Raw genomic sequence first — 72,089 nt, forward strand, 5'->3', positions numbered from 1 at the left:
TTAATTTAGATCGATGCATGCTTTGCAACATGCATGATACATATAGCGTGCTTTAGTTTTGTTTGACCCACGTAGACTGATCGGACATACCATGTTCGGAGCATAAAAATATAATAGCGGAGCAGTTGCATGGAACAGCAAATATCGGCGGAGCAATTGTCGGTGGAGCTAATACCGGCGGAGCATGTGTCGAAGGAGCAAATATCGGCGGAGCCTTATTATTTGCCGGAGCCTCTGCAGAGCATTAGTTTTTGTCGCATTTTGCCTAATAGATGTCGGCGGAGCAATTGTCATGGAACCTAAAAATTTACCCTCCGAGGACATGATTTCGTTTTCACTCCCAATCTTTAAACGAAAGATAAAAGAAAATGATTTGTTAATCTCATTTTGTTTTTCAAAATTCAATTTGTAATGAGTGTATTTTGTTTTTAGTTTCATGGGCGAAATGTGCAAGAAATTGAGTTTCCACCCTCAGTACTCAGGGGCCGCGGAACCGGGGGGCGGGGGGGGGGGGGCTTCAGCCCCCCCCCCACTTTTTTCCAAAACCGTGTACAAAAATGTAAAAATGACCATATGATTGTGATTTTTAGCATGGTCAGCCCCCCCCCCCCACTTTGAAAACCGTTCCGCGGCCCCTGTAAAATAAGCTATGCCCCTTGCTTATACCGTAATGGATATAAACTAGTGAGTTCTGGAAGGGTGGAGGTGACAAATAAATACTCCACTCTTCTCTACAACATCGTGTTTTTTTTTATTTTTTATTTTATTTATACATCAATTCAGGTATGAGTTCGAAAGATTATTGTATTAAAACATCATATCACAATTTCTTTGAAAAATCCAGTCGCATTCAATAAACATAATGTGAGGCGTGTTTATTACATGTTAAAGATACGTTAAAAAAAAATCGTCTTTCTGCATTTGGTGCCATTTAAATTGTCGATCAATATAATACAGTAAATATTTGGCATGATAAAAGATGGATTTAACCAGGCTATATTGGACTCCAAGCTTGAACAAATGGAATAAATGGTTCACGGGCATTCTGTGAGACATACTAAATAATTTGCAGGGTTAGAAGACTTAGAACACATGTGTCGGAAGACCCTTTTGAAATTCTAAAAATCGAAATTTGAGACAAAAGTCCTGTAGGCCTGTAGACGGGCCTGTAGCCCGAGCAAGGGCGGAAATCCCGGGGGGGGGGGGGCAGGGGGACGCGTCCCCTACCCAAAATAGTAGGGGGGACACAATATCAAATGTCCCCCTACTATTTTTGGTCTTTTATGATGGAATGAAATACATCATTCAAAATTGAAATAAAACATTATTTTGGACGAGATGACCTTAATTTTGGGGTGATAACCCTTTTTTTTTTGCTTGTCAAATCTATTTTGGCGAAATGACCTGACATTTGGGGTGATAAACTTTTTTTTTCCTGTCAAATTTTCCAGCCCCTGGTCCCCCTACCTTTGGGGAGAGATTTCCGCCCTTGAGCCCGAGCAAGGGCGTAGGCTGGGACCGGCCGGGGGTGCACTGGGTTAGGGTTAGCTGGGTGCACGTGCACCCTCCCGCTGAGGCAGAGGAATTCCGACACTGACAAGCAAAACGAAATTTGTACCCCTTCTTCTGCTTTCAAAAGCTGATTTTTCAAACTTTTGTGCCACCTCCCCAAGATGTGACCTGCCCACCCCCATACTACTTTAGTTCCACCCAAAGGTTCCACCGCGCCGGCCGCGCGTTTCCGTTTTACACCCTGGCGAAGGCATTTTCCAGAAAAATAGCCACAAAGCGACTAGTGAAGAGTCTACGTCTACGTTTCTTTACATAATCAGCTGGGCGCGCGATCCAAAAGTCCGCACCGAAGATATCCACAGAACATACGTGCAAATGCAGCTGAGCTTATAGACCAAAAGCTTCAGTCTCTGTATTTTGGTTGTTCCGCTGAACTATATATATACGTTGGCTTCATGATTTTTTTTTTTACTTTATCGCACATGATCGTTTATATGAATGAAAACGAATAATAGCTAAAATATTGAAAAATAAAACACATAATTACTTTTTTTCATATTATATCTATCCTTATATCTATCATATCTGTCTATCCATACTATCTATGTTATAAATAAATCTATGGAACTACCTGATATATGTATCTGTTCATTTGTCTATCTACTCTGTCTCTCTCATTCTCTATCTACCTATCTATCTGTCTATCTATCTGTCCATCTAACATCTATCTCTCAAATTCTCTATCTATCCATCTGTCTCTCTTTTATTTCTCTCTATCCATCTATTAATCTACTCATGTGCAATATCAACACTGCTTCGACTTCCTTCGGGAGTCTATTTCCTCAGCTCTACTTTTCCCTTTCTTTGTGCTCGATTCGATTCAATTACTACTTTATTTACTTGTTACTGAAAGGGTTCGTGCCGACGACCACACGACTCGCAAGGGCTGAGGTTTCATTGGGTTCTTTTATTGACCAAAGGAAAACAGCCTCTGTATGTGATAACAAAATATAAACAAGCACATGATTAATATAATTACCACACATTACATAATAGCGGTTTGAAAAGTAGTACAGTTATAAACATAACAAATACAGATTTACATTATCAATCAAGACAATTAACTACATTTTCTTCAGTGACTATTAAAGACAAAGTAAATCAAGAAGTATATCTCTTTCCTTCATTAGATATAGAATCGTATCAACAATATGTTCGTATTCAGAAAATCACAATAAAATACATATGATATAAGTTGAACAACTCTCCCTAGACCATGAACTCACCGGTCAGACACTAATTCCGCATTTTGCTTCAACATCTTAGGTACATGAAGGGAAGTCCTTGCAGAATTCCTATAACATAGAAATTGATGAATGTCACTTACAAATATACACAGCCATGTTAAGCGATACATAACTATGGTAACATTAGATTTACTATTTGGTCTATTGACACTGACTTTTTATTCATTTCTTCTATAATTACACAAATAAATCAAAATCATCACATCAATATGAATATTATACATGTAGCAATTGGTAATGCAATATATATATATATATATATATATATATATATATATATATATATATATATATATATATATATATTGTGTGAAAGAAATGGATGAAGAGAACAATGGTAGGCGTAGCTTAAATCAAGGTTCCCCAGAGCTATCTACCCTTTTGGAAAAATTTGTGATGCCGAAAAAATGTCTCTGCCGGGAATCGAACCCGGGCCCCCAGCTTTGAACGCCGGTGCCTTAACCACTAGACCACAGAGACGGGTTAGTGGCTAGGGCGACCCCGATCCGATTGACCGTCAGATAGACAGATTTTCGACACCATACCAATTGTAATTTCCTTTGTCGGGTGAAGGTGGGTTTTGAACAATGACAAGCCGCCATGCCTCAGCTGGATCAAAGCTATTGCTTTATATATATATATATATATATATATAGAATATAATAATCAAAACTCAGGCACATAACGGATCACTATCAGGTGAGCTTTCTGTCCAATCAAATATTTAAAAAATTGAGTAAATATTATAACATGCATTTATATATATCACATTAATAGTATAACATATCAATGAAATAAACATTCAATTTACTACAATAAGAATATATATATAAATCAACTTACTTCTATACTTCAAAATTAAACTTTCTTCTGTAGGGACAAGTCTCCTCCTCAACAACAAACAGTGGGAATGCCCTTGCTACTGCCAGTGTCATGAGTCACTGGACTCTCTCCCTAGCTAACAATAAAAGTGCAATGGTGCACATCAAAGTACAAAAGCATCCATAAAGGGGGTACATGAATTGATATTACTGCTACTCCTAAAAAGGCGGGAAAGAATTAGCCAATGAGCAGAGAGGGAAAGAGTAAGTCAAAGTTGGTAGAAGTACAGAGAGGGAGAAAGACTACTAAAGGTAAAGTTGGCAGATATAATGTGAAATATAGATTCATTTTATACATTATATTCAAATGCTACATGTACTGAAATGAAATAATAAAACAAAGTATCCTTTTAACTAGATTTTTAAAGAAATATTATACAAGGAAAATCCAATTTACAACATCACCATTGTTAAATGTCTTGTATTGCATAATGAGGTTTTTTTTTCTGAAGGTTGCCTCCTATTCTCTTTCAAATTCCACCTCTTCCTTTCCCTTCTCTTTGTCTTATCCTCTCACCTCTTTCTTCTTAATCTGTCATTCCGCTTTTTTCTTCTTTGGTGACACTTTGTAGTACTTTTGGCCTTTTGTATTTATTTATGATACATTTCTTTTTCATCTGTATGAATTTGTATTGTATTTGATATTTATTTATAATGTTTACTTTATATTTTGTTATGATTCTATTTGTATGTAAACATTCACTTATTTCAGTCTTTGACTGCTTGTGATTGTATTTTGATAGTTTTTATTGCAATAAAATCCAATATATACATATATATATATATATATATCTCAAATTCTCTCTATCTATCCATCTGTCTGTCTTTTTCTCTCTCTCTGTTTCTCTCTATCTATTTATCTATCTATGTAACTACAGTATCTATCTATCTGTTAATTTGTCTATCTCTCGAATTCTCTCTATCCATCTGTCTGTCTTTTTCTCTCTATCCGTCAAATTATATCTATATCTATCTATCTATCTATCTATCTATCTATCTATCTATCTATCTATCTATCTATCTATCTATCTATGTAACTATACAGTATCTATCTATCTGTTAATCTTCTCTGTCTCTCTCATTCTTTATCTATCTAACATATATCTATCTCTCTCTATCTCTCTCTCCCTCTATCTATCTATATATCTATCTATCTATCCATCTGTCTTGTTTTCTCTCTTTCTCTTTTTCCGTCCATATATTATATCTATCTATATCTATAACATCTCTCCCTCTCTCAAGTTCTCTCCCCTATCTATCTATCTATCTATCTATCTATCTATCTATCTATCTATCTATCTATCTATCTATCTATCTATCTATCTATCTATCTTCTATCTATTTATCTATCTATGTAACTACAGTATCTATCTATCTGTTAATTTGTCTATCTTCTCTGTCTCTCTCATTCTTTATCTATCTATCAATCTAACATCTACCTATCTCTCAAATTCTCTATCTCTCTCTCTCTCTCTCTCTCCCCCTCTCTCTATCTATCTATCCACCTGTCTGTCTTTCTCTATTTCTCTCTATCTATCTATCTTCTATCTATCTATTTATCTATATATCTTATGTAACTACAGTATCTATCTATCTGTTAATTTGTCTATCTTCTCTGTCTCTCTCATTCCGTTTATCTATCTGTCTATCTATATATCTATCTAACATGTATCTATCTTTCAAATACTCTATCTCTCTCTCCCTCTATCTATCTATCCATCTGTCTGTCTTGTTTTTCTCTCTTTCTCTATTTCTCTTTTTCCGTCCATATATATATCTATCTATCTATAACATCTCTCCATCTCTCAAGTTCTCTCCCCCCATCTATCTATCTATCAATCTATCTATCTTTTATCTATTTATCTATCTATGTAACTACAGTATTTATCTATCTGTTAATTTGTCTATCTTCTCTGTCTCTCTCATTCTTTATCTATCTATCTATATATCTATCTATCTATCTATCTATCTATCTAACATCTACCTATCTCTCAAATTCTCTATCTCTCTCTCCCCCTCTCTCTCTATCTATCTATCCATCTGTCAGTGTCTTTCTATATTTCTCTCTATCTATCTATCTTCTATCTATCTATTTATCTATCTATCTATGTAACTACAGTATCTATCTATCTGTTAATTTGTCTATCTTCTCTGTCTCTCTCATTCTTTATCTATCTATCTAACATCTATCTCCCCCTCAGATTCTCTCTCTCCCCCTCTATCTTTCCATCTGTCTGTCTTTTTTTCTCTCTCTCTATTTCTCTTTATCCTTCCATAATATCTATCTATCTATCTATAACATCTCTCCATCTCTCAAGTTCTCTCCCCCCATCTATCTATCTATCTATCTATCTATCTATATATCTATCTATCTATCTATCTATCTATCTATGTCTCTATCTATTTATCAGTCTTCTATATCTATCTTTCGGCATCTAAGCTAGTGTATCAATCCATCAAACTTCAATTTTCTTTCTATTATATGTATTTGTTTATTGTCATTTTGTCTGTCATTCTATTCATTTAGTTAATTCATATTTAGAAAAAAAATAACTTCATAACTTTTCATTAAAAAAACGTAACTGCAAAAGCATGTTCGGATTTCACTCATATGACTGTACATGAAGTGCCGAGGAACTCTATGCTCTGATCAGTAACTGTGCAGATTGCATGCGGTGGTGTGGGACTCGCCTGTGTCGCACGCTGCAACCAGCGACGTGTGTAGACTCTTCACTAGTCGCTTTGTGGCTATTTTTCCGGAAAATGCCTTCGCCAGGGTGTAAAACGGAAACGCGCTCCCCGGCCCCATGCTCAAACCAGTCTACGCCCCCGGGCCTACGCCCTTGCCGAGAGCTTCGTCAACATAATTAATCTCGGTGTGATTTTTTTATTCTTCCCCTTACTTTTTTTCTATAAAAATGTGTGATTTTAGAGAGGGAGGGAGGGGTAGGGTGCTTCATGCACTTTTCACCAACGCCGCCAAGTGGGTGAAAAACAATTTTCAGGTGTGGTATTCTGAGATCCATTTTAACTCAGATAAAATAAAATATTTTATCTCCGTTTAAATCAGTAAGATAAAATACCCTTAAAATCTCTCCGAATTGGTATTCTGAGAACAATTTTATCTTCATTTTATCTTTGCAAGACACACCTATTTTTTAATCAATATCCAATTAGAAACGCGCTTTTATAGCTCTCTCATATCACTCAACCAATGGAAATCCATTCCGCGAGGAGTTGTGGCGAAGGAGTGAGATTGCGTCAATTTATTGACTTCAATACGCTTGCACTATACGCTTGCGCGTCTTTACAGAGATTTCTTTTTAACAAAAATGGCAATACTCATCTTTTTTTCGAAGTCTATATCGCATCTTTTCAAGCTTCATTTCAAAGACAATATTAGTCAAGAAAAGTCTTATGAAATGATTCCTGATTGTACAGGAATAACTTTAAGGTGTTGTTCTCAATGAATATATAATTTTTCTTAATTTTCATGCCAACATTTGGAGTTGATTCACCTAGAAATATTGACGAAATCAACGTCGCGGAGATAAAATAGCCCCTACCCTCTTTTAAGTTTATTTTATTTTTTCTTCAAAGTAACTTGGGCGCAAGCACATTACCCGCGTTGCAATGGCCAGATACGCGATGGGTATATGTCTACGCAGCCACTGCTCTGTTGCGTATCATGATATATACGCAAGATAAAATTTATACGCAAGATAAAATTTTAAATTTTATCTGAGAGATAAAATGTCATCTCAGAATACCAATTTCATTTTAAGAGATAAAATAAAATATTTTAAAGATAAAATGACCTCAGAATACCGCCCCAGGCCTTCTGATAGGTTAAAAGTTTTATCGAGAGGTGTTTCGTTTTAATCACGTGCACTTTTGCTAGCTTCATAATTGAGACACAATGCAGACAGAGACGTGAATTTAAATACTATTGCCTGATAGAAAACCGGATATATTATCTTCACTGAATCATACCACAACGATAATAAAAACAACAACAAATCGATGTGTGTATGTAAATGGAGGAGGTGGCTAGCTGGTACGTCAGATCAGATTAGATAAATAAAAATTAATTGAAAAAGACTAACCGTGTATTAGCGTACCGTACCGTATTAGCGTGATCGTTAGAAGTCATTAAGCTGAAAATCGTAAAAAAAAATCACTTTAAAATGGCAGTAAATTCACAAGTTCGAAGTATCTTCAGATCAGGGTTATTTTCCAATAAAGTTGCCATCGTTACTGGAGGTGGAACGGGTTTAGGGCGTGCAATAACCCAAGAACTTCTCTACTTAGGTGAGCTAGTTTATTTCTATCACTCGCCTCGGTCCCATATGTTGAAGATAATGAAAGCTAGGTACCGGTACGGTACCGCGATATCTAAACTGCAATCACTCACTCATTCAATGAACAAGGTTATGACCACTCCTAGTAGTAGTACCAATGAGGTCCAAACATTACATGTATGGACCTCATAGGCGACATCTGTAGTATTTTGTGTCAGAAATCTTTGTGAAGATGATTATTTGTGTATTATAACACAAGTACGAGCTATCGTACTGTCTATTCATTAAATTTTTGTTTAAGAAAGTAACTTAAAGCATTGTTAGCAATTAAAAATAAATTGAAAGAAATGAAGGGGAACTTACATTTTGACGACTTTTTCCAGATTTTATTGCCAGTTGCTCTTCACTTCTGACTCGCGATCGAAGCTGATATGCAGATCACGTGACACGCGTTCTCGTCAGCTGATCGGTTGGTTATTCTTTTCGCCAGACGTTGATAATTATATATTTCATAATGCTAGCATTCATCGCAAATTTAGGTAAAAGAGATTGAATTTAAACAGCGCAAGCTTTAATTTTCTCAAAAGTAACATTTAATTGATTGCACAAGTTTCGCCTTGGAACAAGTAGGATCATTTGGTCCCATGTTTGCGTAACTACGGGGGGGGGGGGGGGTGGGGGCGGGGTGTCCCTACCACTATACACCCACTAGCCAGCAATTATCGTTTTTTCTCTTTTTTTAAAACCAAAATAGGCCTACCTCCCCCCCCCCCAAAAAAAAAAAAAAAAAAAAAAAAAATAGGGTTAAAGAGAAAGAGAATTGAGGAACACCATATGCTTTATTTTTTCCTCTTTTACTGTTTAACGAGACTTGTAATCAAATATTAAATGGGGCTTAATTAGAACAGCCTTTTTTAAGTCAATTAATAAAAAATATTCCTCCTCGGGATTTGAGCTTTCATGAAATATGAATCTTTTTCATGACTACCGAAAGCGCTAAAAATGTCCAAATTTTTAATTGGTATATAAAGCTTTAGCTCATGCGTTGCGCCCGTCTTATTTTAATGTTATACAATTTTATGCTTTTAATGAATTTCTAATTCTCAGATCTTGTCGCAATCCGATTGGTAACTATAATGAATGATTATTATGTTTCATGAATTGTTCAAAATGTGTCTCTCTATCAGTTTTGAATATTAAAAAAAATGTCAGCTCATGCTTTTTGCTCGCAATATTTTGATTAGTAAGAATTTCTTCTCTTGTATATGCGAGTTTGAGTAAATAACTAGAGAGAGAGGGGGGGGGGTCCCTCACCTACTTGTCCTCGCTTATTCCCAATTTTTTTTATATATTATACTCGTGTTCAGAGTGTTTCAAAGTCTTTTCTGATTTTTTTTTACACTTTTTATTGTCTCGGAGCTTCCCTCTATTTCTTTTAACTATGATGTAGCCCTTTTTACTTGTTTCAATTCTTTTATGTCTCATTTCATTGAAAACATAATTATTAAACTGACTGACTTTATTACAAAATTTTGATATTATTTTGTCTTGTTTGTTTGGCTTTCTTTTTTTCTTCTTATCCTTCTTCTTACTTTTTCCATTTCCTTATTTTCTCTTTTATTTCATTTCATGAGGCATCTGCCAACTTATATACAACAACAACAAACATATTTATTTGGTGGTGTGCCCCTCTAAAAAGGGAGGAAAATAGGAAGGAAAAAAAGAAGAAGGGAAGGGGAAAAAAAAGAAAAAAAAAGAAAGATGATGATGATGAAAATTATCTTGGTGATGATGATGGTGGTGGTGATGGTGGCGGTGATGATGATGATGATGATGATGATGATGATAATGATGGTGGTAGTGGTGATGATGATTAGAATGAAGTTGGTGATGATGGTGATGATGAACACTAGATGTAATTTTGTCTTTGAAAAAATTAAGTAGTGCATAGGTGAATTTATTTAAAGTTAATTATGAAAATAGCAGAAAAAATAATTTGAAAAATTGGTATGCGTTCAGGAAAAATCCATCCCCCACCAAAAAAAAATTAAAGGTGAGATTTTTTAAATAATTATTTGTGACGGCGTAGGCCTTTGCGAGCAGCTATATCGGATATAATTATGGTAAAAAGTAAATGAAATGTCAAGAAATACGTGATAATGACTTTTATTGTACATTCAGTATATCAATAGATAACTTCATACTCTCTCCAAAAAAAAAAAGTGGGTCATTACGGACCATTAAAAATTGAAAATTTTTGCATTTTGTATAACATAGAATATTGAGCAACTGCTCGTTTATGACGTCACAAATCAAGCATTCGAAATTCTACTAACTCCATTTTTTTTTTAATAACACCTTCACCGATGTTTTGAAATTATTTTTCTTTGGCCTATATTTTCACAATCTTTTTATCAAGGTGAAATTCCCCTTTACAAAACAGTATCCGCATGATCAGTGTGTAGCGGTAAATTATTCACCTGATAACTATAGACCTATCTATAATTCATGCGGCTATGTTTAATAATATATTGCTGTGAATAGAATGAATGTCATTAAAAACATAATCTCACTGATCACTAATGCCAGCTCGACGCGCGAACTGAAAAAATATATTTTCTGCCCCGATAATTTGATAACCCTAACCTAACCCAATTTCTAAGTATTTTTATCATAAACAGGATAACTATAGACAATTAATTGAAAACTTGATATTCTTTTGCGAAAATGAATATGAAGGACAACTTTTTAATAAAGAACACAGTTTTAGAGCGTGATTTATATATACAACCGCTTAATCCTGTCACTGTCGGTATGACATGAAGCAGTTGGAACTTTCTGATTCCATCAGCTTAATAATTTTTGCAACAGGCGCCAGTCCAACAAACAGACAGACATTTGCCCAAACAGACAACATCTCAACCTCTGCTCATTTCTTTTTGCACGGACACATAAAATCTCGACCTACCCATCACTTTTCTCACTATTTTCTCCTCCCTTTTATTTTCCATTAATTTTTCTTTCGTTCACTTTTTTTCTGTCCTCTTTTTCCTTCTATTTTTTTTTCTCGTCTCACCGCTTTTCCTCATCCCCCAGCCCCCGACGCCCACGCAGATTCGCAAACAATATCAAGTGTACTGTTAGGCAAGGGCGGAAATCTCTCCCCAAAGGTAGCCGGGACCAGGGGCTGGAAAATTTGACAAGAAAAAAAACGAATTTGCGCCCCTGTGGGTAGGGGGTGTTGCGCCTCCCTTTCGGAATCATTATGGAAGAGTGTAAATACTCGCTGTGATTTCGATCTCATACCTATAAAAAAAAATAGAACAGCTACGCCTTGAACACAGGCCAAAATGCCTAACGATTTCTCCGCGGCATTAACAACTATCGTAAAGGGCGCTCCATTTATCAATAAAGATGGATGTTAAGCTGTCTATGGCGACAAAATTTGCCGCAAATATTTACGAAGAATTGTGAGAAATGGTCTGAAAATGCAACAAAAGAACCGGTGAGTACCGATTAAACATTATCAATTTATTTAATAGAACATATTTCATGACTACAATTCAACAATTTCTAGATAATATTGCTTAGTTCTAAGCTAGGGCGGCCCAAATGCGCTTGAGTGGAGTCCCAGTTTATTAGCACGGGTAAGTATTGGGTTGTCGCCTAGAGTGGTTATGACTGTAATCACAGTAGGAGTACATGGGCTATAGGCCTACATGGGTCAAAAATACTTTTTTTGTCATTTTAATATGGCAACAGTTTTTATTTATTCCTTGTAGGCCTAATGTATCTCAACATGAAATTGAAATGACAATATTTTTTTCTCGGCTCGGGTTTGAGAAAAAAGTGTGCCGGGCCAAAATCCAAAATAAAAATGTAGGTATGTGACCAAAAAAAATGAAAATCATCACATATCAATAGATTTTGTATCATTTGAAAGCTCTTAAGAAGACCTTTCAAATGATACCAAGAACTCAAATTTTCATCAAGAAATTATAAAGTTATTCCAGTTTAAGTCGCACATATTCATCCAAATTTGTGGTCATTGTCTTATTAATCAAAGTCAATGGTATACAAAACCGATTTTTGTGACCATTTTGAACCCAAGTCTTCAACCACCTATGGGTACATTACCGCCGCCGTGCACAGGATAACCGCTGGCACGGCACTTGCAATAAGATTTTTATTCTTATTTAAAAATTTGAAATTTATCTACATTTTACATGAAGTAAGCTTTGGATATGAAACTTACCGAACGATATGAAGCCAATTTCAATTCCTCTCTGTCTTTCTGGTACTTTATATCGATGATTTTTCTTGATGTCGAAGCAGGCATGGCCCCGATTAGCTGGATCTCTCTATACGCACAGAGAGGGCGCGCGATATTATTTAATAAACTTGCTTGTTTACGTCGTTTACGTCAGATCAGCTGTACTGCTGGCTGCGTTCTAGGCGCTCCGCATTTTTTTCGCTGTTCAGCGTTATTTTATGATGTAGCGCCATCAGCGATTATACGTGACATGCAACCTGTTGATCTTTGGTACAATTTCCTATTATGCGCCGGCGACTTGAATCTAGACTGTTCGATAGGAAAAATTCGCATTTCGATTGTTGTTTGCGTAATTTCCACCGCAGTATTAAGGATCGGACAGAGTAACTGGCTGAGATTTGAAGGTAAGCGTTTAAAATCCATTTTTATAGATAAGTTCGTGCTGATTTTTAAAATTAGATTACATTATAAGATTAAGATTACTAAATTTAGTACATTGTGAAGATTTAGGCGTGTTTCATATTCTCACATTCGTGTGATGAATGAAAACGTCAAAATTCATTATGAAATGACATGCGTTGTGCGAGGTTAGTATACTAACCTCGCATGTTGTGTGAGTGGTCTTCAACAGGCTCTAACTTCTTTGTTTTTTATCCCTTTGAAGTAATTTAGAAACCTGTGCAGCCAAAACCAGCGTTCGCGATGCGGCAGCATTCGCACATACCTACAAAATGGCCGCCCAAACCCCCCAAAATCTAGCCTTGAAGACTCCATGTCTGATATTTTTTAATATTTTGACATATACTTCTTCAGACATGGAGCCTTGACACTCTTTCCATAGACGCCGCAGCAAGACCTACAGTACACATCCGGATGGATTTCCCTAGGAAATCCATAGTTAGAGGGTGAAATAGGTTTGTAGGGGTGAATTTTATTTATCTATGAACCTTCATGCGCCTAATGCGTATAAAGGGATAAAAATTATTTCACTATAAGTGGTAAAAATTAGACGTTTCTTAGCAGACCGATCTCGTGTAGATCCCTCGATCCGTTTTTTAACAAAGCAAATACAATAGACCTGACCCTTGAACCGCTTTGTTATGACGTACATCCGATTAGCGATGCTGTTTTGAAGACAAAAATTATTATTTCACAAATACTGAATTTTAATACGTGATTGTAAATAATTAGTAGTATTATACTAATTATTTATAATCACATATTAAAAGGAAGGGAGGGCGGGAGAGAGAGGGGGGGGGGGCTAAATGTTCTGTTGACCATTATTCCATCAACCTACTTCTCCCACTTAAGTCCTATCTCACCCCCTATTCTCCCGACTCTCATGAACACATTGCTGAGAATGAGATCCACATGATATAAAAAGTTGAAATGCTGCCCAAAAAGTGTAATTTGTGTTCACTCATGCATTAAAGTTCAATTTGATAATTTATGAAATTTGCTTAAACAACCCAAACTTGTCCTGGTTGATCATTAATTTATCACAACGCCCTTACCTTTGCAAGTTCCGAAGGATTTGCCTCTCAAAAACTGACATGAATTGGAAGGCTAATTCCGGCCCAGCTTAATTTTCATACCCTTTGTTTCAGTGGGCAGTGCTCACTCAAGCATGAATAGTTTTCCAACTTTTTGGTGTCATTTGATAGTTGACTTTATTAGTTTCCATATATATGTTAGTGTTTTCTCCCAAAGTGATATATTTTTTATTTGGCAGCCATTTCAAAAGTGTATAGTATTTTGGGGGACGCACTGTATATATCAAATCGCATATTGCAGGTGAGACTGCCGGAGGTGTTTCACTTGTTTCTGTATTTCAATTCAATAAAAGAAGGTGTAGCACTGCATTATTTGTGCAATTTTGGGAGAATCACAACAGACTGTCATCAAAGATCACTTAACCACTTTAGATGTATTTTCTGGCCAAGCCCTCATCGGTATGTTGATCAGGTTTCTCAGCTACTGTATGATGTGCATGCGTAGCCTTGAGCCTCCCCCCCCCCCCCATGCCAGTCAAGGCAGTTTGATGACTGTTGACAAGATCTCCTTCATCCGAGTTTCGAAATATATAAAAATAATTACGAAATGGTTAGGTTCAAGACAATGCAAACGTTCTGAGTCTTGTGCAGTTATTTGTGCATTTAGCTAATTTTCACAATTCATAATTGTTCAATAAAGTTTAATTACAAATATAAACTTAGATAATAATTTGTTGACAAATGAACAAAGGCTCGTACTGCTGGTTTCGTTCAAGGCACTTTAAATTTTTAAATTTAATTTTTTTTTGTCATCACTTTAAATGATTTCCAAAAAGTGTTATCAACAGCAATGATAATCTAAAATTATGTTTTTGAAGGTATTGCATCATATTGGTGCCTATATTTTATCAAACGATCATAGGAATTGCACGTACAAGGAATTTAGACACTGTTATAAAACTACACTGCAGATGAACTGAATAAAGGTTGTGAATCTTATTAGCGCCACCATTGAGCTTCCTTTCATTTCCTTGAAAGAGACAGCCAAGGTAAGCGATTTTGCTCTTCTGTAATGAAGCGATGTTTGCCAACTTCTTAGATATCAACACCCAAATACGGTTGGGTGTGTGACGTTAGTATAGCTAACCTTGCATGAGTGTGAGTGAAACAATAACTAATTTCACTCAATAAAACTTAAGTTCATACAGGGTAACTTAAGTTTAATTTAATAATAAATAAATAAAATCACTAGGCATAGACAATTCAGTAATCTTTTGGTCAGTTTGTTTTTCTTACATATACATGTAGGTTGCAAAGTGATTATTGCATCAAGGAAAGTGGAAAGACTACAGACTGCTGCAGATGCCCTGAATAAATCATTACCCAGAGAATCAACAGCAGCTATCCATGCAATTAAATGCAACATCAGACAAGAAGATGAGGTGAGAAAATGAGAACGAAAAGCGAAAGATAAGTCCTCATTGCTAATCAATTAAGCCCTGGTTTAATGTATTAAGTTTGATGATGATTAATTTGACACATTAATTCGGATTCTTCCTTCATGTGGTGTCTTATGAAGCATATAAAGTAGAAGGGATTAGTGGCTAGAAGAGTTTTAGTTGAAAAGTTTTAGCTTGGAGTTTTTAGTTCGGGGTTACTAAGCTCAGAAGTTAAGTTACTGTCATGTAACCTTGGTTGATTTGAGGCCTAAATAGGCCAGTGCTTTTTCAGCTGTGTAAACGTTTTTACTGTCATGATTTAGATGTTTAACATTTGAAATTAACTTTCTGTGCAACACAATATACTTTTCGTCAGAAATCGTGATTTCATGTTTGGTTCTTGCAACATGGGCAGGCGAGATGAATAGCGGCAGTAATGGTAACTTCATGATACACAAACATAATGATTGTGTTGTAGATAACAATTTTTTTAATATTTGATATGATTTTAAATGGGTTCTGTAGCAAAAACTGTGGATTAAAAAATTAAGATCAGTTTGATGAGAAGTTTGCTGACAGAGAGAAGTTGTTCTTTGTATTTCAATGAATCTAAGATGTGCATAATGCCAAAATATATGTTAAAATGTTTTTTCTATGAAGTTCATATGCTTTATGAATCCAGATCATTACTTTTATTAATGCAAATTTAAATCATAAAACACTTTACATGTTTTATATGCAACAACTATTCTATGTGTTGCTCTTGGATTTGAACAGTCTCTCTCACTCAATCTTGATTTTCTTTACTATTATTTTGATAGTTTTGAATGAGAGCTACATTTATTCACTTTATATTGTTAAGAAATGTCTATTTTGATTGTGGTAACTGTCCATTTTATGCTGGGTGCCTGATTTTAAGACTAATGTGGTCTTCTTTTGGTTCTCCCACAATAATGTACATTTCTTTATTTTATGTTTGAATCACTTGGTTCATTTTCCTTTTCATTTGTATGTTTTATCCTATTTGTACAGATTTGTTTTTTATTATTATTATTATGGAAATAGATGATTTGATTTGATTTCGATATGTTCTTTGTTGTCATTCTGTTATTTTAGGTGAAATCTCTCATGAAGACTACAATTGAGAAGTATGGGAAGATTGACTTTCTAGTCAACAATGGAGGTGGTCAGTATCCTTGTCCCCTCTCTGAGATATCAAGCAAAGGATGGAATGCAGTGATTGACACAAACCTAACTGGAACATTCCTATGCTGTAGAGAAGGTGAACACATCTTTTTTGAATAATTTTCTTGTTACAAAATCGTGTAGGAATTAGTCTCTGAGGAAAGATTGATTTAAAGGTCTGACTGCTTGGTTGTAGAAGAGTTAACATTGTGTGAGTGGGATTATCATGGGAGAGTGATTCTGACTAGTGCTTTTCATCAGAGCTTTGTTGGTTCAAGTCCCAATCTCATCATATCTCTCAGCAAGAAATTCATCCAAAATCTAATTTACTCAATTAAAGTGAAATACTTTCCTCAAATCGTGATCTCTCACATTACCATCAGCACATTTCTGAATAGGTTTTTCACTTATGGTGTTTCCAGTAGTGTATAAGTATCATTTATATACCAGTGCAAAGAACTGAATATACATTTTCTGTAATATAGGTAAACCTGCATAATCATTCTTCTATAAGTCAAATATTCATCCAAGTTGAAGCAATATTTCAGACCAGATTATGCAAACCTGTCACCAGACATCTCCTTAGTTAAATTTCCACAAAGTCAAACAGTATACAAATAGCGAATACATGACGAAAACCTTTCATTTGAAAACACTATACCCCAGTTTCCCTCAATCAATTCTCTTCTCCAAGTACGACAAACCATAACTGCCCCAAGCAAGCAATTTAAGTATCAAAACACCTGTTTCTTGACCTCGGTCCGAAGATAACACAACAGCCCGAGCAAAGCATGCCGTCATTTTAATTCACTTACTTTCCTTATTTCGAGGTCGATTTTCTTCGTTCGAACTTGAAAATGGACTAACATTGGATTTCTGAATACAATATGCATTTGAAAACGTGATTAAATATCGAATACAATAATTTCATTCCGAAGGTCCTACTACAGGCAGAGAAGTCTTACGTAATAGCACAGCTGTTGTTTATCATTTCGTCCTTGGCTCAACGCTCATAATCTGGCCTGTGGAGGTAAAATTGAGACAGCGGGGATTACCTGGCCTAGCGGGATTGATCAGGCGGGTGTTTCATAAAGCTGTTCGTAAATAAAGAGCGACTGGTGATCCTGTCTTGCGGTAAATGGTACACACCATTGGCGAAGATCTAGCGCGCGAGAAAGGATCACCAGTCGTTCTTAAAGTCGCTCTTAACTTACGAGCAGCTTTATGAAACGGCCCCCTGGGCTTGGAAATGATTTTGGGATTTACAAACGCAAAATGGGGTATAGAACCGCAGTTTGTAATCTGAACTGCGGTCTTTCTCCAAACGGGGGTTTGACGTAATGTAGGCACGAGTGCGATGGTGCGAGATTTTGCATGAGGTGAAGTTGAATAGAGCGTCTCTTTCCTTCACCGAATGCGAAATCTGGCACCATTGCACGAATAAGAATATTCGCTATTTGTGTTGTACTACGCCCTGGAATCTAGCGAAAATACGAAAAAACAAGAGTTTTCCCTGCAGTAATCTATGAAAAGGGAGCAAAAAAATTGAAAGCAAAAAGAATAATCCCACAAGCACGCATGATCTTGGGCAGCATTGCGCATTTAGCCAGCATACGCGTATTGCACCTTCATTTTTACTGAGCGCAATTAATTATATCGTATTGTGACGTCACCTAAAGCCGTGCAACGGTACATTTTGGATGGTACGTCGTGTGTGCAATGGTACGAATGTTTGACATTCAGTCTCCCATTTACTCGCGTACAACAAGCTAAGTAGGCATTGTACAAAATTCTGTTGTCCAAATATATTGACCAAGACAAAGTAATCCATACCTCTTAGCCCAATTGGATCTTCAAACATTAAAAGCTGATTTTTTTCTTCTATTTTTTGTCTTCCAGCTTTTCAAGCCTGGATGGGAGAACATGGAGGAGCCATAGTCAATATTATTGTTGATCTGTGGAAAGGCTTTCCATACATGGGGTAAGGCATTGACCTAATTATTTTTTATATTAGTATAAGTACAATTGTACTATAGTACAAGTAGTAGCTCATCTAGTAGCAGGAGAGTCGAGTAAACATAATTCAGCGGTAGTAGAAGTAGTAGTAGTAGTAGTAACAATATTCTACAGTAAATAATCGCTCAGTGAATGAATACAGTACAGGATGCACAGGACCTTTGTTACTTGAAAGGTTGTCATTCAAAAACCTGTTTAGCTTTTAAAGTTTTAGTTTACTTGCATGTGTTTAATTATTTACTAAAAATAGCCTCCTCTGTTCCTATATATCTATAGGCATACTAGTGCAGCAAGGGCAGGCATAGAGAATTTGACAAAAACAGCTGCTGTTGAATGGGCACCTCATGGAATCAGGATCAACTCAGTAGCTCCGGTAAGAAGACTTCGTATTCCAATCATTTAGAATATTACTGTGTTGTTGGTCAGAAGTGAATTTAAAGATTTGTCCATCAGACACTATGTGATGTTCTGCTCTTTGCTAATCTCTGAAGTTGGCTGATCCTGAAAGTGTATTGACTGTGTTGTATCTGTGGGAAAAGTGTGTTACACAAATAGGCATAAGAAAGCATGTATGACATGATTAAAGCTAACACATGCACATATTAAAACCAGAAAGTGATGCACATTCACCAGTATGGATGGAACATCTTTTCATAGATTTGCCTGAATTTAGTCATTTGTCTTAGAATTTGTGTTAGGAATGACTAACATGACTAACAAAACTATGACTGAATTGTATTTGATCTGCAATGACCTTTTGGCTCTTAAAACTGATCATTCCTCCCATATCCCTTCCTATTCTGTTGTGTGTGAAGACAAGAACCATGAGACTTGTAATAGAAACATGTAGCATTTACAAACCTAGCAATGACTCTGCACAGAGGCTTCAGTTATTATGCAGGCAATGTATTGTTTGAGATGGATAATGAGGGGGGGGGGCATAAACAAATCAAAAGTTTGTAGGATCATTCTACAATCTCTGTGCAGCCTCTGAAAGATTGTTATACAATCTCTAGATGTACATGGTTGTCCCCTTCAAAAAATGGCATGATGCCCATGAAAAACATGAGTACATATTATATGTATCTCAAAGAGTTTCATTGCAATATTTATACTGTATTTGATGGCACAGAATGGAATGCCAGAAATATTCCAAGAGTTTGGGCAAATATTTCATTAATAGTAGATGAGTGGAATATAGTCCATAATGAGTGGAATATTTCTGGTATTCCATGAAATAAAGCCACCCAATATAATTATTATCTATCCACCCCCCCCCCCTCAAAAAAGGGATATATTTGTTTGAAAAAGACATGTCATTTCCATTATGGCACATCATCACGTCATACAAGTAATTTGGTTGTTGACAAGACTTACGTGTAGTTCATTATGACATCACTGTATCTCATTGTGCCCATGCTGCGCATCGGATTGCGTTTATTGTGGTAAGCGTATTTTTACGCATTCACACTAGACTGTTGAATACGGTCTCATATTTAACGGCAAGTTTTGTACAGTAGCCTATGGGATGTTTGATGGATTTCGGTCATTTTAGGGATATGCTCTGGTATTGAACGGGCAATTGATGCAGACCAAACTATGCGTTTTTGATGTATCGGTAAAACACTCTATATAGATGATAATGTGTGATATCTCACTCTATCTGAACTCCAAGCTTCAAGCATGTGATCATCAGTGTAAACCCTACTCATAGCATAAATTTAAACAGGTTGCCAACGAATTATATGCTTTGTACAACATTTTGTGAAACATGCACCTTTTGACCTCATTTTATGGTTATCTATTGCATAGGCACTAATGGCATAATGAATGGTGAAATTCACTGATTTTGGCTATTTTTGTCTCGCCTGCAATGCATTGCAGAGGGAGACTATAGATGCTGCTTTTTCCGTTGGCGGCGTCGTCAACATTGAAATCTTAACCAAGGTTAAGTTTTTGAAATGTCATCATAACTTAGAAATTATATGGACCTAGTTCATAAAACTTGGACATACATGTAAAGGTAATCAAGTATTATTGAACATCCTCTTCTAGTTTTAGATTACATGACCAAGGTCAAAGGTCACTAAGGGTCAACAAACTTTGGCCATGTTGGAGGTATTTGTGGAATTGTCATTAAAAGTTTATGGATCTAGTTCATTAAACTTGGACATAAGAGCAAGCATGTATCCCTAAATATCTTTTGCAAGTTTCAGGTCATATGACCAAGATCAAACGTCATTTAAGGTCAATGAACTTTGGCCATGTTGGGGGTAGTTATTGAATTGGCATCATTACTTAGAAAGTTTATGGATCTAGTTCATGAAACATAGACATCAGGGTAATCAAGTATGAATGATTGTTTTGCACATGTCTTAGGTCACATGATCATGGCCAAAGGTCATTTTAGGTCAACTGATATTTTATCATATGAATGTTTTCTTTGGTGAATGATTATTCAATAGCCGTTTCCAAAATAAGCACTACTGCTATATCAAATTGTGTAATGCAGACGAGACTGCAGAGGTGTTCCGCTTGTTATTTAGAACTATGCACTTGGTAGCCATAAAATTTAATTTTTTTCTTGTGTATTGCAGGGTACAGTGTTCGGGAAAGAAGCTGCGGAGCATTATGGGACAGAAGAGATCTTCAAGCTAGCCATCCCTAACATTCCTGCTAAGAGATTAGGAACACCAGAAGAGGTGATTTATTACATACTTTTCACTTGATATGATCATGATTCAATGCCCTGGCCCATACAGCATCATTACCCAATTAATGACTGAATTCTGTAATTCCCATAGACTTTGTACAGGGATAACCTTGTATCAGTAGACAATAGGTTCACCTGCACAAGTGATGGAGTGAAACAATACAATGCTTTTGAAATCTTGATTAAAAATAAAATCATCAGACAACATGGCTGTACTAAAAGATGGCAATAAAACATAGTTCATATTCAAGGGGACATGATATTAAGTGGTGATACATTTTAAATTTTAAATAGTTGAAAGGCCTTAGAATTGGCAGAAGGTTATAATTACTGTGCAGCAATTATCATTTATGTAGTATGTAGTATTTTGAGAGTCAGAACTCCCTATTTTAATTATCAATCATGGATTAATTATTCTACATAACTAAACCTTTCCCATAGGGCAAGCAATATTTGGTTCAGAGAAATGAAATTATATTATTTTCTGACTTTTTTAAAATGCAAGTGTAGCTAGTGAAAAAAATATGTCAATCATGGATGCCTTGGAATAAAACAAATTCTAAATCAATGATACCTTTGAATCTTTTTCTTTGTCTTTACCAGATATCAGCAGCCGTTGCTTTCCTTCTATCTCCAGCCGCTGCCTACATCACTGGAGAATCAATCAAAGTAGATGGTGCCTCTAGTTTATACATGCCACCAGGGGGATACACAGTCAAAGGTCAGTTTATCTGGGAAATTAAAATATTAAAAGGGAATTGAAAGTCACATGTATTTTTTTTCCATCTTATTTTTAAATGATCACACATTCTTGTGATATGTCTTGTATATTCCTTCCCCTATTTGTGAAGAAAGTTGTATACTGTTATTTTTTGCACAGATTCCAAGTTGTATACTAAGATATATGTTACATCATAGTTGTTAACCTGCCCTTAATTGATGTCATTTAGGAAAGCCAATCGAGCCCCATGATCCATAGATTCCTGGTATTTGGTTTATATTCATAACTCTTTGACAATTGACATATTCATAATGCCAATCTATGTGATAAATCAAATTGTTCTTTTCCTGTAGCTTCTACAGTATTGATAGAATATAAAGAAATATATAATAAACTGAATAAGATCTTTCACTTTTGTAGATAAGTCAAGCATTGGATTAGTGTATTATAAGATTTTGCTGTGTGAAGCAGTATGCACCTTCACATATCTGTACATGCCAGACCTCACAACCATCTTGTCTGTGTAAACAGTCCTTGAGAAAGGCACACATCTCTGCAATCATCCAACATTTGCAAGATTTCACCAAACAGTATGGTTCATCTTGGTCTGAATATGGCAAGAAATTTTAATCATCTGCACATGCTTGAAGCGGCATATGCTAAACAAAAAGACCTTGTTTTATGCCACAGAATTAGTTTATGTGCACCATCTTATGATTATAATGATTTCCTGCTAGAAGCGACTAGCACTAAGCTTAGGTTTACTGTATTCAGAGCTCCATTGATCAAATTAGCTAGAGTTTTATTTTTAATTATGTTCGTTTTTGCATTTTCTCTTGAAAAGGGCAAGTCAACAAAGTTTCAAGCATGTCATTGATTAGCCCCATTGATCAATTTTATGGTTCAAGTCATCTCTTCATGAAGGATAGAGTCCTGTTTTTAACAGGATTGGGTAAAAGAATTGTGAGAGTTGGTTATGAGATCATTATCATAGCTGGTCGACACCTGTCTTTATTTTCCTCTGTAGACCACAATAACATGCCAGCCTACAAGTGGGAGACTGATGATGGGGATGAAGGTGGGAATAATCCTGGTGGCCTGTCATCAAAATTATAGCAAGGATAGCCATGGAGAAAAACAAGAAGAACATCTCGGTAATGAAGATGAAGGTGAGAATCAATCAATGAAATGATGTCTTAGCTTGATGAACCTAATGGAGAAAGATACGGTATTCATGGACATATATATCAATCATTCTGAAATTTCTCTTGCCATATTAACCATCTTGGAAATGAAGAGAAATATTGATGTAAAAAATGAGAAATAGAAATTTGATGAGTCACAATCAAGCTGCTTTGGACGTTTTCACTATTATCAAGTCTGTTTGTCATGTTTATCCTTTATCATAATTATGTGAAGGACAGATGATATCTATGCAATGTAGATGTAGTGTGCCAACATCTAATTCCCTAATAATAAGGCAATGCATGATCTTCAATCTTGTTGTCCAGTTTCTTTTGCTAATTTAGCTATTGGATATCGAGGAGGTGACCTTGAAATGGAGTATAGAAAAATGTTGATATTAGTTGTATTATGTGTCATTAATGAGTTTTTATGAGAACTGATGTTGAAAGCCATGAATGAGATTTCCTTGCTAGAATCTCTGGAAAAACTTGAAATCTTGTGTTATTGGATTGAGTTGACTGATGCTTTTTTACTATTAATCATGATACAACTCTGACCAAATCAATGTGAATTACAGATGCTATTATCAGTAGGCGTGTCTGTCATTGTAATAACTAATGAGAATGAAAATCTCATGACTGAAATAGGCATCATGTATAAAAGACAATGTGATGCCCCATAGAATCATATAAAAAAAGGGTGATACTGAAATATTTGATCGTTTTTTTAGAACAGTATTATTAGAACAGTATTCTATCAGAGCACCAGAGGCAGTATCATAATGAATGCACATGCTGTTATTTCATTTGATAATATTTGAAGATGGACTGTTGTCTTGGCTGCACTGCTAATGTAAATTTCATCATGTTTATGTGCTCTAAAATGTGCAGGGTAATTTAAATGGAAGGAGGTAGGAGGAGAATTTACCACTTAAGACAGTGTACCTCCAATTGTAAACATCATCATTTGAATGTCCCACTTCTAAGGAATTACGAAGTAATAATCTAAACATGTTTGTAAAGTATTCTCTTCACTCTTTGCCATCATTTCCAGAAAATATATGTTGAGGGAGAAATAGTGAATTAGACTGGATAGTTATGTGTATTATTAAAAACAAGACTTGTTCCATATCCACTGCATCCAGGCACTGCATACAACTTCAACGATCACATGTGCATATCTTTAAAGAAATAGATTGCTTAAATACTGATTCCCTCTTATCATCTCAGTCTATGCAGTAATCTTAATGTTATCATCAGCAACAAATGTTTTTAATCACTATTGCTTTTTAAAAGTTGGGTAAAATTATTAACAGAATTCATTGTATGAGAGTGAACATTGGTCCTCATGATTTCGAAGAAACATAGCCATCTCAACAAGACTCTGTTTTCTGTACTGATATAGATACATATTATCTACTGTAAAGCTGATACAAGGCTAATATGTTGATTTTATAAACAGCAAAAATGATGATTGAACTTCCATGCCTATAATAAATCAGACTATATTTTGATATTTCTCTTTAGACAGCTTTGTCATTTTAACTTTGCTATCGTCAAATAATATGAATTGTATGTAAAATAATAACAATATATATATTTTGCTAAATTTGTTCATGAAGTCATGTAAAATTTAGATAAAAAATGAGGGATGATATTAAAAACAAAATATTTATGAATAATTTGAAAGCTAGAATTTTGTCTGTTACTTGTAATTCTTGTATTATATAGTGACAGATATGTGATGATGGTTCTTATGAATATACATATGTTTTATGAGAGATGCTGTCCTAGGGTGAATTGATTTGGGGTAAGAAGTTTATTGAAGTTGAGATCATTATTTGGTTTTCTCTTAATGAAAAATAGGGTTAATTACATGACCCATCATTCCATTTAAAATATTCATCAATTTAATCTCTTTTTAAAATTATTTATACTGTGCAAACAGCTTGATTTGTAAATCTAAATTTGTATATACTGAATACAATTTATAAATCGATTTATTGAATTTAAAATAGCATTCTGCACATGTGTGTGTTTGGAGGGGGAGGGGTTCATATCGTTTAGTGTGCATTCTTCCTTTTTCTAGTACCAACCTGAAACATCCCAACAAAATTTGGTACATTTCATTCGTGAGGTAAGATTGATCTAACTTGGGAACTCTTTTCCAGTCTGGCAACTTTTTTATATTCCCCTGTCGTATGAAGATATGTTTCAAACTCTCCCATTACAAGATGGACAAAATGTTCATACACCAAAAACACTAGAAAACATTGCTTTTCAAGGCCTGGCGATGTACACGTGTGCAGTGAAAAAAAATATTTTGAACAGTATATTTACGCAGGCCTGCCAACTTCTCGTTTTTGTCTCGCCTGCATAGCAGAGCGAGACTATACGCGCCGCTTTTCCGACGGCGAAGCCGACGTCATCAACAATGAAATCTTAACCAAGGATTAGTTTTTGAAATATCATAACTTAAAAAGTATATAGACCTAGTTCATGAAACTTGGACATAAGGATAATCAAGTATTACTGAACATCCTGCCTGAGTTTCAGGTCACATGAATAAGGTCAAAGGTCATGTAGGGTCAATAAACTTGGACCATGTCGGGGGAATCAATATCGAAATCTTAACCAAGGTTAAGTTTTTGAAAAGTCGTCATAAATTAGAAAGTATATGGACCTAGTTCATGAAACTTGGACATAAGAGTAATGGTGTATCACTTAAGTTACTGCCTGAGTTTCAGTGCATGTGACCGAGGGCAGAGGTCATTTAGGGTCAAGGAACTTGGTCATTTGGAGGTAATAGTGGAATTCATAACTTAAAAAGTTCATGGATCTAGTTCATGAAACTTGGACATAATAGCAACCATGTATCCCTGAATATCATGTGCGAGTTTCATATCACATGACCAAGATCAAAGGTCACTCAGGTCAATGATCTCTGGCCGTGTTGGGGGTATTTGTTGAATTGGCATCATAACTTAGAAAGTTTATGGATCTAGTTCATGAAACATAGACATAAGGGTAATTAAGTATGAATGATTGTTTGCGCACGTCTTAGGTCAAATGATCATGGTCAAACATCATTTTGGGTCAATGGACATAATATTTTATTATAAACCCCTCAGAAAAAGTTTAGAAATCTGAGTTTGGCCATTAATTTCTCCCAAATCCCAATTTTATACAATGCATAACTGATATCATTAAAAAGGTCATTTAATTCTCTTTAAAATGATACCATGCTTGTTATGATCATGTCATCACGAAAAGAGCAGGATTCAAAAGTGTTGGATGAGGTCTGAATTGAAAAGCTGCAAAACGAGCAAAAATAATCATGAAGGGTCAATAAAGATCATGATTATTTTGTCTGTGTCAATAGAGATGAAAGTCCATTCAAATCAAGCCCCTGCTCCTTCAAGTTTGATGTTTTGTTGTGGTGTGTATATAGTGATGGATCTGTTTGATAACACGGTTTGAGTCATGGTTTGAAATACCCATGCATGTTTTTTTGTTTGTTATGTGTTTGCTGGTGCAGAGGTATGTTTGATTCCATGTTAATGTTAAGGTGCTTGAAAACAAAATAAACCACTGATAAACTCATCACTACGGAAAAAAAGAACATATGCATTTTCACGGTAACTGACGTTACACGGCACAATTTTGCACACCTTCCATTGGATGTATGAGTAGGTCCATGGTATGATTATCTCTAAAACAACAAATGATGGGAGTTTGCTTTTAAGCGAACTCCCGAGGAGGCCATTATCTATCGAGGAGGCATTATCGATCAAAGTCAGATTTCCAAACTATAGTATTTTTGAGGAGTTTAGTATAGGTTTTCCCGTCCAATTTCATCAGAGTTGCATTTAAATTAATGAAAGGACGTTCAAATTCGAAATATTTCGTCCACCCTCTGCACACATGGTTCATTTTCATTTATTCAGCATTCAATTCCGTTCTATATCATTCCTTTGAATTTTGTAGAAATTCAATTTAGAGAGAAATTCGTTCTATGGCCCAAAGGTGTCATTTAATTTCGCGACGACGAACTGATCGTTTTATTTCGCCTTTTTCAATTTCATTTATCGGCACACATTGCACTTTAAACGTCCAAATTCAAATAACTTGTTTCTGTGTTCATTTTTTTATTACGTTATTCAATGTTTTTTATCTCAAACTACCCTATATTTCTTCCTATTTTTTCCGATCTTTTCAGTTAGAATAATTTCAATCCATTATGTTTGATAAAGACATAATTCATGTAACACTTATAGGATATGGTTGTAAACGCTTATTCTTTTAGTGGTTGATGAACGGGTGCAGGGGCGGATCCAGGATTTCCCAAAAGGGGGGCGGGCACATTTTCCCGAGGAATTTGACGAGAAAAAAAAAAAAAAAAGATTTTTAACCAACGAATAAGGGTATTTCGTCCACGAACATTTTTTAATTGTGCCTCTCAAAAAGAGGGGAGTGGGGCACGAGCCGGCTGTGCCCCCCTGGATCCGCCAGTGAGTGGATGGATGATCTATGGCAATGGTAGGAATTTTTTATTCATCATCTTGTTCTTTTTTATTTTACATAATTGTAATTTATATCGCTTTAGGGAAGGGATAAGAAACATGGTATTGACCTCAGTCTATAGTTATGAAAGTGGAACAAAAACGAGTTGTTCCGATGATGGTTTGTCAGATTGGCTGGCTCCTCCAATGCGCCTTTAAATGTCTTTGACAGGTATATGGCGCTATACAAAAATTAACGCTGTGCATCATCATCATCAGATGGATGATACATTTCAGTAAAATTGTAAACATCCAATTTAGAAGTAAAACCCATTTCCATAATTATTCAAAAGAAGAAAAAAACAACAACAACGAAAAACACTGCCCATAACCTATAAGTGATCGCATATTAATGATTTTGAATTCGTAAGCATTCGCAAGGAAGGTACCGGTGCGAATTTGAAGACACTTCTTCAGCTATTTTAATTTGATCGTTCTTTATACATGTTTAAATGAGATAACCATGAAATCGCGTGTCAATAAAATTGAATTTAATTAAGTATTTGGCTATTTAAATGCTGATCTCATAGGTCATTCAAATTGGTTGCAAATTGAATTATTACATTATTAAATCGGTTGAAATTTTGACGAAATTGGACGGGAAAACTTTATTAGTTTTTTTCTTTTGTGAATAATTATTCAATAGCTCTTTTGGAAGTCGGCACTGCTTTTTTTTTTTTTTTTAAACAAGTTCACACTTAGTTACCAATAATGCATTTAGCATTTCCATTTATTTGAAAGCAGGATAAAAGAGCATTGTAGATTAAATGCCTTGCTCACGGGCATAGCGGCCGGGGATCGAACCCCGGACTTTTTCATGTATAGCCAGGCGCCTTAGACCACTCGTCCACGGCACCTCCACTGTCAGCACTGCATGCTGCTTTATCACATCGCGTAATGCAGGCGAGACTGCCAGAGGCGTTCCACTTATTAAATGGAGTTACTCATTTTTTGGAAGTTTTTGATATACATTATAATATCATATAGGGGAAAAACTATTTTTTGTTCAGATATTATGTACAGTCATCTGTGGAAATTATGCTGTGACTCCTATTTTTTAATGAATTACTCCTATTTTGTATGTTTAAAGGTTAGTAGGCCTGGGGCCCGTTGCAGAAAGAGTTGCAATCAATCGCAACTCTAAAAATCATGCGCAACTTGATTTTCAACCAATCAACAGCGCGCATTTGGGACTTGCGATTGATTTTTTGACTTGCGTTTAAACGCAACTCTTTCTGCAACGGGCCCCTGGTTACATCAGCTATCACATAAATAAAACATTTTGAGGCATTTTTTAAGGTTGGGGAAAACATAACTGAATATTTGTTTAGGATAATCTAAGATCGAAGGTTAGGGTCCATTTTTACGAGCGTCATTGTGGTATACCTTGTGATAATATTAATAGTTACATTTAAATAGCACTTCATATGTTGTGTTTCTAAACGCTTTACATTATAGTTATTGTTACCCCAGTCAAAACTTACAACACTGCAAACAGAACCTCCATGATCAAAATGTAGCAACTATAATAAACTTCCTTTAAAAAATGAGAGAGAAAAAAAACGGAAATCAGATTCATGCGGCCGAACGGGAAAATGTGAATAACAATAATATGTCCGCCCCCTTTCCTATTGATGAAAGCTGGATCTGCTCCTGAATTAAGACAATGCGACTGAGGAGAGTGAAGAACACTGAGGCCTATCATGACACTTGTCCGTCGGATGTCGGCAATCGTCACCGATAACTCTCGGTAATCGAGGGCCTCCACCCCCCCCCCCCCCACTAGAAAAAAGCCTTGCGACGCCCCTGTCGTTTGGTCTCATCCCACATGGGATAATCTTAGTTCGTCTACAACAAGTTCGCCTACTAACCATTTGGTCTAATTGTCATTTAACCTTCTTAATAAGAATATAGTAACATTAAAAGCGCTTTTTACATTGTGTCTCTAATCGCTGTATATGTACAGTTAATATATTAACTTCTTAATCATAAATGGGGGGGGGGCGTCTGATGAAATAGTCCCCTGTTAGCATCTTACTCCCCTGTTAGAGTCTAATTGGGAGGGGGAGACGTCTCAAAAACACATACAAATACAAAGGATGATTGATTTCGATCACAAAATTGAAAATTTTTAAATATAAATTTTAATTTTATGTATATAATAAAATTCGCATTTTATATAAAAAAATTTGTAGTTACTTATATAAAAATGTATATATGTAATTTACATATCGTAAAAATGAGCATGTAAAATTATAGCTAATTAACCAGACATAAATTTGGTATTTTGCCTTTTTATCCCCTTTATGTTTATCGTAACTTAACTATATGATTAACTGATTAATTAACTGTAATTTCACATAATCATTTTTAAGATATGTTGTTTCCACCAAACTGGGCGTTGTGGCGTGCGCCTGTAATCCAAGCTGTGGGGAAGTTACAAATTGATGCAGAGGTTCGAGGTTCGAGCCCTGGTCACGTCTTTCGGATGGTGACGTTAAAGGTCGGTCCCAGACGTAAATAATCATATCTGATTGATACACGTCTGACAAAACTCAAATACACACACACACACACACATGCTGATACTACTGCCCTGCATTGACAGCAATGTGTCATGATCAGGGGCCCGTTGCATAAAAGTTACTATTGTGGTTACTTTGCCATCCAATGGTAACGCTGCATGCTCACTAACCAATCAAAAACAAGGATTCCATACAAGGTATCAGTGGATGGCACAGTTATCATTATGGTAATTTTTATGCAACGGGGCCCTAGTGACTTTTTTATGTAATGTAAATCTAGTTAATCTACTCACTTTGCACCTTCTTTCCTTTATTGTAATTTCAATAGAGTAATATCAAAACAATGTAAATATTGAAATCTAAATAAAAAAGGTAATGTTTTGATCACTCATATAATATTATCAGCTATTATCAGGGCAAGTGCTAAAATCGCGCCCCTTTCAAAGTGTATTCAAAGTGACGTCATATATATATATATATATATATATATATATATATAAATTCAGTAATCGATTGTAATCGATTATGTAGTATTTCTCTTTAAAATGTATTTAAGCACTATTTGCTGAAAAATAATAATGTTTACAACTGTATGATTATGTTAGAAATATATTGTTCACTGTTCTCTACTGTTCGGGTATAAATAATAGTGATAGTTACCATTGCTGTAGTTGAAAAGATTTCATTTCATGACTCTATATAACTGATTTTAAAAGATGATTAAATTTTAGAATCTGACAATCTCCCTTATCAGATGTTTGGTATGGAGCTCAAGCATAAGCCATGCAAAATACTTGGCAGTAAGAGGTTTGTTCAATTTTCATTGGAACCTGCTACGACAGGATGAGCATGATTTCTCAGTAAAGTTATAGGAACTGAATGCCTTGCTTCCAGCTTGTCATTAGTGTGTTATATGGAGCTACAAATATTTGGACGGAAAGCAGAAGTGCGAAAGTGTTGGAGTACTGACTAGAAGAAGTGAGAGTACGGAAAATACCGACTTTACCGAAATACGGAAAATACCGACTTTACCGAGATACTGAAAATACTGAGACGAGAGAAGATACGGAAAATACTGACTTTACCGAGATTCTGAGATGAGTGAGGATACTGAAAGTACTGAAATTACCGAGATACTGAATACTGGGTATTCGGTCTTCAACATGGTTGTGCGGTTCCATGAGATATGATATGAGATGAGATATGATATATATAAAGAGTCAGAAGTGAAAAACACGGACTTTACACCAACTGGTTGTATATTGCAGCCGAAACGAACCAGCTCGTTTTATATATATAGAATGTTGCACTTGAGTGAACACTGTCCATTTTTGTAAAACTCGTAGAAATCTGTTTGCGCAGAAATGCTCGTTTCCACGCTGTGTCAAGGGAATAGGGCGAAATCAAACTTACCCTGCGAAACATGTCTCATTCATTTCCCTTGCACTTTTAGTAAATTGAAATAAAACGGATACATTCAAGCATTTTGTGACAATTTTGCCACCCAAATTGAAATGTCAACACTTAGTAAGCACAACCTTTACCCTTTGGTGCCAGCTGAATCTGAACAAAAGTTTACATCAGGCATGGGCGGAAGTCCAAGGGGGGGGGCAGGGGGACCAACTGCGTAGCCAGGATTTCATTTTGGAGGGGGCGGTAAATGCACGCGAAGCGTGCCAACACTTACAGAGCGCGCGAAGCGCGCTCCCTAGGGGTTGGGTGCAGGGAGGGGGAGTTTCCCCCTCCCACGCGAAGCGCGAAGCTTTCGGTGTTTCTTAAATTAAAATGAAAAGGAGCCGTCTCTCCTGTCTCTAGTCCCTATATCAGCTCCAATTCAGTTGACTATATTTTGATTTTGAACCTTGTTTTTAAAAGTGATTGTGAACGCACAAAAAGGGATAAAATGGAGGAAATTAAAATAATATTTACCCTGCGCGAAGCGCGAAAGCTAAAGCGTTTTATCAATTTTTTTTCTAAAGAAAAGGGTCCCGAGATAAGGGTATTCCATGAGTTATACTGAATGCTTCCCTTGGAAAGATCACTTGATCATTTGATTCCAAACAATTTAGCGGCAGTGCATATCTTTAACTCGCAAAACAAGAAGGGTATATGCCGGGAGGAAGATATTTCTCCCCGTGCAGAGCAATGAAACTCTGAAATTTCAAAGTGCGGACGTTTCATCAAATACATATATCTCTACCCCATCGGCTCTAATTCAATTGATTTTCTAAGATTATTGAACTTCATTACAAGGAAAATGGTGCGCAAAAAGTTGAAACTTCTGTGATTTATTGAAATTATATAAAAAAGGATGATGTATGATTTCTTTGATTTATCCTGAAGCGCTTAATTTTGAATGATAAAGAAACTTAAGTGTCATTCAAAATTTCAAACTGAGGGCGCAAAACAGGACAGGAGATGAATGTGCAGGGAAATTTTAATAGAATTTGATTAAAAAAATATTGTACTTTTTTCTATTTAATAAGACACGAATTTTATACCTTCCTCTTTTGAAATTAGGAACCTGTTTGCCCCCAAATTATGGTTGTTTAGTAATGTGCTGAAAAGTGGCCTATATGGAGGTGACGGCAGAAATTGATATAAAGATTTTACCCGCCCGAAGTCGACCCGACCAGAAGTTGCGCGATCAATTTGAAAAAACGATAACTTCATATACTTCGGCCTAACCTTACTCTTATTCCATGCCCTAATGTATACATTTAAATTAAACTGGCAAGAAATACATAGCTGAGGTCGAAAAACAGGGTTAGAGAAAGGGATAGGGAAACAAAGGAGAACTGCAATATTGTCATTTAACCGCGCGCAGCGCGGAAGCAAAATTCATATATATAAATTTAGAGCAAGAGTGAAGGAGTTTCTCTTTTGAGAAAAAAATCAAGAATAAAAAGAAAAACACACAAAGCTACCTTTCTTCCCTTCGCTTTTCCTTTTCTCTTCTCTTTTTTCTCTTCTTTTTTTTTCTTTTTGGGGACGTTTTGGGGGGGCGACCGCCCCCACCGCCCCCCTGGCTACGCGCCTGAGGGGGACGTGTCCCCTCTACCAAAATTGTAGGGGGACACAATATAAAATGTCCCCCTACTATTTTTGGTCTTTTATGATGGAGAGAAATACATCATTAACAATCGAAATAAAAAATACACGTATTTTGACTTCCAGCCCCTGGGGACAGATTTCCGCCCATGAATGTCATTTTGACATTTTCATGTAGAGAGGAATAAGCCATCAACCGATAAAGGCGACTAGCTGCCATATTTAATGAGTCATTTTCATTTATATGAAAATGTTACAGAATTGAAGGCAGTGACATTTGATTGTCTGCTTGAGCCAGTGATAAAGTAGATGAGACAGAGTGAGATAGAGAGACCAAGATCATACAAGATTTATACCTTACACTCTTCATATCAAGCTAGTATTTGAACTTAATATTAACAAATATGTTGCTGAAATCTCAAGTAAGAAGTGTTTTCAGATCGGGATTATTTTCTAACAAGGTCGCTATTGTTACGGGCGGCGGAACGGGCATTGGTCGAGTTATTACTCAAGAACTTCTTCATTTAGGTGAGTCTAATCAAGAAAATTTCATTTTAGATTTCCACGTTTTATCACTGCACTATAATGGATGTCAGATTTCCCCAAAATTCTTAAATAACATTATTTCCACAATTTCCACAACGCGTGTGTGTTAGGTTTTTTTTAAAAGTTGTTTGTTGTGGTTGTCGATGTTGTTTTTAAGGAGAGGGGATATTCCGGAAACTTTCGCTATCTGATACGCTCCCATTTATTATGAAAACGTGCCAGGTAAATATCACAGAGGTAAAAATGGCAGGGGGAAATGGCAGAGGAAAGAATGGTTGCATTATATTCTCATTACCAAGCAGGGGCGAATCCAGCCTTCGCCAATAGGGGGCCCGGAATTTTTTTCAGCCACATTTTCCCCGATCGGCCGCTCGAAGTTGATTTTTGTTTGTTTCTCTGAAGGGGTAGTCGTAATAGTCACTTCTAAGCTTTAATCTTATAAGTCAACATAAATATATAATAATCTCATAAGCCTTATTTAAATAATCTAATTTATTTTGTCCTAAAATTTAAACTTTCTTGGCAATGTTTATGAACCTAAACGAGATGTGTATCCAACAAAATAATTACTGCGAGCGCGAAGCGCGAGCAGAAATTTTTAATATAGGGTCTACGCATTGGCGGCGGAAGCCAAAAAATTTCATCAAGGTCATCAACCAAAATTTTAGGGGGGGACCACAAAATTTTAGGGGGGGTCCACCTGAATTTAGGGGGATGCAGGAAACAAAATTGACAAGCAAAAAAAAAGGTTATCAACAAAAATTGGGGGACAGGACCCCCCGTCCCCCCCCCCGCTTCCGCCGCCTATGAGTCTCCGTATAGTCTGATCAAATCATCAAAAATGGATCTGTTAACGGTTGCTAGCAGTTAGCCATGAAGACGTTACATATTTTAACAATCAAATAATGCGCGCGCGAAGCGTGAGCTGAAAATTTTGACATTTCTACCTAAAGAATGGAAATTCTAAGCACTTTTTGTAATCGTGAAAAGGATAAGTATATAGGCCTAAAGCGCGAGTTGAAAAATTCGAAAAATGGGAAACTCTTCATGTTTTGTGAGTCATGAAAAGGATGAGTAATTGGAAATCTTCCTACAATAATAATGCGAGCGCAAATGCGAGCTGATATGTTTCATTGTTATTACTTTGAGTTTTGACATAGGACCGGGACATTCTAAGAACGTACATTATGTCATCATATGAAAATGATGACTATCTTCCTATTTTTCTTCCTAAGCGCGAGGTGAAATTTCTCGATATTGAATTCTGAAAAAAGGGACAATTTGATTATTAAATCAATATCTTATTTATTAATCTAATAAGCCTAATGAGAGCGTGATATCTGTTAATATTATGGCCTGAAAACTGGACATTAATTTTAAAGCACTTTTGTAATTATGAATAAGATGCATGAGTTAATCCATTTTCAACAATCAATGCGAGCGCAAATCGCGAGCCGAAAGTTTTGATAAGCGACTGTCATGGAATGGGGATTTTAAGTAGTTTGTCAAAGAATTGATATTGAGATATACAAAACTCACCGATCAAAATGTGAGCGTGCAGCGCTAGCTGATACGTTTCGACAATCTGAAATGAATAGGGATATTTTGAGAACTTTATGGAATGCAGGAAAATAATATAGGTACCTGATAAAGCAAAATGTTAATATTCAGACCATAAAACATAATTTTTTAAAGAACACTTTAAAAATCAATTTGTAAATAAAACAAAATAATGAAAGTACGATTTCCGAGCTGAAACATGTTTAGTATATTGACTTCAAAATTTGATACTTTAAGCTCCATATTGAGCAAGAAATGTGAATCACCTAAAAGGCAATGCGAGCGCGAAGCGCGAGCGAAAATTTTTTATAGTGACATTAAAGATTTTTTCATTAATTTCTAAGTCTTCCCCTCATCTTATTTTATTCACTCGTCTTCCTCCTCTTATGTTTCCCCTTCTTTTATCCATTCTTTCCCCTTCTTTCTTTTTTCTTTTCTTTCTTTCCCCCTTTTTTCTTTTTTTGCTCCGCCAATAGAGGGGAGGGCGCCCTTGGGCCCCCTGGATCCGCTAGAACTGGATCAAAGTGTGTAAAATTTTGTCCTTGATATAATTGCAAAGATGTATATCATATAAGGATAATAAAAAGGGAACAGGAAAATGTATATGAATGATATCAAATGAATAACTGTTTAATTTCTCCCATAATACATTCTGCATACATTATCTTTGCAGCACCCGTCTAATTATCCTCAATGGGAAAATGTGGAAATCAAATTTTTCGAAGAGAGTATGCATTAAAGAAGGATGAAAATCTTATTTCAATTACTTTCTCGAATATATATTTTTTTAAAAAAGCTAAAGGGAATTTTTCCCTTCTTACTCAGTTCGGCACTCAAATGATTTTTACTGCAAAAAAAAGTACCTCACTGGTCAAATATTGTTGATATTTGGACCTGGAAATGGAACTGTGGCATTAGAAGCACGTTTTCTAATTACGAACAGGGTGCGTATCTCAATGATGCGATCGCGAAGCGCGAGCTTAAATTTGTTGATAAAAGGGAACACTTTTTGACGTGTGTATGGAAAATTTGAAGAGGAAATCGAGAATTTCCTTTTTGTAATCATAAACAATCTATGATGAAATAAGTTCTAAGCGTGAGCAGAAATATCTTTTAAATGGGAAATTTTAAGCGCCGTTCAATTCTCGTGAACAGTATCCCATCAAACAGGAAGCATAAGCGCGAAGCGCAAGCGGAATATATTTATTTGTTAAGATTTTAAAATCCCCCTCTTACTTACTGTTCTTCATCCTCTTTTCTTTCTTATTTTGTTCTCATGTTCTTCCTTTTTTCCTGCCTTTCCCTTTTTAGCGACGAAATAAGGAGGAGCTGAAAACATTCATAGCTAAATTAATAGAGTAAAATTCACCGAGCAAAATGCAGGAAAATTCACTAAAATCTTATAATAGCGAAGTTATTGCGAAAACAATTATATGCACGTCGTCATTAATATCTATCTGATAGGCTGATGATGTCACATCCGAGTCCCCACTTTCCTTTTTGTTAGGTTCCATGAAATCATAATTGCTTCATTTTTTTTAAACATTCGTGAATGATATATCTCCCTTATAATGAAATAAGTTGCAGCAATGGATATTTAATGCATTTAATCAGTTGTTATTCTAATATTTTTTTTATTCTTGAAGGAAAAAAAATATATAATATGAATATGAGGTATTTTAATTTTCTCCTTATTTTCATGTAAAACAAAGTTTTATTCCTCCCAGAACATGTGGAATTAACATTGCAGTTCGATCACGAAGTTCTAGCTGCTAGTCAAATCTGAAAAAAATGCATAATCCATACAATAAAAACAACAGAAATGTTAATCGAAATTAATAATATATATTTATAGAGCGCAGACACTATTTATTGACTATACCTATACTGTGCTATGCAATACTCCTAAAATTATTTTTATCAATGAAATGGGTGTGTTTTGAATTTTGTTTTGCCGTTGTTTACGGGGTGACATGAAACTTGATCCGGTGACAATTGCTCAGGGCTTAATTTTGTTTACGATATAGGGTTAGGGTTGCAATATGGTTTTATGTTAGGTTTAAGGTTAGGTTTAGGATATATATAGGGTATAGTGTTAAATCCAGGGTTGAAATTAGTCATTCTATTAGTATGCGAAATTTGCTGCGGAGCAATTGTCGCTGGAGCTAATGTCATGGAACCTGTTTACGGTTCCTGACTTCGGGGATAAGCTATTCCAGAGTATTGGGACTACTCAAGCAAATTTTGTGTCACAATTGTTTTGAAAGATGGAATCTGTAAAAGCAAGGAATATTTTAGTGAGTTAGTAACACGATTGACTCTCTCATTTGTATATCAGTGAGTTGTGCATTGTAACTGCTTTGTGAAAAATAAGCAAAACTCTAAAATGTCATAATTTTCTTATTTACATCTAGCCTTTTGTCAAGGTCCTCGCGAATTGGCTCTATCCTCGTCAGGTAGTGGCTGATACGAGACTGAAATTTTCAGCGATATGCTTTATTATTTTTTTCTCTTTATTGATCCAAATCAACAGTTTTCCGCGGGTGGATTTGTCCTTTAACCGATTTTCGGTATTCGCAGTCTTCATTTTATACACCTGCTGTCGGGTGTGTGTGTAAAACGAAGACCAAATAACGGAAACACAAATTGAATAAAGACAGAAAATACTGCGGTGGAGGATAAGTTAGAGAAGAGAATCTTAGTTTATAGCCGTTTGTTAAACGCATCCTCAGAACCGATCTTCGGTCTTTGTTTTAACGCCTAAAGGATAGGGTCTGGTTAAGACCGAATACCGAATAAAGGAATGACAAAAAGGTAATCTAATATTAATCATTTATTTCAAACTTACTCTCAATTATTGATATAAAACGTTGTTCATGATATGTTTCGTCTAAATGAGGCAGTAAATGAGCACATAATTATAGCATCTCGTATTGCATTCCAGATAATCAGTCCAGAATATTTACTGATTTACAAATCACGATCTTTTCTTGTGTGATGTGGGGGTAATAAGTATGTATACGTTAAATAGTTTTTGGAATTTAGTTGCTAGGTAAAAATGGCAGAGGTACTAAAGGCAGAGGTTAAAATGGCAGAGGTAACAATGGCAGAGGTAATAACGGCAGAAGTATAAACGGCAGAGGTAAAAATGAGTTCGGGCATTCGGAACATGACATCTGCGTAAGCGTCCAGTCAGTATAGGCAGGTCCTCCAAAAGTGGCTTCTTTCATCCAAGTGGTAATCAGGACAAAGAGGTTTTGCATATTTAATGAACTTGGTGCGGACAAATAAACCTCTTTTAAATTAGTCATTTGTGCTCTAAATATACATCAAATTTTATTTTTGAATCATTGTAAAGAAGAAGAATCATTCTCTTAGGTCATGACTTTGTGTTTGAATTCATTTAAATATTTTGTAATGTAGGGGAAAATTTTGATTGAAAATATGCTACAAAATAATCATTTTCACCTGATAAAAGTTGTTATCTTTACACTTAATTTTTGTTTTAGCCTATGATTTTCATGATAAAGCTGAATATCTATGCTTTAAAATGGTATAGATATATTTCACAACAAGAATTGTTTAAATCGGGTCAAGATCACACTTTTGATTTGGTCAAGTCACTAAGCAGCTTGAAAACAAGAATACTGCACTCTGATTGGTCAGAGATATACACACCCAATTCCAACGTTTCCAATGCTGGGTTCACGGCAAGGTCAAAATCCCCATGTGGTATAGGCTCATCAAATTACCCGCGCTTGTTGTATTGAAGCCTTACCCAGCCAATCAGAACTCTAGATTTCATGCTACTCCAAAATTTTAGAAATCTCGTCATATACCTTGTGGGAAAAGTGTGATCTTGACCCGATTAAAAGATGTCACATAAGAGTGACGTTGTGGGTAAAGTCCCGGGGGGGGGGCACTCGATCAAAAAAGTGGTAGGGGTGTGCCGCGGGCGAGACAAAAAATGGGGGCCTTGGAGCGGGCTTATTGTAAAAAGGAGGGTCCTCGGAACGGGCTTCGGAACTACAAATGTTTGTGAAAACGGGGGTCCTTGGAACGGGTCGCCTGCGTGCGAGTGCGTATGCATCCCTATGGAACGTATTTGCAGCTAGCCTGGCGGCGGCACGACTGACGGGCGCGCTAGCGCAGAGGCGATGGTCGGACAGCGAGCTGCGGCCGCTTTTCACCAAAATTGCGACCGGAACGGCGTAACGGAAAATATGCGAAGCCCTGGAGCGGATTTTTTTCTTCTTTTTTCTCGAGAAGAAGAAAATGCTATGCTCTGGAGCGGCTTTCTTTGTTCTTTTTCTCAATAAGACAAAAATGCTATGCCTCGGAACGGAAATTTGAGTGTAAAAATGGGGGTCCCCTCCGCGGCACATACCCACTATGCATTATATACTGAGTGCCCCCCCCCCCCGGGGGGTAAAGTACAGAAATTCAGCTTTGTGGTGATATAGATATCTTCGAGGCTCAAAATAAAAGGTTTTGCACAATTTGCAAAAGAAAACAGAGTGAAGAAATTCATTTTCGTGAACATTTTCAGGCCTAAAATTCACTTATTTATAAAAATATTTTATACAAAATAAATGACCAATGAATATGAATATGAATGAGAAACATTTACTCTGTCCAACTGTGCAAATATAATTATTCCATTTGACTTGAAGATAAAGTAGGTAAATTCTTAGAGAAAGAAATCTCACGATTCATGAGATTTTGCAGGGAGGAGGATTCAGCCACGAAAGGATTTGGATGATAGGCTGGCCTATTTGCTCATTACCATGGGGACCTGAGGTATGACTGCGTCGTTTGTGTCAATGGCCTATTAATGTACAGATCCGCGTGCAGTTGCACGTACATATCCAATAGTGCCCTCTTGATTCCGGGGAATGTATACCTTTAATATTCTATTTCTTTGTGTGACTCTCGATAGGTTGTAAAGTGGTTATTGCTTCAAGGAACACAGAACGGTTACAGACTGCTGCTGATGCATTGAATGATTCTCTACCCCAGGACTCCACGGCATCTATACAAGCCATACAATGTAATATACGCAAAGAAGATGAGGTAATAATGATGATGATGATAATGATAATAATATTAATAGTAATAATAATGATTATGATAATAGCAGTGGCGTACCTAGGATTTTCCACAGGGGGGGCAAAACCGTCCGCCAAAAAATTTGACAAGCAAAAAAAAAAAAAAAAAAAAGGTCTTCGATCACAAATAAAGGATATCGTACCAGAAAAAAATTGACAAGCAAAAAAAAAAAAAAAAAAAAAAAGGTCTTCGATCACAAATAAAGGATTTCGTACCAGAAAAAAATTGACAAGCAAAAAAAAAAAAAAAAAAAAAAAAGTTTTCAAGCTCGTCAGGGGGGGCAAAGATACGTTTTTGCATGGGTTGTGACTCGTCAGGGGGGGGCAGAGTGCCCCCCTGCCCCCCCGTAGGTACGCTGGTGGATAATAGTAACAAAATAACAATAATACTTCCTTATACTTCCTTAATCATGTTAATCATAAGGTTCAGTGCGATTTAATGTAATGAATCATATAATTTTGTCATTTATTTGATTAATTTGGATAACTTTCTTATCTTGAATTTTGACATCTTGATAATTTAGTTTTTCTTCAAGGGCTTTCCACACTATCAATGTCTTATAAAGATAAATCCGACGACATAGCACTGCAGACTATCGTAATATGGCCATCATTGTGTAGGGGTAGGGGGCTTCCAGGATTCAATTGTTTATGCAATTACCCACGTGCGAGCTATGCCAATACATAAAGTATTCTTCGTTGGGCAAACCTGAAGGCCCCCTACCCAATTAGAAACTACCATAAAGAAACAGCACCCAAACCAAATAAACTATTATGCATTATCCTCACTCATACAAAGCAAGAAATTCAACGCCGATGTGAAGACGATGTTAGCGTTTCATCAACACATTTCGTCTGACAATTTTCTTGAGTTCCAAACAGTAACTATCGGAAAGAACAGGAATTGTCGGATAAAACGTCTAAAGGCTCCCTGCCTCCCCAGATCGGGAAAAAATTTCCTTGATTTTGATTAGCTATGGTAACTAGGATTTTGTCGGATATAATTAACTGAGAAGTCCTCTCGTGAAAAGCTCCCCGGATTTTACTTCTACCCGGTGCACGTGTGGCAGCGGTGGGATATAACCAATGCAATCGATTTGGCTGTCCATTTTCTGATGCCTTGCTACATAAATCTTTGGATGAAAATGGGCGTAAAATCGCCGGATAATCGACAAACTGTCATGGGATTGTAATAGAAATAATTCCTTAAGGATCGAATTAGCACCTGAGCCACAAAATCTCATTTTCTCACAGGGCTCCCATTTGTTGACACGTTGGTCTTCAAATTGCCATTTTACAATTTTGCAATATTTTTCAGGAGGGAGGGGAGGCCTATGTAAAAAAAAATCAGAATTCTCATTCACCTTACCTTTATCCAACTGGTACCGTATGACACCATCACCCCCTTTTGAATTCGAAAACATTATTCTATTTCACTATACAGGTTAAGGCTCTGATGGAAAACACTGTTGCTAAGTACGGTAAAATCGACTTCCTGGTCAACAACGGTGGAGGTCAGTTTATCAGTCCTCTTTCTAAAATATCTGTGAAAGGCTGGAATGCTGTGGTCGAAACGAATCTTACAGGGCCATTTTTATGCTGCAGGGAAGGTAAAATAGACAAAGAATAATTTTAAAAATATAATTTGGTAACTATAATTACTACTTTAATAATGTCACATGCCATCTCTGATCTCTTTCTTTATCTTACGATCAGGCCCGAAAAGAAACTATCTGAAAATAGTTAATGGACATTGGGTTTTGGGTATGATTTGTATATTATGAAAGCAGGAAAATAACAAAATTTAGAAAGAAACCTGACAAGAAAACGAAATTTATGGATACACTCTAAAACTTATTGGATAAAAGTGCTCCATGAGGGTAATTGTCCAACCAACATTGGGCATTTCTTTGGGACCTTTTTATTTATCCAGTGTGCTGAAAATTTTGCCACTTCTAAAGTAATTGCTGCTTATTTTTTAACCTTACTGGACAATATGCTTCCCGCGTTGGGTAAAATACTGCCCCAAATTGATTGCACACATAATAACCCTCGTGGTATTTAAACTTTTACCCAATATTTTTTTACAGTGTATAAGAATTTCGGCATATATGAGATCACCAATTTTTTTAAACTGGTAATTTGGTTGGTTGATTGCGCATACATTCGTAATTCCGAAGCTTCGTTATTCCGAAGGTTCGGATATTCCGAAGGTCCGTATTTCCGAAGGTTCGTAATTCCGAAGGTTCGTTAGTCCGAAAACGAAATGAGATTCGTAATTCCGAAGGTTCGTTAGTCCGAAAACGAAGTGAGGTTCGTAATTCCGAAGGTTCGTTAGTCCGAAAACTAATGATTAACGAACCTTATTTCGTTTTCGGACTAACGGACCTTCGGAACAACGAACCTTATTTCGTTTTCGGATTAACGAACCTTCGGAACATCGAACCTTATTTTGTTTTCGGATTATCGAACCTTCGGAATAACGAACCTTCGGAATAACGCCACAAATGTTCGGATTAACGAACCCTTTTACGTTTTCGGATTAACGAACATCGAGGTATAGGCAATTTACGTGTTTCGGAATTACGAACCGTCGGAATAAAAAACCTTCGGAATTACGAAGTGTAACCGGTTGATTGTACTTGAACAATTTTTTCTTCTGACCAAGCGCATTTTTCTCTTCCTGGGTAGGATATTCATATTATATTGGATGGCTCAGAATGGAATACCAAAAATATTCCTAGGCCCGAATTCACAAAGGTGGTTTTGAAAACCCACGGTTGAGTCCACGTTTTATGCAGATTTCCGGTATAAATTACGCTTAATTTAGCGCGTATCGGGCGTTTTTATTCATGAGTCCACTCTTCAAACACTGGGTGATTTCAAGTTCGGTGTTCGGTGTTGGTGTTGGTGTTGAGAGCGTAAAAAGGCCGCTGAACCGAGCTCCACACCGAGCTGGGTTCAGAGGAATGATACCGATTGCGTTATCGATAGCACATGACGTCACGCCTCTGCGCTGCGCTGCTAAATCATCTCAACTTCACGCGAGAAGTCTCGACGACGAAAATTAAATCGGAGAGAAATGCATTAATTTCTCATCGTACAGAATACCAATGTTTTAATTAATTCAAGAATTCGAAAGAGTGAACATTATTCTTCATCAAAATATATACAGCTCAAATGATTTGTACTCATCTTAACTGTAAAAGCTAATTTTACGGGGATGTTTCATCGTGTTCGCCGCCTGTTCACGAGCTTGAGATTGCCAATACCAACACCAACACCGAACTTGAAATCATGATTTTCCCAATCCCTGGGGGTTGGTGTTGGTGAATGGGGAAATTGCACGTAGATCGTCAACACCAGCCGCAGTGCTGGGTTCAGCAGACGACATTCAACACCAGCATTCAACACGAACTGCCGGAAATACGACATATTTTCCGAGGTCAATCCCAACACCAACCTGATTTCAAGTACGGTGTTGTGGCTGGTGTTGGTGTTGTCACAACACCAACACCAGATTTCAACACCGTACTTGAAATCACCCAGTGGACTCATGAATAAAATAGCGTATCTAACCATGGTAACATGCGTCAATTTGGCGCAATGTGACAACAGCTAGCATTGGACATGTTTTATACACGCGCCCGATACGCTGTAAATTAAGCGTAATTTATACAGGAAATCTGCATAAACCATGGACTCAACCGTGGGTTTTCAAAATCACCTTTGTGAATTCGGGCCCTAGAGTTTGGGCAAATATACTACGAATCAGAGAGGATTATTGGCGTTAACGAGTGGAATATTTTTGGTATTCCATGAAAGAAAGCCATCCAATATAATTATTATCATCTATCCCACCCCTAGCAATAAAAATGAGAGGGTGAAATTTGATTAAGTCATTATCACATGAATGGCATCATCACTTCTCAGGGACGTTCCACAGTAAAGTTTGTGCGCATTATATGGATGAATAGGTGATTAATTAGCTGTAGGTATGATTTTTCTCCTTATCTGCACTTTACTGCCGATCCGATGTGTTATTTTATGAAGCTAATGAACTGGAATTATTCCATGGATCACTTTTTAAAATTCCTCTACAATTTAAAAATACTTTACTCTGTAGTGCTGCAAAGTATGACGATAATGACCCCGAATTTGAATAAATGGTTTGGAATCTTTCCTCACATAGATTCAAAGGTTTTGGCGCGTTTTGGGATGTTAAAAAAACACATTTGCTCTAATAAAAGTGCTGATAGTTTGAAAACAAGCACATGAACCCATATTTTTAAATGTTTGCACCTCTTAGGTATAACTTTCTCTACAACTTTGCAAAGTTTCATGTGAAAATGACATATATTTTGAATGTTTGGGAGCAGAACTAAGGAACCATTCGCATTGTAGACGGTATTATTAGACTTTTGCATGTTTTCGGCGCATTTAAGGCGATTTTCAAGCCAACTCGCAACAATTTGGACACTGATAGTTTAAAAATGAGCACAAAGACATTGATTTTGAATAAAGTGCTGCTCAAACTATACTTTTTTCATTTTCGAGTAGATTCACGTCTTTTAAAGATTTGTTTTTGGAAGTTTATGCACCATTCTTGTCAAATGAGGGCCCTGCAGACTCCAAATAGATATATTTTTTTCCAATTAAAAGATATTATCCTACTTTGGCATCCACTTAGTTACATATCCTGAAAATTTGATGAAGTTTGATGCGATATCGACAAAGTAAAGATGATTTAAACTCAATTTGTGAATTCATGAGGTCTAAGAGGTCTATATTTATCTTGAACATAATATTAATGACTCTTATGAAAGATTTTTGGACAAACTTCTTTATTATTACGAAAAAAATGTGCCATTAATAAAAATTAAATCGAATAAAAAGAAGAGCAAACAACCTTGGATTACCCAAACTATAATCAAATCCATATTTACTAGAAATAGATTATATAAGATATCAATTAAATCGCCTACAACTGAAAATATAAATAAATATATAAAAAAACCGCAATAAATTAACATCATTTATACGCCAAGCTCGAAAATCCTACTTTTCTGATAAAATTGAAAATAATAAAGATAATAATTATACATTATGGAAATCTATAAAAAAATATTAGGTAAGAAAAAGGAAACATGTGATAACATTAATTTCGTAGACAATGATCAACAAATGCAAGACTCCTTTGATGTTGCTAATGCATTTAATAATTTCTTCAATAATATTGGCCCAAAACTAGCTTCAAAAATAACATCTAATGATGATGACTTTTCTGTGTATTTAAACGATTTTCCAGAACATTCTTTATTTTTTAATCCAACAAATACTAACGAGATTTTAGAAATTGTTAGGTCCATGAAACCGACTAGATCCTGTGGGCATGATGGTATAAGTGTCTATCTTTTGAAAAAAATTATTTATTTTATAGCCTCCCCGCTTTCGCATATTTTCAATCGTTTTCTTTCTTGCGGTATTTTCCCCGATCTACTGAAAATTGCAAAAATAATTCCAATATACAAAAAAGATTATCCATGTCTTATCTCAAACTATCGTCCAATTTCTTTATTACCGGGTATCTCTAAAATACTTGAGAGAATAGTTTACAAGCGTTTATATTCTTTTTTTGAACAGCAATAATTTACTGATTCCTAATCAATATGGTTTCAGAGATAATCATTTAACGGACCTTGCACTTTTGCAATTATGTGACAAAATTACTGTTGGTGTTTTTATGGATTTGTCGAAAGCATTCGATACCATGGATCATCGCATTTTACTTTGTAAATTAATGAAATATGGAGTTAGGGGGTGGTTCTCGCTTGGTTTAAAGATTACTTAAGCAATCGACGCCATTATGTTTGTTTTAAATCTAAATCATCTAATATTTGTACTTTAAAATGTGGAGTACCACAAGGATCTCTTTTGGGTCCCTTGTTATTTTTTTTTTATATGAATGACATTGTGAATGCATCTAGAAAATTAACGTTTGTTTTATTTGCAGATGATACAAATGCATTCTATTCACACAAAGACTTAAATATACTTGTTCCAACACTTAATTTAGAATTGAAGAAATTATCAATGTGGTTTAGAGCTAATAAGCTCTCTTTAAATATAAACAAAACAAATTTTATCTATTTTCAACACATTCAAAGTAAACAAAAGTTTCTCAACAACATTTTTATAGATGATATTCACATCACGGAAAAACAAGAAACCACATTTTTAGGTGTTTTGATTGATTCAAATTTGACTTGGAACAGTCACATTCGCAATATTTGTATGTTGACATCCAGAGGGATAGGAATCTTATATAGATTGAAATATTATATCTCAAAAAAGTCATTATTTATGCTTTACAATTCATTCATCTTATCCCACTTATCTTACTGCAACATTGTTTGGGGGTATAGTAGTAAGTCAAGAATATAAACGATATTCCGTCTTCAAAAAAAGGCACTTCGCATCTGTACACTTTCACATTACATTGCACACACTAATCCAATATTTCACAACTTAAAGACATTGAAAATTGAGGATATGAACACATACAAGAAGCCATATTTATGTTTAAATTTTCCACAAATACCATTCCAATTCCATTTCGCAATTTTTTATCTATAACAAAGACATACATACTTATCCAACGCGTCATTCAACAGATATCCACTTAACCAACCCCAGAATCTTACTCACTCATAAAACAATTCGCCACCATGGTCCAGATATTTGGAATACCTTGCCACATAACATCAAACAGTCCGCGTCTCTTATTTCTTTTAAAGCTTCATTGAAAAAGTTTCTTATTTCTAAGTATTCTTAAATGTATCACCTGCACTCACCCACTAGCACTCACTCGCACTTAAAAAAAAAACTTTATCTTGTCTCTCCCCATTAAAAATCTAAACTTTTATACTTTCTCTTTTGTGACATCATTTTATCGAATTCTATTTATAACCTATTATTACGGTTCCCATGTAGCCCTCCCTCATGGCTGCTATTGTTTCAAGCAGTTACCTGCTTATCATAGCTGGCCCCTGCATTTTTACCCACTTTACTATTTTACGTGCTTCATTTATGTATTTTTTCAGCCTTATTCATTATTTATATTTTCGATTGTCACACAAAAATGTACTCATTTATGTCATTGTTATTGTACCATTCTATTTTCATTTGTTGATTTATGAATAAAATGCAGAAACTCCTGCAAAAAGAGAGTCATGATTATCATGATTGTGCAGCATTTCATATCATTCAAATATGGCGACTTTGAAGTCCCGTAGAAAAAAAATAAGCACATGAACCTATATTATTTTTTGCATTTTCATAATGCATAGATACCAAAGTAACTCTCTGCAAAATTTTGTGAAAGTGGCATGGACTTCATTTTAACTGTGGAACGTCTGTCGTTGACATGCGACTTGCATGTAATTCATTATGACGTCATTGAGTGTCGTTGTGCTCTTACGCTGCGCGTCGCATTGCTTTCATTGTTATACGCGTTGTATATCTCACGCATGCGCACTATACTATTTAATATGCTCTCATATTGCGTTAACACGCAACAAAAAAGCCGATTCTGCATCGGCTTTTTTATGCAGCGTGTAAACACACAGTAGGAATTATAGGTTTGCAACTTATAAAGATAATCATTCATAATAATTATCATTTTCTCCTGTAGGTTTACCGTCTTATTTTCTTATGTATTGTTTGTGTTTATTATTGTTACCCTTTCACTTTTATGTACGCTTATATATATATATATATATTATGTATTGGGTGTCCCACTCATCAAACTTTTGCTTTTAGGGGCACCCTAATCATTTAAACTATACTGTTACATTCATGTATGATTTGTATATATTTTGGTTTGTATATTGATTTTTTAAATGATTGAATAAAATGAATTGAATTGAATTGAATATTGTTTCTTTAAGAAAAAAAATATGATAAACAAAGACGAATAAATAAACAGACAGAATATAGAAAAAAATCAAAATATGATAAAAGACAGAAAGTAAATCCGGGAGATAAACAAGAAAACAGAAAAACAAAAAAACCTATGAGAGTTTTTTTTCAGAATAAGAAATATAAATGGCCTATTTCATATAGATTAATTATTGTATTCATTGATTTTCTTTATTGTTATTCTTGATTTATCCTCGAATCTCCATTAGAAATTATTCATGCCCTAACGAAGGTAAACAAATCTAAGTATTTTTTTTGTAAACGCCGATGTTTTCATATTCGAGAAAATACTGTATTATTTGCGTTTTCTCAAGTTGTTTTGTTTATCCTTTTAGCTTTCCATGCAAGTATGGAAAAAAACGGAGGAGTAATAGTTAATATGCTTGGTGATTTATGGAGAGGATTCCCTTCAATGGCGTAAGTGACATTTCGAAATTTAAAGAACATACACTATTTTAAGCTTGTCTTTGTCTCTCACTAACCAAAATGATTACAGTTGTGAATGTGGAAGATATGAAATGAAAATTTGTTTTACAAGATAAATTCGACTATTTTATACCAAAAAAAATTAATGCAAAATATTTGCGTGTTCTTGTTTGTTTGTTTGATTTTTGTCTGTATATGTTTCTGCTATCCATTAACTAAATTTGTAATAATTGCTCAAAGAACGAATTTAAGTAGAAAAATAAAACATTGCCGAGAAAGCGATCTAGATACAAAACAGTGCCAAATTTAGATTCTAACGGTTGAAAGAAGGAAGCAATGACACTATTATGATTGGAATATTAGATGATACTCGATGTATTATAACCCTTTTACAGGGGCGGATCCAGCTTCCGCCAATAGGGGGCCCGAATTTTTTTTCACCCATATTTTCCGATCGGGCGCTCAAAGTTGATTTTTGTTTGTTTCTTTGAAGGGGTTGTCCCAGTGGTGTAATGAGCCAACCATTTTTAGGGGGTTTGATATGGCGTATCGCGTAAAATTAACAAGCAAAAATTTTGACATTTTTATTACAAAAATCCAAGTTCGTGATAGATTTTGACATAATATTTGGAAAATAATATTATATTTCACCCTTATCCCTTTCCTTTTCTCTTTTTTTTTGGGGGGGGGGGGCAAAACGCCCATGTCCTAACAGTCATTTATTAGCTTCATTCTTATAACCAACATAATGTGTAATAATCTCATAAGCCCTATTCAAATAATGTGAGCGCGAAGTGAGAGCTAAAAAAAATGGAAATTTCATGTAGTTTGTCCTGAAAATTGAACATTCTGGGCAATGTTTGTGAACCTGAAGTAGATGCGTATGTAACTAGGTAATTACCGCGAGGCTTAACTTATTTATAAAGAATATATTGACGAATCCGCCATATTTTCTGATGAAGTTCAAGTTTTATGGTGATTTTTTTTCGAATGAAGAAACATGGAATGAGAATCATCATTTTTACGAAAGGTACAAGATATTGGATTGACAAGATTGAAGATATATCAAAATGAACGTAAAGTACAAGCTCCTTTTTCCTTTTTTTTTTTTTTTTTTTTTTTTTTCTTTCACTGAGACCATATAGTTTTTTAGCATCTACTTTTTTCAAACTGAAAAGGAAAACTATATAAATAATTGTACGATTGAAAGGTCAATGCAAAAGAAGGGCGAAGAAGGGAAAAGGAAAATCGAATTTTATTTGTATTTAATCAAAGTCCTTTTTTTTCTTTTCAGTTCTATGGAATATAAAAAGCCAAGGAATGTCGTGCAAAATTATCGAATGTACATTCTTCTAATTTCTTGCTTATATAGTTTGATCGTTTTGACTTTTGTGCCAATCATATTGAGAATAAGGATGTAAAAAGCACAACCCTCCTTCATAATTATGTCTGCTCTAATATCATGCACCTTTTTCAGATTTTTTGTTTTCTGATCGAAGTGAAAACTTTGAATGTTGGAAAAAAGGAAGTGGAACTGATTTTTTTTTCTTTCTTTTTTTACAAAAAAATAAGAGTGAATTCATGAAATGTGTAAATGAAATGCATGTGAGGTGCTCATTTCTCATTTCTTACTTGGATGAGAAAGGAAAAGGGGTGTTTTTTAGCCTAAATGTCATCCAGCTTATCTTTTTAAAGTTGCAACCTATACAGGTTTAGGTCCATGGTTCATGCCACGTCGGGACGTGATAGTGATGGAGGATTTTCTTTCCTCTCTTCTGTTAAACTTTGACTGCTAGGTTTTCCAAAGTGCTCAGTTTTTTAAAACAGAAAAATTGTTGCATGAGACACGATGAATGAAAAAAAAAAAAACATTTAATCTGTTTATGAGACCAAAATAAGGAGAAGAGCGAAATAGTATACAATTAAAGCCCTCTTTTTTTCTCTCTCTATCTTGCTCGATGAATATTCTACATGTAACAATAAAACAAGGAAAAATAAGTAGGAAAAATTATGGATATGTTTATCTTTCTTAAATAGAAAGGCCTCGTCTGTATTCAATATTTGATGCGTAACCTATTTTAAAAGAATATATTGATGATTCCATTATATTTTCTGATGGAGTTCGAGTTTTAAGTTTGTTCTCTAAAAATCTCCAATCAATATAGCTGATTTATTTGAAAGCTAAGAAAAAAGAAAGAAACTTTGTCACTCTTAGGTAGGATCATTTCATCATAATTTCTTTTTGCTACTGATTATAAATGTGAACACGAATAATGTTGGTTTTCTAGCAGAGTCTCCGTTCGGACTTCGGAGAGGTCATGTTTTAATTTAATACGCACTACTATACAACATGAAACAATCTTATTTTGTGTTAATCGTCTTTGTGAGTTTGTTTTATCTTCTGTTCATGTTGTAGTGGTATTTTTTATGTCATATATTCGGTCATGTTAATAAATTAAAATGTCATATTTTTGGGGTTGCGCTATACCCCGGCGATGCCGCCAGGACGACAGTTAACCGACGGGTATTTGATTACCGTACCCCTTTTTCTTTTTCGGTTTTAATGGATCGTCCTGTCGGCAGGACTAGGGTACAAGTTACTTGTAAATTATTCTGAGTTCACAATATTTTTTAGGATATGGTGTGTGTACTTATACACAGTTTGTATCAATGTTCTGTTTGAAGTGCAACCATATGTTTTGTATACTTTGATTGTTTTTGTGTCGAATAAAACCTGCAAAGATAAAAAAAAAATTACCGCGAGCGCGAAATTGTTGATATGCCGCGGTTCTGGCCTTGTCAAAAAGGGACGTTTTGCAGTAATTAACCATTAAGACGATACATATTTTGACGAATAAAAATGCGAGCGCAAAGCGCGAGCTGAAATTTTTTGACATTCCGACCTAAAAAAAAATGACGTTCTATGCACTTTTTTGAAATCATATAACCAAACAATTGATGTGAGCGCGAAGCGCGCGAGAGGAAAAAAATAGATTTCAAACCTAAAACGGCACACTCTATTCATGTTTTGTAAGTCATGAAAAAGGATTGGTATAATTTGGTATCTTTCTACATTAATAATGCGAGCGCAAAGCGCGAGCAGAAAATTTTTGATATTTTGATCTGAAACTGGATAATTTTAGCACATTTTGAATAAAGATCAAGCTGCGTATTTCAATAAACATGTGTGCGCGTGTTTAAGAATTAAACAGAATCTGAATACATTTCATTTTTATGTGGTTCGGAATTGTTCCTATTAGATACAAAGCTTTTGGCGCGTTCTGGGGTGTTTTAAGAAGCAAATTTGCTCTAATAAGAGTGCTGATAGTTTAAAAGCAAGCACATGAACCCATATTTTGTCATGTTTGCACCTCTTAGGTATACCTTCCTCTACAACTTTGCAAAGTTTGATGAAAATGACATGGGTTTTGAAAAAAGTTCAGCATTTCTTTTACTTCTCAAGTTTGTTAATGATATTTCACATTTTTGAGGTTGAGTATCTTTTCTGCAATTTCTAAGAATTGAGAGTGTTGTTAGACTTAAATGAGCAAACAATTGACAGCAATATAAATATATTATCCATCTTACGGATACAATTATTAATCATATTGTAAAATTTGATGAAATTTTCATGGATTTTGACTGAGTAATAGAGCTTTAAACTCATTGTTGTGATCTCGTGAGGTCTAAAAAATGCCAAATTCTTTTGGATGCGCAATTCTTAAGAACATCCATTTGGGTGAACTTTGAAGCTCTATAGCAAAACATCGAGCACATAGTCCCATGGTAATTTTTGCATAATTGGAATATTCAGGCGCTAAAGTATCTATGTGCAAAGTATGATGAAAATGACATGGATTTTCAATGTTTGGGAGCAAGACTATGGAACCATTCGCATTTTAGACGGTATTAACAGACTTTGCTTGTTTTCGGCTCATTTTGGACTGTTCCAAGCCAACTCGCTATAATTTGGACACTGATAATTTGAAAACGAGCACATGGACCCCATAGTTTAAATGTCTTGACTTCTTCAAAATATATTCCTCTACAAATCTAGAGAGTATGATGAAAATGACATGGATTTTTAATGTTTGGGAGCAGGACTAATTAAGGAACATTCGTATTTTAGACATTTTGGACGGTATTATCAGACTTTTATTTGTTTTCGGTGCATTTTGGGCTGTTTCAAGCAAACTCGCAATACTTTAGACACTGATAGTTTGATAACGAGCACATGGACCCCATTGTTTAAATATCTTGAGTTCTTTAGAATATATTCCTTTACAAATCTAGAGAGTATGATGAAAATGACATGGATATGAGTGTTTGGGAGCAGAACTAAGGAACCATTCGTATTTTAGACATTTTGGACGGTATTATTAGACTTTTGCACGTTTTGGGCGCATTTTCGGCGATTTTCATGCCCACTCGCATCACTTTGGACACTGAGAGTTAAAAAACGAGCACATGGACCCCATATTTTTAATATTTTAATGTCTTCAGAATATATTTTCCTACAAATATGGAGAGTATGATGAAAATGACATGGATCTTGAATGTTTGGGAGCGAAATATCAAACCATTTGCATTTTAGATGGTATTATTTTACTTTTTGCTTGTTTTCTGCGCACTTTTGGCGGATTACAATATTTTCAAGCCAACTCGCAACATTTTGGACCCTGATAGTTTAAAAACGAGCACATGAACCCCATATTTTCAATATTTTAATGCCTTTAGAATATATTCCTCTACAAGTCTAGAGAGTATGCTGAAAATGACATGGATTTTTAATGTTAGGGAGCAAAACTACGGAACCATTCGCATTTTAGACAATATAATTATATTAGACTTTTGCACGTTTTCGGCGCATTTTAGGTGGATTTCAATATTTTCAAGCCAACTCGCTACAATTTGGACACTGATAGTTTAAAAACGAGCACATGGACCCCATATTTTAAATATTTTAATGTCTTCATATATATATTCTTCTACAAATCTAGATAGTATGATGAAAATGACATGGATTTTGAATGTTTGGGGGCAAAACTACGGAACCATTCGCATTTTAGACGGTATTATTAGACTTTTGCACGTTTTGGACGCATTTTCGGCGATTTTCATGCCAACTCGCATCACTTTGGACACTCATAGTTAAGAAACAAGCACATGGACCCCATATTTTCAACGTCCCTACACCTTCGATATGCATTCCTCTACAATTTAACCGAATTTGATGAAAATGACATGGATTTTGAAAAAAGTGCAGCTTACAAAATACTTGTTTAATTTTTGAGTAGATTCACGTCTTTGAAGATTTGTTTTTTCCGAGTTTTTGCACCATTCTTGCCAAATGAGGGCGCTGCTGACTCCAAATTGATATAGTTTTACCAATTAAAAGGCTTTCTCTTACTTTGGTATACACTTTATTATATATCTTGAAAATTTGATGAAGTTTGATGCGGTATCCACTGAGTAAACATGATTTAAACTCATTTGGTGAATTCGTGAGGTCTAAGAGAGGCATAATTCTCTTGATTTCGCAATATTGCATAGCATTCAAATACGGCGACTTTGAAGACCAGTAGAAAAAAAATAAGCACATGAACCTATGTTATTTTTTGCATTTTCATAATGCATAGTTACCAAAGTAACTCTCTGCAAAATTTGGTGAAAATGACATGGACTTCATTTTAACTGTGGAACGTCCTTAAACTGTATAAATATATAAATGATATTAATCTGAAAAGAGGGATTATAATTGAAAAGAATATACTTGTTTAAATCTGGATTCCATTTTTTTATGGAAACAAACTGAAAATGGGAATTTTCTATAATTGTTGATGACCAGTTCGTGCTAATTCATCTCACAGAGTCTTAAGGGGGTCACACCGAATTCTGCGTAGAGTTGCGTATAGACTACGCAACTCTAGGCAAAATGGGTACGCGCAGGATCGAGGATTGCAAAAAATAGACAGGTTAATTTTTTGCGCACTGTTGGCGTAGAGCCAGGTCTACGGAAGTCTACGCAATCCTACTCAACACTTCCCGACCGTACGCCAATCCTACGCAACTGTACGCCGCTCCTACGCATCACTGCGCCAAAATTATCAAAATTACACTTTTTAAATCTTGCACATGGAATGGCTGAAAATAATTATATCTAAATAAAATGAGTGAAATTCACTGAGCAAAATGCAGAAAATTTCAATAAAAAAATAAGCAGTTATGCACTTTGTCAATATTGATTAGGTGGGCTGATGATGAAATGTCCCCACTTTCTTTTTTCTTATGTCATAATTATCTAATATTTGCATATAATGTGTGTATGATACGTCTCTCTTATGATAAAGTAGCAACAATAAGATAAGATAAGATAGATAAGATTTATTTTATTTTATTTATCGGTTAAAAAGCCCAAACAGTTCACAGACTGATTTCCATTGGGGCCGTGTGGAACATAATATACAATTGACACAGTAAACATTTAAAAACCAGTGTTTAACGAACAATATATATAAAAGAATATGTTAACCTAAACAGAAGCATCAATGAAATATTACAAAGGAATCATTGAAAGGTGAAGAGGAGGAGAGGAGAAGAAAAAAGGAAGAAGAAGAAGGGAAAAGTGAGAAGGAAAAGAAAAGGACAACGGAGAAGATAACAGAAGAAGAAAAGAAGAAGAAAAAAGAATAATAATGATAATAAGAAGAAGACGAAGAAATTATATACCGTTCTCAAAAAATCAATAACATACAACATGAAATATCTATCGGTAATTCGAACAAAGCGGTGCATACATGGTAATAGTAAATATGAACATTAAAAAGTAAAATGTCAAAGTAAAGTAAAGTAAATGAATATCCCATGCATTAAATCGGTTACAAATTCTTTCTTTTTAATTGTTGGTGGACAAAATTTGAATAAACATGGTATGATATAATATCATGTAATATAATACAAATATACTACAAAAGAAAAAGTAGGGATGTAGTACCATCAATTCTATTTTATGAAGATATGCATGTATAGAACTGTTTTACCGTAATATGGCAAATATTTAAAATGTCATAATTTTGTTATTCCTTGTCCGATTTTGATCAAATTGTTAGTGATTTGATTGTCTATTTCTTATCAGTTTTTGTCTCGCATGCATAGCAGAGCACCGCTTTTCCGACGGTGGCGGCAGTGTCGCGACGTCAACATAGAAATCTTAACCAAGTACATTTTTTTTTAAATATCATCATTAGGCTTAGAACGTATCTTGAGATAGTTCATGGAACTTGGCACAAGTGTAATCAAGTATCAGTAGGTAAACATTCTGCGTGAGTTTCAGGTCACATGACCAAGGTCAAAGGTCATTTAAGGTCAATGAACTTTGGCCACGTTGCCCGTTCCCACGACAGTTCTGGACCAACCATATGAATATTCATGACTTGCGTCTTCGGAATAAGAGTACGCATGCGCGTGCCTCGATCAGTGGCGGTATGTACGGTAGATCGTTAGCATTCACGTTGCCCAGAATGAATTAGCCTTCCTCAAATTACCGGTACCTACCCTTACAAAGTTACATGGGACTTATCATAGGCTGATATATCCAATTCTTAAACACTTATCAAACTAGCTTCCATTAATGACAAAACAAATGCTAGGCTAGGGCTAGCTTAGGGGCTTAGGCTAGCGCATTAACTTTACCTCAAATCTGGACCTGTCTACTCCCTAATATAGGGCCTACTATAATAGTAATAGCCGACTAATGCCATGGTTAACTTCGAACTGGTTAATTCCGAACTTTACGTTATTTGCCATGGTATATGACTAGTCCGCATGACCAGTCCTAGATCTAAATAAATTTATCTTAGATCTAGTCTCTAGATCTTGATAGACTCTGATCTACGCTGTGTCAGCATGGAACGTATTTTAACGTCAGGCACAAATTAACGTCAGTGAGCAGAACAACTGTTTAACGCACGTGCACGTGGGCTCTGCAATCGCAGAGTAGGCCTAAACTCGAGATCTTGATCCCGTCTTGATCAACAATAGATCGATCTGCATTTTCTTTACCAGATATTAAAGACCCTGACCGGTGTAAAAACAGTCATATATCAAAATAAGGGTAATGATTCATACAATACAAATATACCAAAAATATTACATATATCTCCTTCCATTTCTGACAAATATTAAATAAAAATCAAAGAAACTGCTCCTCCAAAGTACGCTTCGATTGAGCACCCCCACGTCGCCTGGAAATGATGACGTCACGTTGTGTCAGGAGGGTTGTGATTCCATAGGTTTGTGTACAAAAGCATTGGGTATTTTCTTCCATTTCCATGTTATGAATCCATTTTTTTTTTCGTTTTCAGATGAAAATGGCACTCAAAATTATTCACTGTTCAAATTGTTGTAAACCTACAACTATTCACTACCTTTTTTGTGATTTCTTTGTTTGGCTCTTATTGGGCCTAAATTGCTATGTCAGGAAAAGTTGTTATACATAATCTAAATGCAGATAGAATTGAAATCTGCGCCAAATAAGCAGGAAATAAAATATGGCAAAAACTAGTTCAAAACTGTAGATTTCATAAATTCAAGCTTGTGGGTAAAAATATATGTGATATCCCTCTGTGATAGAAGTGAAGAGAATGAAATGCGTTATCTGGAAAGCAAAAAATCACCCAGTTTTTCTGTGTACAAACCTATGGAATCACGACGCTTCTTACACAACGTGACGTCACGGTCTCGAAGCAGGTGAAAAGCACAATAAAGCCTATTTTCTAAGCGGGGTTCGAAGCCCGATAATTGGAATATTCACAAGCAAAATACTCAGCTGGGAAGCGGTGGAAATGCATAAAGCATACCTTGCTGTATTTAGTAGCTTATAAGCTTTCGATTGGTATATAATTTATCAATTTCATTTTCGGGGCCGGTCTGGATCTTTAAGCTTTTAATTTCCCGTGCTCCAAATCGGCAATTGCGTTACTAGTTCTATATACGGACTAGACCTATTAAACCAAGGCGACCATGGCTCATTGCCATATGATGGTCTAACGTAAGTAAACATAAAGTTCGGAATTAACCAATTCTAAGTTAACCATGACATTAGTCAGCCGCAGGCATCAGTCACTGGCAGGCATAGCCTACATAGACAGGTCCAGATTTGAGATAAAGTTAATGCGCTAGCCAAGGCTAGCCATAGCCTAGCATTATGTCTTAATTGTCATTAATGATCGACAGTTTGATAAATTAGATCTAGATATACATGTAGATCTAAGCCTATAACTCAGTGTGATGAAGCAACCTCGTTGAAATAATAACTCGAGAGACGATCATGTACATTTACTATGTACAAATGAGTATTTATTCAGGTTCTTCAAAACTTCACAAAGTTCCAAGTTACAATCTTTGATAAGAGAGTGACCGTATGTACACTCAATGAGTTAGGACGACGTTCTGTCGATGGTTGAAGACTAACTGACTATTCCCCCCCAAATTTCCCATATTTATACCTAGATTTATTCAAATGAATCTCTTGCCACTCCTGGCAACAATATGATACGAAGCATAACATTATAAGGTGAAAGCCCTCCCCTTGGAAACTAGAATTGACCAATCGAATATTTACATCTCAGAAAGTTTCAAGCATCCCAACCCAAGGATGCTGACAGGACTTTCTTCCTCTAAAAGCAGCTGACCAGTAAACAACATGATTAAATGGATGAGATGGGAACATGTGCAACATGGACCGAGCCATGGTCAGAAACTGGTCAGAACATAACATGAAATATCAGCATGGACTTATAATTGTGACAGGTAGGATAGACCTGGGACCTGTCCATTTGAAAACAACAGGGGAGCGTTTCATCAACATTTTCATCCGACAAGTTGTCAGATCTGACATCTTTCTCTGATGTTGATTGGCTGAGAGGTACTGTTACTGTGGTAACTGTCGGATAAAATGGGACTTGTCGGATAAAACGTCCGACAAGTCCTTTCATGAAACGCCCCCCAGGTGTCATGTTCTACTACCCAAATCACATGTGAAAGTTAACCCCTCATAACACAAGTGACACGCATTGTCACACTCAGTATAAGGCCTATATGTAACTAATGTAAGGGTACCGGCAATTTGAGGGTGCCGATTCATTCGTGGCGCTGGCAACGTGAACGCCGCTAACATAAGCCCACTATGAGGCGCCGAATGTACCAATATTATATAGAACAATTATTTGTTATATAATCATTATTTATTAAATAATAACTATTATTTATATATAATTTACATTTTATTTGTAAATAACTACTATTATATAAAATATAATTTCTAATTATTTATATATAATTCCAAGTAATACTTCATTATTTGTAAATAATAATAGTTCGACATTCCATTATTTATAAATAATGATTATTTGTTTTTCATTATTTATAAATAATGATTATTTGTTTTTCATTATTTATAAATAATGATTATTTGTTTTTCATTATTTACAACTAATGATTATTTGTTTTTCATTATTTATAAATAATGATTATTTGTTTTTCATTATTTATAAATAATGATTATTTGTTTTTCATTATTTACAAATAATGATTATTTGTTTTTCATTATTTATAAATAATGATTATTTGTTTTTCATTATTTATAAATAATGATTATTTGTTTTTCATTATTTATAAATAATTTGTTGAGTTTTCCATTATTTATAAATAACGATTATTTGTTAAATAATGAAAACGTCTACTTCATTATTTATAAATAATTTTTTCGAGTGCACCATTATTCTCATTATTTATAAATAATCATTATTCAATGTTCGAGTTTTCCATTATTTATAAATAAAGATTATTTGTTAAATAATGAAATATCTACTTCATTATTTATAAATAATAATTTAGTTTCAATATCCCATTATTTATAAATAATCATTATTTATAAACAATTTTTACAGTTTGCCATTATATACAAATAATCATTACTTATGTACAAATAACCATTATTTATTAAATAATGCCATTATTTATTATATAATGCCATTATTTATTAAATAATGGAAAACTCGCTATAACATGCAAATGTGGGACCGCCCATGATATGAATATTCATGATGCAATTTCCTTTTTCGTGATTTTTCTTCACAAATTTTTGTCCATTTCCTCTTCATAATGACATTTCTTGAAGCAATTTTCTAGGGATATGGTCTGATTGTAATATTCTTCATTTTCTATATAACTTCGTCTTCGTAGAAATATCAAAAAGTGTAATTTTATACGATTTTTCCTACAGTTCACAATCCCCATAGGCGCGCGTGTATCGTAGGGACAACCGGTGAATCGACGGAGTGCTCTTCATCGAAATACTACGTTGGTTGGTCCCCGGAAGTGGCGGGCGGAATTTAGCCTGAATCCTCGATGGAAGTCGATCAAGTGCATATGAGCTGAGAGAGTGAAATATCAGTGTACTTGTACAGGCCCTTCTACTTTTTATAAATATTTCTTGTTGCTTTTTTTGTTAAGTTAATTTTTCCTGGTGTAGAGATAAGTTTCAGTTCTAATAATGCACTTCAAATACATTTTGGAGTGTCTGTTTGAGGCGTTTGGGGCGATTTCACCCTGGCCCCAAAATGCTCGCAACGACAATACGGGGGCATGATGACCCCTAAATTTTTAAAAACTTATTTTTCTATGGAAAATTATCACAAAATTCACCAAAAGTGTGCACGAAAGCCTTCGTATTTCACTTTTAAAACTCCAAAAAGTGCCCAAATGACAAGCTTGGTCGCTTCGCTGTGTCGCGCTTTCAACTTGAGAAAGTTTACGCGTCTGCTTCGATCCCCCGGCCCCCCCCCCCCTCCTCCGAAAGAAATTCTGTATACGGCCATGCTCTAAAGAGCCTGGCACATTGATTTATGTATACTTCATTTTCATTATTTTTATCTCATTATCATCATGGCCTTACGCAGAATTTTTTCCGGGGGGGGGGGGGTGGGGGGAGCATGGACGCGCGTAAACTTTCTCATAAAAATCTTGAAAAAGCGAAGCGACCAAGCTTATCATTTGAGCTTGGTCGCGTCGCTGTCTCGCTTTCAAGATTTTTTTGAGAAACTTTACGCGCGTCCTAGCTACTCCCCCCCCCCCCCCCCCCCCCCGGTAAAAATTCTGTGTAAGGCCATGATGATAATGTGATAAAAATAATGAAAATGAAAAGTACATATAAATCAATGTGCCATATATGCTCTTTTGAGCATGGCCGTTCACAGAATTTCTTTCGGGGGGTGGGCCGGGCAGACGCGCGTAAACGTTCTCAAGTTGAAAGCGAGACAGCGAAGCGACCAAGCTTGTCATTTGGGCTTGGTCCCGTGGCTGTCTCGCTTTCAAGATTTTTTTGAGAAAGTTTACGCGCGTCATGCTCCGGCCCCGGCCCCCCTGGAAAAAATTCTGCGTAAGGCCATGTTGATAATGAGATAAAAATAATGAAAATGAAAGTATACATAAATCAATGTGCCAGGCTCTTTAGAGCATGGCCGTATACAGAATTTCTTTCGGAGGAGGCCCAGGACCAAAATCCAGTTAAAACCAATTAGGGCAAAACCAATTGAAACCAGTTGGCCAACTGGTTTCAATAGGGAAATTGGAACAACTGGTTCCAATTGAAAACCAGTTGCCAATTGGTTCCAGTTAAAAACCAATTGAAAACCAGTTGCCAATTGGTTCCAGTTAAAACCAATTGGGAAACTGGAACCAGTTGGCAATTATTGTCAATTAGTTCCAGTTGTTCCAATTTCCCTATTAAAACCAATTGAATCCAATTGGAGGCAACTGGTTTCAATTGGTTCCAGTTGAAACCAATTGGAGGCAACTGGTTTCAACTGGAACCAGTTGAAACCAATTGGTTTCCAACTGGATCCAATTGGAACTTCCAGTTGGAACGAACTTAATTAGTTACAAATTAATTAGCATTTGCACTAACTATTTCTCATGCCAACACAGAAGCAGTGTTATATGTCTATTAATACCAATGTAAAGGGCATTGATAAAATACAGACTTTCATGTGTATATATTTAAATGGAAGATCTTCAAATATATGTACTTTTATTTGATGTAATTTGGTAACAGTTAGTGGTGTACTAATTATCCTTTAATCTGTTTTAATTATAATCTATAACATTTATGAACATGGTTTTCACTGCTAAGTATTCTAAATACTAATCTTTAAAAAGTGTGGTACTTGAAATTGTAAAGAATTAAATAGATACATTGTTAATGATGATTAATCTCATAAAACATTAATCTGTGCACACTGGCAAATAATATGCAAATTAACTGGTTTCAATTGGATCCAGTTGGGTAACTGGAAAATTTCCAATTGGAAACCAATTGAAAATAATTTCCAGTTACCCAACTGGTTCCAATTAGGATTCATTTCCAGTTACCATCTTTCCAGTTAGAAGTCATCTCAGTTACCCAATTGGTACCAGTTAGGATTTCCAGTTACACAACTGAATGGTTCAAGTTAGGATTTCCAGTTACCCAACTGGTTCCAGTTAGGATTTCCAGTTGCCCAACTGGTTCCAGTTAGAAATCATTTCCAATTGGAAGTCATTTCCAGTTACCCAACTGGTTCCAGTTAGGATTTCCAGTTGCCCAACTGGTTCCAGTTGGGATTTCCAGTTACTCAACTGGTTCCAGTAAGAAATCATTTCCAATTGGAAGTCATTTCCAGTTACCCAACTGGTTCCAGTTAGGATTTCCAGTTGCCCAACTGGTTCCAGTTGGGATTTCCAGTTACTCAACTGGTTCCAGTTAGAAATCATTTCCAGTTGGAAGTCATTTCCAGTTACCCAACTGGTTCCAGTTAGGATTTCCAGTTGCCCAACTGGTTCCAGTTAGAAATAATTTCCAATTGGAAGTCATTTCCAGTTACCCAACTGGTTCCAGTTAGGATTTCCAGTTGCCCAACTGGTTCCAGTTGGGATTTCCAGTTACTCAACTGGTTCCAGTAAGAAATCATTTCCAATTGGAAGACATTTCCAGTTACCCAACTGGTTCCAGTTAGGATTTCCAGTTGCCCAACTGGTTCCAGTTGGGATTTCCAGTTACTCAACTGGTTCCAGTTAGAAATCATTTCCAATTGGAAGTCATTTCCAGTTACCCAACTGGTTCCAGTTAGGATTTCCAGTTGCCCAACTGGTTTCAATTGGTTTCAACTGGAAATTGTTAAATTCCAGTTAAAACCAATTGAAACCAGTTGAAACCAATTGAAACCAATTGAAACCAGTTGGAAATCCAACTGGTTTCAATTGGATTTTGGTCCTGGGGGGGGGGGGGGGGCCGGGGGATCGAAGCAGACGCGTAAACTTTCTCAAGTTGAAAGCGACACAGCGAAGCGACCAAGCTTGTCATTTGGGCACTTTTTGGAGTTTTAAAAGTGAAATACGAAGGCTTTCGTGCACACTTTTGGTGAATTTTGTGATAATTTTCCATAGAAAAATAAGTTTTTAAAAATTTAGGGGTCATCATGCCCCCGTATTGTCGTTGCGAGCATTTTGGGGCCAGGGTGAAATCGCCCCAAACGCCTCAAACAGACACTCCAAAATGTATTTGAAGTGCATTATTAGAACTGAAACTTATCTCTACACCAGGAAAAATTAACTTAACAAAAAAAGCAACAAGAAATATTTATAAAAAGTAGAAGGGCCTGTACAAGTACACTGATATTTCACTCTCTCAGCTCATATGCACTTGATCGACTTCCATCGAGGATTCAGGCTAAATTCCGCCCGCCACTTCCGGGGACCAACCAACGTAGTATTTCGATGAAGAGCACTCCGTCGATTCACCGGTTGTCCCTACGATACACGCGCGCCTATGGGGATTGTGAACTGTAGGAAAAATCGTATAAAATTACACTTTTTGATATTTCTACGAAGACGAAGTTATATAGAAAATGAAGAATATTACAATCAGACCATATCCCTAGAAAATTGCTTCAAGAAATGTCATTATGAAGAGGAAATGGACAAAAATTTGTGAAGAAAAATCACGAAAAAGGAAATTGCATCATGAATATTCATATCATGGGCGGTCCCACATTTGCATGTTATAGCGAGTTTTCCATTATTTAATAAATAATGGCATTATATAATAAATAATGGCATTATTTAATAAATAATGGTTATTTGTACATAAGTAATGATTATTTGTATATAATGGCAAACTGTAAAAATTGTTTATAAATAATGATTATTTATAAATAATGGGATATTGAAACTAAATTATTATTTATAAATAATGAAGTAGATATTTCATTATTTAACAAATAATCTTTATTTATAAATAATGGAAAACTCGAACATTAAATAATGATTATTTATAAATAATGAGAATAATGGTGCACTCGAAAAAATTATTTATAAATAATGAAGTAGACGTTTTCATTATTTAACAAATAATCGTTATTTATAAATAATGGAAAACTCAACAAATTATTTATAAATAATGAAAAACAAATAATCATTATTTATAAATAATGAAAAACAAATAATCATTATTTATAAATAATGAAAAACAAATAATCATTATTTGTAAATAATGAAAAACAAATAATCATTATTTATAAATAATGAAAAACAAATAATCATTATTTATAAATAATGAAAAACAAATAATCATTATTTGTAAATAATGAAAAACAAATAATCATTATTTATAAATAATGAAAAACAAATAATCATTATTTATAAATAATGAAAAACAAATAATCATTATTTGTAAATAATGAAAAACAAATAATCATTATTTATAAATAATGAAAAACAAATAATCATTATTTATAAATAATGGAATGTCGAACTATTATTATTTACAAATAATGAAGTATTACTTGGAATTATATATAAATAATTAGAAATGATATTTCATATAATAGTAGTTATTTACAAATAAAATGTAAATTATATATAAATAATAGTTATTATTTAATAAATAATGATTATATAACAAATAATTGTTCTATATAATATTGGTACATTCGGCGCCTCATAGCCCACGGCCACTGATATATGATGATCTGAGTGAAGTCCACGCGCATGCGTACTCGTATTCCGAAGATGCAAGTCATGAATATTCATAAAATATGTTGGTCCAGCACTGTCGTGGGAAAAATAATTTCTTTGCGCGGCTACCACGATTTTTTTTTTTGGTCATGAGAAAGCAGCAAAAATTTCGCGCACTCCCTGCGCAACTCTACGCAGATTCCGGTGTTTAACGTTAACCCCCTTTAGTTAAGATAATTAAATATTCGTTAGCTGTAATTACTCTTTTATTTTAACATGATATTTTTCATCCATTTTTTATGTATCTATTGATTTCTTTTATTACTATAGTCATTCGTGTGCAGCACGAGCCGGAATCGAAAACCTAACCAAGACGGCTTCTCTAGAGTGGGCACATCATGGTATCAGAATCAACTCATTAGCTCTTGTAGGTTTTCTTTCACTCAATCGCATTCCGTTTGATTAAATATGTACTTAGACCATTTTGGGGAATCGATATCCAAATCTTAACCAAGAATAAGTTTTTGAAATGTCGTCAAACTTATAGACCTAGTTCAAGAAACTTAGACATGGGGATAATATTGTATCACTGAAGATCCTGCCTGAGTTTCAGGTCACTTGTCCAAGGTCAAAGGTCATTTAGAGTCAACGAACTTTGGCCATATTGGGGGTATTTTTGGAATTATCATCATAACTTACAAATTAATGGATCCAGTTCATGAAACTTGGACATAAGAGCAATCAAGTAGCCTATCCCTGAACATCATGTGCGAGATTCAGTTCACATGACCAAGGTCAAATGTCATTTAGGGTCAGTGAACTTTGGTACTGTTGGGGGGTATTTGTGGAATTGTCATCATAACTTTAAAAGTTTATGGATCTACATGTAGTTCATGAAACATAAGCAGGGGCGGATCCAGCTTTCGCCAATGGGGGGCGATTTTTTCCCCCATATTTTCCCCGATCGGCCGCTAAAAGTTTTTTTTAATTCTTCGAAGGGTAGTCCTAAAAGAAAAAAGTCATTTCTTATAGCTTTATTCTTACAAAACATAAAAAAATAATAATCTCATATAAGCCCTATAATTGAACAGTACGAGCGCGAAGCGCGAGCTTATTTTCTAAAGGAAATTTCATGTATTTTGTCCTGAAAATTGAACCTTCTGAGCAATGTTGGAGATCGTCAACAAGATGTGTATGTAACTAAATGATTACTGTGAGCACGAATCGCGAGCAGAAATTTTTAATATACGTTCTGGCCTGATGGAATACAGACCTTATAAGGATTGTTTTCAGTTACCCATGGAAACGATACATATTTCAATAATCAAATAATGCGAGCGCGAAGCGTAAGCTGAAATTATTTGACATTTTGACCTAAAAATTTGAACATTCTAAGCACTTTTTGTAACAAAAACAGAATAGGTATATAACTAAACACTGCATGCGAGCGAAAAAAAAGAAGAGATTTAGACCTAGAAACGGGACACGCTATTCATGCTTTGAAAATCACGAAAAGGATGACTAATTAGGTTTCTTCCTACATTAATAATGCAAGCGCAAAGCGCGAGAATTTTTGTTTATATTCTGATATAAAAAAAAACCTGGATAATTTAAGCACGTTTTGAATGAAGAACAACTGCGTATCTATTGTGTGTGCGTGTTTTTTATATTTAGATCTAGAATCTGGGCATTCTAAATACATTTCTTTATTTTAAAAATCAATAATGCGCGAGCTGAAAAAAAATGATGGCGCTCTGAAAAGGGTCAATTTAAGCACTATTCCAAGCATCGTAGGAAAATTGTGAAGTGGATATGGATCGTAATTCACAAATTATGCGAGCGCGAAGCAAATTATGAACCCCGTTTATCGCCTGTACTTCAAACCGCCCAGAATACCAACTGGTAAATCGAACGAAGTTTTTTTCTGATAAGAATCAAGTATGTATAAAATTAGACATAATGATATAAAGTAACCTTGACCAGACAAAACTAATACGAATAAAGATTTATTTATTTATTTATTTTTATTTATTTATTTCAAATCTTTATCCAGAGTAGCCTGTTCAGCTTTATACAAACAAAAATTAATATGTAAAATTACACAATATATACAATTAAAACGTTCATTGATAAATTGCTGGTCTTGTTTGACAATGAAACGTGTGCAAACAGAGATGAATATAATACGTCTATTTAGATCCCAATCATCTATTTATAGAAGCGTAAACTTGGATAGAACTAGTCTGAGCCATTACTGTTATTTATTTGAGCAAAGATTTGATACGGCCCAGAGATATGAATTTCATGACATTGTTATAAGCTAAGATCATTTACCCTTAATAGATAATAATTCATCTTGGTTACCCAAATTACAAACAGACTGTACATTTCAAATTCATCCAAGTTTATGCTTCTATAAATAGATGATTGGGATCTAAATAAACGTATTAAAGTTCATCTCTGTTTGCTCACGTTTCATTGTCAAACATTTTTAATTCGTATTAGTTTTGTCTGGTCAAGTTTACATTATATCATTATGTCTATAGTTTCATAAATACTTGATACAGGCGATAAACGGGGTTCATAATTTGCTCTACATTACTTTGTTTCATCTCAGTTCATATTTGATCGTTGTAATGTATTAGTTTTATTTGATCAAAATTATATTTATATTATTATGTCTAATTTTATACTTCCTTATCCTTATCAAAAAAAGGCTTAATCTGTGAAAAGATTGATTGAGTTCAATATACAAGCCGGTATGTGGGGCGGCTTTGAAGCGAAAAACGCCGGGGTTCATCTGAATCTGCCTTACATATTTCTCGAATATCATTTACATTATTAAAATGTTCATGCACAAAGATGGAGAGCAGGGACGGCGGAACGTACTTTTTTTTGGGGGGGGGGGGCAAACCAAAAAAGGGCACTTCAAAATTGGCAGTTTGGTGAAAAAGGATATTTCCACCATGAGATTATCATCTGTGTGTTTTGTAGTAATTAGGTCGAGCAGTTTTTTTAAAGTGATTTCTGATTGATAAGATATATATTTCGGTTTCATATAGCGAGGGAGCGGTTTGGATTGGCGATGGTTACTGTTTAAAAGGCATCCTTGTGAGATGTTGTGTGCGCGAATCACGAAATTGCGAGCTCAAAATTTTGGACATTTCGTGTAAAAAGACATGACAAGAAAAAAAAGTGCTTAGAATGTCCAGTCGCTATAGGGCATAATGTGAAAATTTTCAGTTCACTCTTTGCGCTCGCATTTTTTCATTAGATATACCCAATATTTCTATGATTGTAAACAATGCTTAGAATATCCAGTTTTCATGTCGCAAAATAAAAAGAAATCAGCTCTTGCTCCGCACTAGCATAAAATGTTTTTTACTAATATACCCATCCTGTTCAAGGTTACATTTCAATATCCTTTTTTTTCTTCAAAATCTAGGCCAAAAATATCAGCTCGCGCTCCGCGCTCTAAAACTGTGTTCTTTATCAAACACGTGCTTAAACTGTTTTCAGCAAGGAATAACAATTGTTTTCAATTCGCTTTTCGCGCTCGCAGTTTAGTTAGATGCCTATCAGCTCGCGCTTCGCGCTCATATTAAATGTTAAATTAGATACCTATCCTATTAATGATTGCAAAAAGTGGTTAACCTGTCCAATTTTCAATTAACATCTCAAATATTTTCAGCCAACGTTTCGCGCTCGCATTATTTGATTCGTGATCTATTCCTTTTTTCAGTTTGCATTTCAATTTATTTTCTCACCAATATAAAAACAATATACAATATGTACGAGAATGACATGTATAAGAGAAAAAACGGAAACTACTGAAAAGTTAAAAAAAAAACTTGTGAGATGTTAGATGTAGCTCCCAGTAAAACAAGGTAAAATAAATAATAAGAAAATTAAATGAAAAATATACACACAGCATTAGCAATCACCAGCATATACATACAAAGGGACAGGGGACAGTGGGGATCAATTTAGTCACTGCGGGTCGGTCACTTTTCAGGTCAGTATATTAATAAGTTCAGCTCGCGCTTCGCGCTCTGCATGTTTAGTTAGATACACATATCGTTCAGACAAAAAGTGCTAAGAATATCCAAGATTCAGTTCGCTCTTCGCTATCGCATCAATAAGTTAGGTCTACATATCCATCGTATTTATGGTTAAAAGTGCTTAAAATGTCCAGTTTATGTCGAGATATCAATAACTTTTAGCTCGCGCTCGTGCAATTTGTTTGGTGAGATATATACAAACAAAAATTAATATGTAAAATTACTCAATATATACAATTAAAACGTTCATTGATAAATTGCTGGTCTTGTTTGACAATGAAACGTGTGCAAACAGAGATGAATATAATACGTCTATTTAGATCCCAATCATCTATTTATAGAAGCATAAACTTGGATAGAACTAGTCTGAGCCATTACTGTTATTTATTTGAGCAAAGGTTTGATACGGCCCAGAGATATGAATTTCATGACATTGTTATAAGCTAAGATCATTTACCCTTAATAGATAATAATTCATCTTGGTTACCCAAATTACAAACAGACTGTACATTTCAAATTCATCCAAGTTTATGCTTCTATATATAGATGATTGGGATCTAAATAAACGTATTAAAGTTCATCTCTGTTTGCTCACGTTTCATTGTCAAACATTTTTAATTCGTATTAGTTTTGTCTGGTCAAGTTTACATTATATCATTATGTCTATAGTTTTATAAATACTTGATACAGGCGATAAACGGGGTTCATAATTTGCTCTACATTACTTTGTTTCATCTCAGTTCATGTTTGATCGTTGTAATGTATTAGTTTTATTTGATCAAAATTATATTTATATTATTATGTCTAATTTTATACTTTCTTATCCTTATCAAAAAAAGGCTTAATCTGTGAAAAGATTGATTGAGTTCAATATACAAGCCGGTATGTGGGGCGGCTTTGAAGCGAAAAACGCCGGGGTTCATCTGAATCTGCCTTACATATTTCTCGAATATCATTTACATTATTAAAATGTTCATGCACAAAGATGGAGAGCAGGGACGGCGGAACGTACTTTTTTTTGGGGGGGGGGCAAACCAAAAAAGGGCACTTCAAAATTGGCAGTTTGGTGAAAAAGGATATTTCTTCCATGAGATTATCATCTGTGTGTTTTGTAGTAATTAGGTCGAGCAGTTTTTTTTAAGTGATTTCTGATTGATAAGATATATATTTCGGTTTCATATAGCGAGGGAGCGGTTTGGATTGGCGATGGTTACTGTTTAAAAGGCATCCTTGTGAGATGTTGTGAGCGCGAATCACGAAATCGCGAGCTCAAAATTTTGGACATTTCGTGTAAAAAGACATGACAAGAAAAAAAAGTGCTTAGAATGTCCAGTCGCTATAGGGCATAATGTGAAAATTTTCAGTTCACTCTTTGCGCTCGCATTTTTTTCATTAGATATACCCAATATTTCTATGATTGTAAACAATGCTTAGAATATCCAGTTTTCATGTCGCAAAATAAAAAGAAATCAGCTCTTGCTCCGCACTAGCATAAAATGTTTTTTACTAATATACCCATCCTGTTCAAGGTTACATTTCAATATCCTTTTTTTTTCAAAATCTAGGCCAAAAATATCAGCTCGCGCTCCGCGCTCTAAAACTGTGTTCTTTATCAAACACGTGCTTAAACTGTTTTCAGCAAGGAATAACAATTGTTTTCAATTCGCTTTTCGCGCTCGCAGTTTAGTTAGATGCCTATCAGCTCGCGCTTCGCGCTCATATTAAATGTTAAATTAGATACCTATCCTATTAATGATTGCAAAAAGTGGTTAACCTGTCCAATTTTCAATCAACATCTCAAATATTTTCAGCTAACGTTTCGCGCTCGCATTATTTGATTCGTGATCTATTCCTTTTTTCAGTTTGCATTTCAATTTATTTTCTCACCAATATAAAAACAATATACAATATGTACGAGAATGACATGTATAAGAGAAAAAACGGAAACTACTGAAAAGTTAAAAAAAAAACTTGTGAGATGTTAGATGTAGCTCCCAGTAAAACAAGGTAAAATAAATAATAAGAAAATTAAATGAAAAATATACACACAGCATTAGCAATCACCAGCATATACATACAAAGGGACAGGGGACAGTGGGGATCAATTTAGTCACTGCGGGTCGGTCACTTTTCAGGTCAGTATATTAATAAGTTCAGCTCGCGCTTCGCGCTCTGCATGTTTAGTTAGATACACATATCGTTCAGACAAAAAGTGCTAAGAATATCCAAGATTCAGTTCGCTCTTCGCTATCGCATCAATAAGTTAGGTCTACATATCCATCGTATTCATGGTTAAAAGTGCTTAAAATGTCCAGTTTATGTCGAGATATCAATAACTTTTAGCTCGCGCTCGTGCAATTTGTTTGGTGAGATATGTAATCTATTCATGAGTCACTGCAAACAGGTGCTTTTTCAGGCCAGTATATTAAACAAGTGGAACGCCTCTGGCAGTCTTGCCTGCATTTAGTGGCGTAACAGCCCCCCTGGCGGATTTCACCGGGAAATAGAAAAGAAACCGGAAAAAGAGAAAAGGGAGAAAGAGAGAAAAGGAAAAAAGAGGAAAGGGGAAAAAGGGAAAGGGAAAGGGAAAAAATGAAAAGAAAGGGAAAGAAAGAACATAAATAGGGAAATGGAAGGAAAGCGGGAAAAGGAAGGAAAGAAGAACAAGCGAGGAAAAAAAAAACTAAATATCCTGAAATACTATTACATTAGCATGATTATCAAGAGAGGGATATAAAACCAAAAGATTTGACTCAATGGCACGGGTAAGAATGGCGGGGAAATGGGAGAAAGAAAAGGGATGAAGGTAAAGCAAAAAGCTTAATTGGAAAATCAGAATATAGAGAAAAGGGACAACAAAAAAAATAAGAGAAGAACTTGATAACACGACCGGGCTGCCGAGGATAGAAATATATATAAAGAACGGGAAGAAAGGTGGATGGCGTTTATCATAAGCTTGCTAAATTTTATGCAATAATGGTCGCAATCAGGACAAAAAAAATCCTTAGCCAAGAGTTAGCCAAGGGCTAGTTATATCCCTTTATATTAATATGTCCTAACCTAAAGCTTTACGCTGGCTGGCTAGATTTACCGTAAAAGGCCTCTTAATGTTTGCTTTGGCTAAATTTCAAAAGCAACCATCACATAAGTAGAATTTAATATCAAAATCATTTTAAAAGGCCAAATTTTTCC

The 72,089-nt window shown here is 35.3% G+C and overlaps 1 protein-coding gene across 1 annotated transcript; it reads left to right on the top strand.

The window, feature by feature from the left end:
• Positions 1-7,793: 7,793 nt before the first annotated feature.
• Positions 7,794-24,707, top strand: LOC129257141 (peroxisomal trans-2-enoyl-CoA reductase-like). The gene is made up of 8 exons (XM_054895399.2): positions 7,794-8,011; positions 15,076-15,209; positions 16,323-16,488; positions 18,291-18,372; positions 18,684-18,780; positions 21,005-21,109; positions 21,724-21,841; positions 22,869-24,707. The coding sequence occupies exons 1-8, from the start codon at positions 7,888-7,890 to the stop codon at positions 22,955-22,957; spliced, it is 915 nt and encodes a 304-aa protein (XP_054751374.1). The 5' UTR covers positions 7,794-7,887; the 3' UTR covers positions 22,958-24,707.
• The last annotated feature ends 47,382 nt before the right edge of the window (positions 24,708-72,089 follow it).

This window comes from Lytechinus pictus, chromosome 3, assembly GCF_037042905.1.
Source record: "Lytechinus pictus isolate F3 Inbred chromosome 3, Lp3.0, whole genome shotgun sequence".
Taxonomy (NCBI): Eukaryota; Metazoa; Echinodermata; class Echinoidea; order Temnopleuroida; family Toxopneustidae; genus Lytechinus; species Lytechinus pictus.

Coding starts and splice junctions, on each gene's coding strand:
- LOC129257141 (XM_054895399.2), top strand. CDS start 7,888: ATGGCAGTAAATTCACAAGTTCGAAGTATCTTCAGATCAGGGTTATTT. Junction 8,012..15,075: donor CCAAGAACTTCTCTACTTAG/GTGAGCTAGTTT, acceptor ATATACATGTAG/GTTGCAAAGTGATTATTGCA. Junction 18,781..21,004: donor GGATCAACTCAGTAGCTCCG/GTAAGAAGACTT, acceptor TGTGTATTGCAG/GGTACAGTGTTCGGGAAAGA.